The sequence below is a fragment of the Felis catus genome, chromosome A1, assembly GCF_018350175.1.
Source record: "Felis catus isolate Fca126 chromosome A1, F.catus_Fca126_mat1.0, whole genome shotgun sequence".
NCBI classification, from domain to species: Eukaryota; Metazoa; Chordata; class Mammalia; order Carnivora; family Felidae; genus Felis; species Felis catus.
The window spans coordinates 74,924,846-74,996,934 of record NC_058368.1 but is presented as its reverse complement, the minus strand read 5'-3'; the positions used below and the strand labels follow the sequence as shown (position 1 = coordinate 74,996,934).

At 38.1% G+C, this 72,089-nt stretch overlaps 1 pseudogene; it reads right to left on the bottom strand.

Moving 5' to 3' along the window:
- Positions 1–54,920: 54,920 nt before the first annotated feature.
- Positions 54,921–56,155, bottom strand: LOC101086692 (annotated as a pseudogene).
- Between the last annotated feature and the right edge of the window lie 15,934 nt (positions 56,156–72,089).

Sequence of the window (72,089 nt, the reverse complement as noted above, 5' to 3'; positions counted from 1 at the left end):
GTTATTGCTATAAGAGCTAAACAAATAAAGAGGACTGTGGCTATATCACTGGGGTTTGGGTGATGGAGTTAAATATACAGCCTCAGGAGTGTGTGTTTGTTTTGGACAAAAACAGTTTCAGAGGAGAGCGGAGTGCAGACACCATTAAATAGTGAACTATGTGTTTCGATTTAATTTTATTTTATTTTTAATTTTTTTAATGTTTATTTGTTTTTGAGAGACAGTGACAGAGTGTGAGCAGGGGGAGGGGCAGAGAGATTGGGAGACACAGAATCTGAAGCAGGCTCCAGGCTCTGAGCTGTCAGCACAGAGCCCGACAGGGGGCTCGAACCCCCCGAACCGTGAGATCGTGACCTGAGCCAAAGCCCAACATTTAACTGACTGAGCCACCCATGTGCCACTTGATTTCATTGCAGATATCAGTATTACCTAGTCTTCTGCTTTTCCCTAGATGGATTGGGTGTTGAGAAATTTATCTAAAAGTATATCTGGAAGCCCAGTGTATGAAGCAAATAAAACCAAAGCGACTTTCTGAAAACAGTAGTGAAGTGATGATTCCCAAGACTTTCCAGTTCCCTTCTTCTCTCAGAACTCAGGAGGGACAGTTTAAACATCACCTATAAAGACTGAAAAGGCCATTGACGGGCTAGGATGTGTTGATGTGGGTCTGATGGGATTTGGACTGACATTCAAAGTGCTAGAAATAATACTGTGGATGCGGGATTAAGGATGTATTGGAACAAAGAGAGATGGACATAAGGATCCCAGTTAGATGTTCACAAAAATCATCGAAAGTACCTTGAGACTGTTGGCAATGGGAGACTGAGAAGAAAGTTATAAGCTCTTGAAAGTTACTTAGCTTTGAGAGTGGTGCTTAGTGAAATATAAATCAGGATACACGAACATAATTTTGAGAATAGAGAGAATAGTGGGTAGCTTCTGATAACCTAATAGTTAGGGCTAAAGAACATTTCATCCAGTCGGTCCCTAAATCTTAAAGAATGGAGACAAGGGAGCTCCATTGAAGGTAAATGTATATACTGGAAAGACTAAGATAGTTCGGAAGCTTGCATCAAGGTATAAAATATCTACAAATATTGATCATTCTTCTTGCCTTGGGGTAAACCAAATAAATAGAAGAAAACGACAGGAAAAGCATCACAGCCGACAATATCTAGACTACGAAATTAAAATTGCATTTCGAGAGGAAAATAATTATGTGAGTGCTTTGACATTTTTTCATAGCTGCACCAAATGGCTTTTATCTTGAATATTTACTAAATATGAAATTGCTTGACAGAATACAAAATAGATGTAGAAGGAGAGTAGACACATTAAAAATAATTTATATGATTATTTTATGTACAATTCAATGCAGATATAGCATATAATTTATAGGATATTGAATTAACGTAATATTTTAATAATTGTAACATATTATTCATTTCGAATTCCTACTTAAGACATTAAGTAGCTAAGCACAGAGTTGCCACTCAGTGAATGTTGAAATACAAGATTTAAAACTATGTCTGCTTGTATTTAAGGCAAAAAAGTCCACCCTTCCAGGAAGTAGTTATTATTGATAATAAAGCAATATCGAACTTAAAATAATTTTTAAAAAGGAAATTTCCATAAAGGCAAAGTATTAGTAATGAATGCTATAAAATACAAAACAATGATGGACCAAAATGCAGAATCCACTAAGGAATTATCAGTAAAACAGTCGCAGCACTTAAACTGTTTGCTCAGCCTGAGAAAGGATATACAAATGGGTCACAGTATGGAAAATGGAGAATATTTAAAATTTGTGTTAACTTTTATTTATTTTTGAGACAGAGTGCGAGTAGGGGAGGGGCAGAGAGAGAGAGACAGAATCTGAAGCAGGCTCCAGGCTCTGATCTGTCTGCACAGAGCCTAACGTGGGGTTCCAACTCACAAAATGTGAGATCATGACTTGAGCCGAAGTCCAATACTTAACTGACTGAGCCACCCAGGCGCCCCGAGAATATTTTAAAGAGACACAATGTTTATGAGATTCTTTGCTGTGAGTCCCAACCCCTATTGAGAGGAAAGCATTTAATATGGCAACTTGGGGAGATTAAATGTGATGAAAGTAGCTCGCTGGAAAAGGATTGAATGTCCCCCCAAAGCAGAAAAGGTGAAAGACAGCTGAATAATGGCTTGGGTGGCAGAACCCAGACTTACTGTTATGCTGAAATTGGGCTGAGCTCTTAGAACTTGTCAGAAGGATACATTGTGTCTCCCCACCCCACCAAAAACAACGACAACAAAAAAACCCAGAACTGGCATGGGGTCATCTTGAGATCTGTTAATAGAGCCACCTGGAGTGGGGAGGAGTCCCAATGGGAAGAAGGCACAGGTTGATGATGAATGTAGAGGGACAAAGGAAGGTGGCAAGTCTCCAGTGGCAGTGAACTCTAATTCAAGGTAGCTGTGTGAGAAACCCATGACAATGAGAATCTCCGGAGAATCCACAAAGAGAGAACTATGAGAGAAGGAGCCAGCTTACCACCTACTAGGTCCAGAGCCCATGAAGTCCACACACAAAACCACCAAGAAAGAATTTACTATTCCCCTGTTGTTTTCTATCATCCTTGAGTTCTAATACCCATAAAAGCCTGGAGCCAAGGTTAGGGAATTAAAGAATGGGAAGAAGAGTTGAACCAGCTACCCCCCTGCCCCAAAGCAAAGGGGTTTCTGAAATACATCCTCGTGGAGAAAGAACAGAGTCTACTCCATGTATGGAGTCACCGCTGTTCATTATTATCATCACTGTTCATTACAGTCACCCAACTGTCGTGAAGTCACTGAGAACTTATTCAGCTTGACTCGCATCATGTACATGGCCGTCACTTGTATAGATTTGATATGACTTGCAAAATCTCATATAAGCAGTCGGTCTAACTACTATGCCATAAGTATGAGTAAAAATAAATTGCAATTGCAATTAGAAATTAAAATTGCCATGAAGGGAAATTGGTAGCTCTTACGGTTCAGTGTTTGTGACTTACAAACTAAATAAGCAACAACAACAACAACAACAACAACAACGCTGAGACTGGTAAAAAAGTTATTTTGCCGTAAAAGTATTACCAACTAAAAGATAAAAATTTCAACACCATAAATCTTTCTCGTGAGGCTACCTTTCTAATCAGAATTATCAGAGTTAAACGTAATCTTACTCATTTTATCTACTTACTGGGATCCAGGTCACTTGATTTCTTAAATTCCACTTATTATGGGATTCATTTTATTCTAAAAATCATATCGTATCATTACCTGATTCCACCATCTGATACATCTAATATTGTCATGCGATAGATTCAGAATTGCTATATATTTTTCACTCAATTGATCATTTGATGAACAGTAATAAGTGTAAGACCTATTCTAGGCACTGGCGGTAAAGCAAGGAATAAAATAGAAAACGTACCACTTCATGAGCCTTAGAGTGTAATAGGGGCAATTGTCAGGAAGAGAAACAAGAGAAGAAAAAGAAATCAGAGTCAGGACAATCGTGCCTCACAGGACCTACCATTTCAGATCTGGTGGTCTGGGAAACCCATTTGATAAAGAACCACTTGAGCGGAAACCAAAAACAGATGGGAAAGACCAGGGGTCTAAATAGGAAACGACATCTCAGAAAGGGGGGTAAGCAAGTGCCAGTCCCAAGGCAGGAGAAAGCACGAACTGGGAGCCACGTTTGGCTGCTGGAGTTGTTCCTGTCTCCCAGAAGTGTGTCTGCTCTAGTGTCTTTCCAGTACTTCCTCTTTGGTTGGGGTGGTCACCAGAGTTGTGGCCTCAGGGGGCATTCACGGGAGCAGTTCAGAGTCCAGCAGCTGGGGCCCTTGGCCAAAGTCTGCAGTTGCAGAGGAAAGTATTATATAACAAGACGCTTGTCCTGTGCAAGAGATACTCTCTCTAGGTCAATAGAATAGTCCATGAGAAGGATGCTTCCTCTATCGCATTAGAGTTAGTTGTTAAGAACTAATACTAGCAGGGGTACTTGGGTGGCTCAGTCGGTTAAGCATCCGACTTAGGCTCAGGTCACGATCTCGCGGTCTGTGAGTTCAAGCCCCGCGTTGGGCTCTGTGCTGACAACTCGGAGCCTGGAGCCTGCTTTGGATTCTGTGTCTCCCTCTCTCTCTGTCTCATTCTCTCTCTCCCCCGCTCATTCTCTCTCTCTCTCTCTCTCTCTCTCTCTCTCTCTCTCTTTCTCTCTGTCAAAAATAAATAAACATTAAAAAATTAAAAAAAAAAAGAACTAATTCTAGCAAAGTGAGAATTTCAAATAATCCTGTTCTCATAACCTACCCAGGCTGTCATAACCAGATCCACAAACCAAGTGACTTACCATTAGCAAACACTTATGTCTTACAGTTCTAGAGCCTGGAAAGTCCAAGGTCAAGGCACTAACAGATTTCGTATCTGGTGAGACCCTGCTTCGTCACTGAAGGCTGACTTTTCTCTGTGACTTCACCTGGTGAAAGAGGACAGGGAGCCCTCTCAAGACAGTTTCACAAGGACACTAATCCCATTCATGAGGGTTCCACCCTCATGAGGTTATTGACTCCCAAGCTCCCCACCTCCTAATACCATCATCAGCTTGGGGGTTAGGATTTGCACGTATAAATTGTAGGGGGACACAAACATTCAATCGAGAGCGCTTACATGGGTTGTTGTGAATGTATCTGTGGTTCGAGAAGTAACAGCAACGACAGCAGTAATAATATTATAGAGGCAATAGTACATTTTTGCATCACCAGATATACTTAGGAATTAACATATTTAATTTTTTTTTTCAATGTTTATTTATTTTTGGGACAGAGAGAGACAGAGCATGAACGGGCGAGGGGCAGAGAGAGAGGGAGACACAGAATCGGAAACAGGCTCCAGGCTCCGAGCCATCAGCCCAGAGCCTGACGCGGGGCTCGAACTCACGGACCGCAAGATCGTGACCTGGCTGAAGTCGGACGCTTAACCGACTGCGCCACCCAGGCGCCCCAGGAATTAACATATTTAACTTGCTTATGGGATGAGTTCTTTTAGTACCATAAACAGTTACAAAGGATAAATAAACAGCTGGGGCACAGAACGGTTATGCCACTTCTCTAAGGACCCCAATCTCGTAAATTCGAAGAGTCCGTTTTCCTCATCGGGTGTCCTGACATCACAAACCAGATTCGTGGTTATCATTAGGGTTTTAGACCATTCGGAAATGGTTCATGGAAACCATTTACTTAAAACGTGTCCTTAAAATGACTACACATATCCTTTTGACTATAGAAAATAAAAGGAATGATTGTTCAAATTTCACAATCTAGAGTCTCATAGCAAACCATCCTCCAAATATTCAACCTCATAACTCTAGAAGGAGAAAAAAAATCACATACTCCAGTAAACATAGTAGAGCCTAGGCATAAAGAAGCTTTCTGGGGAATGGCCTGATACAAAGTTGGTCTGGGCACATCTTTGGAGCCTAGCTTTGAAGATGGTTTATCAATAACCATGGAATTCACGGACGGTGGAGAGTGTTAATTTCAAAGGTTTAGAAAAATCTGAATCATACTTTGTCAATCTGTTAACAAAATGACAATAAAAGCACTATATCCAAAGAGCTTCTCACATCCTGGATAATTATAATGCTTTTTTATGCTAGGCATGTCAATTAGCACTGATCTTCACTCAGAAAGCATTGTTAAGTCTTAGGAAGCCTGTGAAGGGTGCAAGTATGGGTCCTGTGAAGTACAATGTGTAACAATTCGTTAAGTAGCTTTTATTTTCACAGGAAAAAAAAATAGCTAGAAATATGGCCAATTCAAATCTTCTTGGGAGAGCTAATCATCCAGCCACTGCTAATATCAGAAAGGAAGTTGGAAATTCATAAAATCAGGTTTTGCCTGAATCTATTTATTGAGCAAAAAATTCTTCCAGACACAGTGTTCCTTTCGGGTTATCAGTTGATATCTATCTATACAACAACTTGAATCCAAACAATCGCCATCAGTCACAGAGTCAGGAAAAGTCTGATGCGATAGGAAGTCCCAAGGGCAGACCCAGCTCTACACGGACTTCTCAGTCTTACGCACGTATGTAGGTTAGCTCCCACAGTCATTTTTACTATTTAATGCAATTGCCTTCAGAGGGAATAACTGAATATTACATGAATTTATTTTATGAGCGTTTTTTAAGACATTCATCTTTAAAGGTACTGAGGAAAAAAAAAACTAAAGGACATTCAAACCAAATAAGATATAGGAGAAGGAGCTAATATTTGTAATGAAAACAGAGGCAGGATCACACTGTGATAGAAATGGGCAGATATGGTGACCAGGACCACTGGCACACTTGATTAAATCAGATTTTTTTTTCCCATAAAGAAAACTCTATCACAGGTGTCTGCTCCGACAAATACATACCTACCTCTACAACCAGTATAACAAAGGCATCATTCTGCCTCTACATCACAGGCTCATCCAGAATATAAGAACCAAGAGGAAAGCAGTCATGTCTGTCTTGCTCCCTGTGAGATCCCGTACACCAGGTTATAGAATGAAAATGAGTAAGAATTCAATTAACATTTGTTGACTGACTACAGACATACTCTTCCCTGTTCCTCTAAGACGAAAAGGTCACAGCGGGGTGCCTGGGTGGCACAGTCGGTTAAGCGTCTGACTTCAGCCAGGTCATGATCTCGCGGTCTGTGAGTTTGAGCCCCGGGTCGGGCTCTGGGCTGATGGCTCAGAGCCTGGAGCCTGTTTCCGATTCTGTGTCTCCCTCTCTCTCTGCCCCTCGCCCGTTCATGCTCTGTCTCTCTCTGTCCCAAAAATAAATAAACGTTTAAAAAAAATTAAAAAAAAAAGAAAAGGTCACAGCAATAAACATTTCCTTAAAACAGCCTCCTCAGACTATGACAGTAGTCCATATCAGGACTAAATAGAACATCATTAGGCAGAACATCATTTATAGTATCTATGCAACTTTAGTGTTACTCAACAAATCTTAGAGGGGACGAAGACTATTTTCTGTCTAGCTGATGTTTAGATAACAGGAAAACACTACATTCTAATTTTCTGGTAAGAGGCACAAAAAATACCAGGGTGTGTACTTTTACTTAAAGGAGTGCATTCTTTCAAAACCATTGAGACTTGTGTTCCGTGAGGAACATTCAGGTTAGCAAACAGGTATAGTGAATCCATTAATTCAGCAGCACCATCAGAATGAACCCCCCCCCCCCCAGAGTATGCTGATTGTACTGCTTCATGACAGAGAACAAGCAGGGGAGGGGCAGAGAGAGAGGGAGACACAGAATCCGAAGCAGGCTCCAGGCTCCGAGCTGTCAGCACAGAGCCTGACGCTGGGCTCGAACTTGTGGACTGCAAAATCATGACCTGAGCTGAAGTCGGACTCCCAACTGACTGGGCCACCCAGGTGCCCCTGGAAACTCTTTTTTTTTTTTTTCAATAAAAGAAAGTTCTAAGCCTCTGCCAATATTCCACATGGAGGTTAAATAATTGCCGAAAATTAATAGAGTCTAGACACGGAGGAAAAGAAGAAAAAAGATGGTGTTCATTTGGGGACCATAATCCATAAACCCACCTCACAATGTCAAAGGCAACATATTGTTATGGGTTGAATTTTGCTGTCCCCAAAATACATTTTGAAATCCTAACCCCAGTACCTCAGAAGGGAACATTAGTAAGAATCAGGGTCTTTATACAGGTAATGAAGCCGGCCATTGGGGTAGGCTCCAATGCAACGTGACTGATGTCATTATTGATGGGGGAAATTTGGACACAAAGACAAGCACGTGCAGAGGGGAGATCTGAAAACAGAGGGGGAATAACATCTACAAGCCAAGAAGCATCTGAGGCTGTCGGAAGTCAGGGGGCGGCATGGAAGGCATTTTCCCCCACAACCCTCAGAAGAAGCCAACCGTCTGACATCTTGATTCTGCACTTCCAGGATCCAGAACCACGAGCCATACGTTTCTCTTATTTAAGCGCCCAGTTTGTGGTACTCTATTATAAGAAGCTACTACGTGTATCATCTGGGACATACTGATAATCCCTTCCTTCCCATCTTGAAATGCTCCATGATCATTATTTTACTCAAGCAAATGAGTGTCATAGAACCTCAGCCATTATATCCCGAATTGAGCAAGAGAAGCGCAAAGAAATGTTTGTATCTGTTGGTATTTTTTTGTTTCCTGGTTTGCTTACACTTTACACTAGAGCTTGCCAAAGAACCCGCCTTGTATTTACCCAACCAAAACAAGTAGTTGGACAGTTGATTCAAATGGCCACTTTGGGAGTAAGGCACAAGTTGTTTGACTCGATGGTTCTTCTAGGTGAGGGTTGAAAAAAAAAAAACTGAGAGTGTAATCCTCTGAAGACTCAACTTATTTGATAAGATTCTCCATAAAAACAAAGCCTGAAAAACAGTAGGAAGAAGGCTTCTTGAAAATAAGTCGTATGTTTCATTTCAAAATACAAGTATTCATACCCAAAGGGGAATAATTAAAGGAAAGCCAGCAAAGGGGCTATTTGAAGGATGATGATATTTTCCCGCTGATACATGTAAAACTTTGTTCATAAATCCTATTACCTAGCTGTAGCTCCCTGGAAGATCATGGCTTGAGAATGCTTTGATAAAAAACAAGCTGCCAACACGGACAGCAACGTGCTCTACAACAACAAGAAAAAGCACATTTCAAAAGCAGATGAGAATTATTCTTTTGCTCCCAGGTCCAGCAATGGTAGTGCTGAAGTGCCAGGACGTTTTAAGGGGGAACCGAATTAATCTTTATTAATCCTTGTCACTGTGATTGCATAATGTCTGGATGTGAATGCCTGAGGTGCGAGAGGCTCTTTCCTCTTCCTCTGGCAATCAGAAGTGTGAAAATAAACCTTACACTTTAAAAGAAACGCTGAATTCGAAAAAAGAGAGAGAGAGAGAGGTGTAATCATCTGAACCGAAAAGAAAAAAAAAATGCTTTACAGGAGAAAAAATATACACTATGTCAGAGTTACAGACGTGCGTTTTATGTTAATGTATTCACTGCTATATGTCAGGGCTGTGAAAGTCGGCGGCAGAAACAAGAAGGCAGGTGGCCAAGTGCATACAGAGAAATTAAAAAAAAATTCGTTCATTTGCATTTTTTGAGGATCTCTCTCTAGAGCGTAATTAATACCTTTAAAATTACTTCCTCGAACGATCTGTGTATAGTCCCAATTGAAACTGCCACGAGGTGCTAATTAGTGAGTGAGGTCAGGTTCCGTAATAAATAAATAAGTGCAAACACAAACACGCGCGACTCATGAAGCCAACCTCCCAGCAAGGACTAGTTTCTGCCATTCTCGATGTTCTCACTTGCTAACGTGGGTAGCCTGGATGGCTTCTGAGCGAAGCCTCTGCCCATAGGAGCCACACACACCAACTGAGTCCACTTTACGGTGTCACGTTAGCCCAGACACCACAGTGTTGGGTGATGATTCTCTACAACTTGATTCCAGTCTGGCCTCTGAATCTCAGACCTCACAGACTGACATCTCAGCACACACCCAGTGGCCAGTTCGTCTGCCATCTGTCATTTTTTTTATTTGTTTATTTTGAGAGAGAGAGAGAGAGAGAGAGAGAGAGAGAGAGAGAGAGAGAGAGAATGCAAGCAGGGGAGGGGCAGAGAGAGAGGAAGACAGAGAATCCCCAGCAGGCTCTGTCTGCATTGTCAGAGCAGAGCCCCTTGCGGGACTTGAACTCACAAACCGTGAGATCTTGCCCGGAGCCAAAATGAAGAGTCGAAAGCTTAAGTGACTGAGCCACCCACATGCCTCCCTCGGCCATGTCTCATTTTGAACAGGCTCCCAAGCAAAGGCTGTTAAAGGGCTCCGTGCGCATTCCTAATGTCACTTTTAAGGGTTCTTGGTCTAATTTTGTCTGATATGTTATTCCTTTCTGATTTATATAATAGGATTGACATTAAAAAAAAGGCTGTACCTTTATTTAAAATAATTTTTTTTAAGTATTTATTTATTCTGGGGACAGCACAGGGTGGGGAGGGGCAGAGAGAGAGGCGGGCAGAGGATCCGTAGTGGGCTCAGTGAGGACGGCAGGAAGCCCGTTGCGGGGCTTGAAGTCACCATCGGGGAGACCATGACCTGAGCTGAAATTAGAAGCTCAACCGAGTTACTCAGGCGCCCCAGTCTGTACCTTCCCTAAGGGTAGAATTGTATTTTTCTACTGTAAAGAGTAACTTAGTAGGTCATACTTATTTTTTTCATTCCCTGACTCAACATTAATATAAAAAAAAAAAAAAAAAAAAAAAAAAGAAAGAAAGAACGACAGGTGCCAGTAGTTCGGAGTCCTCGCAAGGTAACAGCTTAGTTCCGAGGAGAGGGCTGCACAAAGAAGCGGTCCCACTAGAAGGTAAAGCTTTAAGGAATAATAGATGTGAGCTGCAGGGGTGCCTTCACCGGGCATTCGTGGGCAGAGGACAGTCAGCAGCAAGGCTGGGGTAACAGGCCCGCAGCGTGATGATACACGCCTCCTTCCAGATGTGGCACTTTAATTAGAGATTTCGGAGGTGAAGCAAGAGAGAGCACATTGAATTACTACGGGCCGGGGGTGACTGAGAGTCCGGCGGAGGTGGAGCTCTACCTACCTTTCGGGGACACCCGCGGGGACCAGCCAAGCCTGGATGTGGTAGATGCTCTGTATTGCTTTTCTAAAAGCAAACATCCCTGGGGCGACTGGGTGGCTCAGTCAGTTGAGCATCTGACTTCGGCTCAGGTCATGATCTCACGGTTGGTGGGTTTGAGCCCCGCATCAGGCTCCGTGCTGACAGCTCAGAGCCCGGAGCCTGCCTCGGATTCTGGGTCTCCCTCTCTCTCTCCCCTTTCCCGGCTTGCACTCTGTCCCTCTGTCTCTCAAAAATAAATAAACCTTAAAAAAATAAGTAAATAAAAGCGAACATCCCTGAATTCAGAAACAACCTGTAGCTCCCAGGATTTGGGCCACTCACGTGAGGACCTCTGTTCTGTGACCCGCATTTTCCTTCTGTCCTCATTCCGTCTTTCCTTCCCTTCACAGATAAATTTCCCCAAAAAGTAAATGATGGGGTATCTCTTTTTTTTTCTTCCCCAGCTTCTGTTCACCCCACTCGTACTGTGTTTTGTCTTAATAAACCGGCTAGATTGCTATCAAGCCAGTTAACAATGTCACCGAGGTCGCTGCTTATGGCCTTGTACTCTACCTTGCCTGGTCCTCATGCATTTCCCCTTCCTCCTTGGGTCTCTCCCTAGGTGATCGACCCTACCCCCGATTGCATGCCCTGCCTGATAGCCCCCTGATTTACAGCTTAACGCCAGAAGGAACCCCTGCCATGCCTGGATGTGTCACTGTAACCTCGGTCTGCACACGGATGTCATAGAGGTGCCATCAGCTCAGCCAATTCAAAAATCAAGATCGTGACCTTGACCTTGCCCCAACTGATTCTCATCCTGTGCATCGTTTTTCAAGGAATGTCCCCATAATCTTTTTAGCTGTACTAGCTGTAAATATTCTTTTTTTTTTAATTCTTTTTTTTTTGACATTTATTTATTTTTGAGACAGAGAGAGACAGAGTATGAACAGGGGAGGGGCAGAGAGTGAGGGAGACACAGAATCTGAAACAGGCTCCAGGCTCTGAGCTGTCAGCACAGAACCCGACGCGGGGCTTGAACTCACGGAGTGTGAGATCATGACCTGAGCCAAAGTCGGATGCTTAACCAACCGAGCCACCCAGGCACCCCTGTAAATACTTCTAACCATTTTGTTCTTCTCACCGCCCATAGTTTACCTATTGCCAGTTTGACTTTGTCTCCTAAAAATTGTTTATGTGTACACACTTCTCTATGTTTCCACCGCCACCACCTATTTAGCAAACAGAAGGCTCACTGGAGTTCATTCCTTTAAAATTATTCTCCATCATTCCTCTGTTTAGAGCTTCTCCATGTCTCCTCTGTTTCCTAGGTGAAAGACAAAGTTCTTATCAGAAACCTACCAGTTGCCCGTTGACCTGCTTTCCCCATTCCCAACTCCACAGAACCCTGACCCCCGGTTCCCTCTTTTCCCCTTGTTCTCTGCTCACACTTGAGCACCATCCACACAGCTCTCTCCATTCCTGACATTAATGGAAGTTTCGGGAATGCCATTCACTCCCTTGCTAGCGTGAGTATCGGATTAACCTTTGAATTCTACACAACTTTATAAACCAGAGAACGGCAAGAACCCATACCGAGTTTTTCTTCACCTTGCCTAGCACACAGTACTTAATAAATATTTGTGAGAGAAATATACCTTCTTTTAACAACAATATAATTTAACTTACATGATGCCACTATAAAGTAATGCGGCAGTCAGAGAAAGACAGATAGCATATGTTTTCACTCATATGTGGATCTTGAGAAACTTAACAGAAGACCATGGGGGAGGGGAAGAGGAAAAAACAAACAAACAAACAAACAAACAACTTACAAACAGAGGGAGGGAGACAGACCATAAGAGACTCTTAAATACAGAGAATAAACTGAGGGTGGATGGGGGGTACGGGAAAGGGGAAGTGGGTGATGGGCATCGAGAAGGGCACCTGTTGGGATGAGCACTGGGTGTTGTCTGGAAGCCAATTTGACAATAAATTATATTAAAAAAAATAAGTCACAAGGAAAAAAAAATAAGTAATGCATACCGTTACAGAAAATATGGGCAATTGGAGTAGATTGAAAAGCTGAAAAAAAAAAAAAATGAAGTAAAACTACCCATTGATCTTTATCCAGAAATGATCATATTTTGTTTATATTTTCCCCACTGTTTTGCCATTGACAGTTATATATCATAGGATTTATACATTTTTCTGACTATAATTCATTTAACATTTTATTTACAATGTTCCCGCATCACTAACAACTTTAATCCTCATTATCTTAATGGCCATATACTAATTCATTGGGTTTCTATGCTGGAATTTACCAAACACTTCATAACATAATTAGCTATACAGATTGTTTCCACATGTTGGCAATATAAACAATGATCTGACAGACATATCTGCACATAAAGCTTCTCTTCTTATTGTATTTTCTTAGAATAGTTACCTGGTAGAATAATGAGTGAACAGAAGGGTACATGACCGTTTAAACATTGTGTATGACTGTTGCCAAGCTGTTTCCGAAACTGTTTACCAGGGACCAGGAAAGCCACTTTCATTTACTTGCTGCCGTTCCATTTTCGCTAAGTTGGGAGACTCTCAACTACTGAATGGTTGATTAATTTGTGTTTCTTTACATTTACTAATGAATGTTTTCTTAAAATCGCATACACTCTTACCTATGTGACTTCATTTCTATTTTTGTGCTTATCGATACACGGTAAAACCTTGGACTGTGAGTAACTTGTTCCGCGAGTGTTCCTCAAGATGAGCGAACACTTCTGGTAAATTTTAACTTGATAAACGAGCGGCGTCTTGCAAATACGAGTAGTACGTGATACCGAATGTCACATGATCACAACTGAGCCAATGGTTCTTGAATTTCTCTTTGATATACAAGTGTGTTGGATTACAAGCATGTTTCTGGAATGAATTGTGCTCTCAAACCAAGGTTTTACTGTATCTGTGTGTGTATATTTAGATATATATCTGTATGTTTACATAGTCTATGTATTTGTCTACTACTCCATGTATATTATTATGTAGGTATAGCTGTATTATATTCAAATTTATTCATATTTAACATTATATTAATGTTTGGTATATAATACATTTATATCTCACATTTATGTTTAGATATAGACATGCATGTAACTATGGATACCTCTATGTGCAGAAAGTGCACTGGGCTCTGAAAATACAGTAGGGGATAAAATAGCCTTCTAGACAGTAATGAACGTAGCCAGGAGTATATAATGTGGCTGCATATAACATTGCTGCGTTTTGTCAGAATATCCAAATTTAAAGCATATGCATTAAAACACTATAATAAAATCTAGGAGTGACTTTTCAAGTCCTTTTCTTTCTTCCTTAGTGTTTTTAATAATTTTACTGCAGGTGGTGTCATCTCTCCCGGTGGGTCAAGATAAAAGACCACGTGTGGTCTTTAGATGCACACTGGCCTTTAATATCTTGGCTCAGCTGGAATAAACTAAAGGGATGCTGCCCCATTTGCAGGCCCCAACGTGGGTATTTTCAGTCCAGTTTAGCGTTTCTGGAATGCACTTTACCTGAAGTTCTTTATTCACTTTGCCAGAGGAATCACAATTTATGAAATGTCTGTCTAGATTATCCTAGTCTGCAGGGAAAACTCGTTTGCCAACCATGCTTTCCCTAATCTCTTGGAAGACCCTTAAGATCTAAATGTAGATGAAGATTTCCCCTTTATTTTAAGGTTCTTGCTACGAATTAAATCGAGTAAATTTAGAGTAACCATCACATGTGGTTTTTCTATTTTGTTAAATATTTAACAGATTTTTTTTAGTGTGAGATTTCGGTTTTCTTTTGTACTTATTGCATGAAAATATGGGGGCTTTGTTTAGATTTTAATCAGTCTGAGGATGTTAAAATGATTGGACTTTTTCACCCTTTTGCCGTCAGATAATCTTACATTGACCTAAGAACAGGCATAAACCATTTACTACGCATTTTTTCACAGTGATTGCTCTATTACCCTTGAACTTTGAACTTTGAGTTTCATGATCAGCCTGCTGAGTACACTGGGTCTCGAAATCACATCCTATGGACACGTCATCGATCCAACTGAAATGAGAAACCCCACTGCAGCCAAGGTCTAATCACTGCCAAACATGTTAGGATTTTCCGCAAGTTTTTCACGAGTAAATAAAAAGCTACCAAGAATACCAAAAAGCTTTTTGAGGAGTATGTCATACCTAATCACTCAGCTATTTGTTCTTTGGTTGAAATGAGAAAATGCTAACGTTTATGGAAATTGTATCTTTCTAAGTAGCATGAGAATCAGAAGTCACCAAAACACCAGTAACAGAAGACTTAAGGCAAATAATTCAAATAGTCTTTCTATTTCTTAGCTGCTTACTCCTATCAAAAACATCCTGGTATGTATTAACTTGTTATTGGGACTTTAAAGTTGCACATGAATTTTAGACACGTTTTCAATATATAGTATTTTTTTTTTATTTAGTTCATTCACCACTTCACCCTGACTCAGTTTGGGGCCAGTAGGACTCCCATATTAAAAGTATCCCAAAGCTCACATCCATGTATAATTAAAATGTAAAAATCCGAACTGCAACAGATAACTTTGTATATTATAGGTGGTATTGTTTCCTTAGATATTTGACTGCTTTCTGCTTTCTGCAAGTTAAGATAGACACACGCTATTTAAATGCAAAAACCTCCATGAAAAACCGCCAGGATTCAAGCTCTTGCTAAGTCAAACTTCTTTTTTTTTTCTTTCTAATTATCTTAGTTCAATTACACTTCTTGGGTAAAATGATGCTTCTGTTTCTGTTTTTGTTTTTCGTTTGTGGTTTTACGTGCAGCTCTTGATTCACAGGAAGAGCGGGGGCTCTGGAGTCAGACTGAAAGGTCTGAATGCAACTCTGAGGCTTTCTGGGGGTGAATCATAATCCTAACGTCTCTAATTAAGTGACAACCTCTGACCCATGTGCCTGCTCATTAAAATGGGGATAATAATAGTGACGGCTCCTGGTTTTTATGAATTTCTATGCACAATTCTTGGCCTATGTTAAGCCATCAATTACTATTATTAGCTTTATTACCATCATTATCATCATCACCATCACCACCGCTGCTCTCACTATTTTCATGATAATCCATAAAGAAAGAAGCTATTATGCTAATATTATTGCACTGAGCAAGAAAAATTTAATTCTGAAATGCAGTGAAGTCAACTTGATCTCTTATTTCCTAAAGAAATCAGTCCTGAAAGAGGAAAGGAGTCTGTTGCTTTACGTGTTAATTATTTTCAAATACATTTTATTTTCACGTGGCCATTTCATTTAAAGCTTGTGTGTTTCCTTGTTTTCTTTTCTTTCTGGCTCTTCTTCAAATGGTGAAAAATGGCCATTTGTCTTTTATTTTGTAAGTAAAAAACCCATTTTGGAGTTTGCTATATTAATCCTATGCAATAACTACCTTGGACAAAGATTATCAACGTTTTTTGTAAGTTGTGTTTGAAGCCGCATCATCTGCTGGATTAAAATCAGGGAAGAATATAGAATAAAATAATATTTCATTTGCCTTACGTTGCAGAAACCCCTATCCCTTCTTTTAACAGCCCTGATACTGAATCTTAAATGCAGGCACACAGACTAAGGTCTTTCCTTAAGGATTTGGAAGGTAGTTTTGATTTAGGAGAAAACACATTGAACCTGAGGCCCGAAGACATATTTAAACCCCAAATCTGTCTCTTACACATTGTGGGATCTTTAACCAATCATTGAATTTCTTTGGACCTCCTTTTCCTGGATTGACATTCAGATGATAAAACCAACCATTTGTTTTTGCTGCAAGAAGGAACCGAGATGAAATGTTTTGCTGAGTGCTCTCCCATCTACAAATCCAACTTAATATTAAGAATTCACATAAACGTTGTTATAATTTAAACTAATGAAAAATGCCTCCTGGTCAATTTAATGAGAGAATATATCTTCTAGCAATTGGAAATTTTCTTTTCCTCCACTCCAGAAACAATAATTGGTTCAGAATGATTATGTGAAATGTCTATGCCCCAAGCTACTGCTTCCTAAAATCTAAACTAGTATACGGTGTGTGTGTGTGTGTGTGTGTGTGTGTGCGCGCGCGCATGTGTGTGTGCGTGCATGTGTATGAAGAGAAAGACACGGAGTTTTCAAGAATTTCTGGCTCCTTCAAGGCTTCCATTTTCTAAAATGTGTGTGTGTATTTGCTATTAATTTTATTTAAAAATCAAACCAAACCCCACTGTTCTTTCTTCCTTTCTTCAACACAGGGCGGGCATTCTAGTTAGGACTTGGCATTCTCTGTTGTTCTCAGAATTCTCTGGCAATGAGGGTTGCTTTCATCTTCTCCCTCATCTGTAGTGTCTCACCTTCCACCTTTTCAGGCACCATGTAATTATTATGTCCACAGACTACTTTTCTTTTCTCCATCAGCTTTGACAAGAAGATGGGTCCTCTCGCTACAGAGTACATGTCATTGTTCATGAAGCACTTGCCCAACGGGAACTTAAATATTAATTGTGAAAAACCGGCATGGGGTAAGGATCTTTGATGAACTAAAATTACTGTTGTGCCATGATGGGAAGGACCTTTAATTTTACCATCTGGGTCTAATTGACAGAGAATGACTAAGAATTGTAGCTGGGAGAATTGGTGAACTTTGCATATGGACAATTAACTAGAAAAAGAACAAGCTAGTTTGGAAAATTGTGATGAAAACGAGGTGTCTGAATACCTTCAGATTATGCCGCCCTCTTCCCGTCAAGGAGACACGTTTCTTGCACAGAAACAGCAGCAGGGACTACAATTAAGATTAGTGTCAGTGCATTTGGACCTAAATAAAGGTTTTGGCAGCCTCGAGGAACCAGATCCCTTGTCACAATATCTCCCAGGGTTTCTCTTGGCTCCTCGTTCCCCAACATTTCCTATTACAACAAAGGTAACATTTTGCCAATTCTCTGACAAGGGATGCAAATATCTCATCTGTGTGATTTAGTAGATTCATCTCTGCAAGAAATGAAGAAAATTGATCATAAGTGTTTACATTTTTAAGTTAAAATCATTGATTCTGGGTTTATTTACAAGATCGGGTTTTATTTTTAAAGCATCACAAAGCAGAGGTGCCTGGGTGGCTCAGTAAGTTAATCATCTGATTAGTGAGTTTGGCTCGGGTCCTGATCTCATAGTCATGAGATCAAGCCCCAAATAGCTCTGCTTTGGTAGCATGTAGCCTGCTTGGGATTCTCTCTCTTCCTCTCTCTCTGCCTTTACCCTGCTCTCTCTCTCTCTCTCTCTCTCTCTCTCTCTCAAAAACAACAACCGACTTTAAAGATCACAAAGGAGAACTTAACTAAGTCATTAGATGCTTTGAAAACAACTCATTCACTAGGGCAACCAGTAAGAAGACAGTTATTGACATGCTTTTATCAAATAACAATCTGCTTACGAAATTCATCATTTCAGCTGATCTTATTTCTTTGAAATCAGCTTGTACAAATACACAGCCTATCTTGTATCTGACGTATTTTTTGGTTATTATGAAATAATGATTATTTTAAAAAAAATTTTAATTTATTTATTTTTGAGAGAAAGAGAGACAGTGTGAGCCGAGAAGGGGCAGAGACAGATAGAGGGAGACACAGAATCCAAAGCAGGATCCAGGTTCTGAACTGTCAGCACAGAACCTAACATGGGGCTCAAACCCACGAACCGTGAGATCCTGACCTGAGCCGAAGTCCGGTGCTTAACCGACTGAGCCACCCAAGCACCCTGAAATAATTATTTTTAATGTAGATTTGTTTCATTGCAAGATCAGTGAAAAAACATTTGCTTTTCTTTTTGTAATTGTTAATGCAAGATCAGTGAAAAAACATTTGCTTTTCTTTTTGTAATTGTTAATGTTTGTTTATTTTTGAGAGAGGGAGAGAGAGAGAGTGATACAGAGAGAGACAGAGAGAGAGAGACAGAGAGAGAGTGTGTGAGAGAGAGAGCAGGGGAGAGGCAGAGAGAGGGGGGAGACACAGAATCTGAAGCAGGCTCCAGGCTCTGAGCTGTCAGCCCAGAGCCCGATGCGGGGCTCCCACCCACGAACTGCGAGATCATGACCGGAGCCGAAGTCAGACTCTCAACTAACTGACTGAGCCACCCAGGTGCTCCTTACAAACATTAGCTATATAGACATGATTTTTAAAATAAACTATTGAGATTTTGACCATTACATTTAAAAAGTAATATTTCAAGTTTATATTTCTTCTCTGAACCTCAAGACATTAAACATAAAAGTGATGTGTGGGAAAACATTATACTGGATAGATTTTGTTTTACATTTCAAATTAGACGCATTGAATATTATAATTTTAGGTCTAACAAGTACCTTAGACATCACCTCGCTCCCTCCTGCCTTTGTAAGGATAAAGGAACTCAGACCCAGAGGGTAGGTAACATCATTAGGTCATAACACAGCTGCCTCTGGTCCTACTCTGCTGACCTCACCCAGTGCAAGGCATCAAGAGGGTTGCAAGTACAATCCCAATTCATTACTGATAGGTTCAAGATCAAGATCCAGGATGTTTTGTGGGCAAAAATAATTATGGAACAGCCCTATGCAAAGCTCAGTGAGGAGCTTCCATATAAGCTTTAAAGGATACCAGAAAAATCAGCAAATTTTAATGGGGTGAGGAAACAAGACAGCACATTTTTAGGAGGAAATATATCAGTGTTCCTTATTTAAGATATATTTGGAAAGGAGAAAAATAGCAGATAAGACGACCGTTTTCAGTCATTTCTTGGGAAGCCTCATGATACATGAATGAACAAAATTGGGTTTGGCAAGTATCTTGATAGCTAAATAAAATTTTTGTCTCCTTGCCCTCCTCTTTTGGCATGTTCTGGCATCACTTCTATATGTTAGCAAAATATGTGTTCCTGTGATCGATTTTATAAACTCTGTATTTTCATTCCACTCCCGAGACGGTGTTGGCATTGATTTCTAGAAGGAAAGAAGCTTTTAGGGGAACTATGTGATATGCCGCTGCCTCTGTTTCTCTCATGACAATGGTTTACGTGCACCAAAAATTGTCGGCTCAAAAACACAGAAAAAATTTTTAAATATGCACACGTTGCCTCTGAATTGCGCCAAAGTTTATTTGCTTTTTGTCGTATCAGGATAACCAAATCAACTACTTCCCCAAAGTCCCCCTACTTCAGACTGCTGAAACACCAGAGGTTGCTGAAATCTTTTCCCCATCGAACCGGTCATTCTGATCAAAACAAGCCTGCCAATGGCATTTCATCCTAATCAGAAAAAGAGGTGCTGTCCTGTCCATGGAATATGCCTCCAACCTCTTGAAAAACCATTTGAATGAAGGCCATACATGGCGTGCACAAACTAATGCACGCTTTTGCAATCTTATTCCAGTGTATCTCCCCTGAGCCAAACACTGCTCGCCGTGTGACTTCTGTATGCTACTATTAACCAGTAATGAGATATTCCATACACTGATATCAGCCTTCTATTTCTCTTCATGCCTGCCAAAACATCCTCTTTTAATAATACCCTAAAACAGATCTTTCCCGTCCTTTCTCTGATATAAATGTATTCTTGTTCCTGTGTTTTATTAACATCACCAGTGCTGTCTCCTAGGTAAAAGATTAATTACTTGGCTGTGATTCTCAGAGACAGAGCACTAACTAAATTACTGAGGGAATATATCAGAAAAAGTCAGTCATTGTTACGTTACTGGTGAAACTCTTTACAAGAGGAAATAAAGAAACACTCTTCAATAGAGTAACATGCCTATAGGTTAGGGAAAAGCACCTCCAGACTTCTTTAGAAGTGGATGGCAAGCCAAAGAACATGAACAGGCAATAAACAATGCCTACTGAATGCTGACAAGTGGGTCTGACTTTATCAGGATGCCACCCCTTTAGTGAATATCTCTCTGTTGCCCATTAATTAAAGTTGGGTTAGTTCTATTTCTGTGAACCCTCAATAACTGGTGGGTGCTAGGGGAGAATCAAACCTCACTTGTAATTAAAGTAGTAATTGTGGTTTGTAGTCTTTGAAGTTTTCAGCCTCCCAAATCCTATCCCTGAGACCCTGTTTTGTTTTCTAGCTTCTGTCAAAAAAATCCATAACTCTCAAATACCATTGTACAGTGAAGATTTATTAAAACATAATGGACCATTAGTAATGATAGTTTTAAGCCAAAGATTATGAGTAATCCAATTTGGTGCACATGAGAGCCAAATCGCAAACATACTAATGATAATAATCGTAACAACAATTCAACTGGAGAAGGCTGACATAAACAGGAATCATATCTCTGTGACCTGATGAGCCTCTCTTTCTTGCTCTCCCTTTCTCTTTTACTCTCTTTCCAACTCAACCTGAGCCCTGGCCCCTAGGTTATTGATTATGGCCCCTGAGAATCTTGCTATCGGCTTTTCTCAAAATATCTCATTCCGCAAATATATTAGCGTCTTCTACTGTATGTTTAAAACCTATGATGACATTGACGACGATGATGATGGTGATGTTGATGGAGTTTAGCTGTTGCATTCACTGAGTTTCGAGGTCACCGTAAATACTAATCAGGAAAATGCAGCATTGTGGCATCCTATGAGTGATGACTTTGGGGAGAATTTCTATATCCACTCATTGTTTTTCAAGGCAAAGAACCATTGCTCTCAAACGTGTCAAGAAATAAAGAGATTTATTCCAATACTATCCTTAATCATGCATAAAGCAATAGAGAGAATTCATTGAGATATAAGCAAATGTCAGAAACTAGCTTCATCCTGAAATTGCTAGTAACCATGATTGAACACACTCAGAATATTACATTAATAATCTTACGTTAAACCAAGATGGACATACTTGGTTTATATAATTAAGGGTTGTAGGAAACATATCGAATTCAGCCCTTTGTTTCATTTTCATTGGACGTGTTTTGAAGCCTTCGGTTTAAGTCATATTTTTAAATAAAGACTTTTTTATTTAAAATAATAAGTAGAAGAACTGTGGTGGATTTGATTTTTACTCCCAGGTAAATAGAAAGTTTCAATTTTGGTTCACCTGTAAAGAATATACTATAATTTAAAGCAAAGTCATAGAATAACAAATGCAAATGCTAAATATGATCGGATGCTTACGAAGGGACAAGATGTGCCAAAAAGAATTACAGCCCTGAGACATATTCTCATTTGAATTTCGGCTTTGTCACAGTGAACCTGATGATGTTATTCATTTTTTTCTAAATCTGGATTTCTTAAGTCAAATAATAATAATTATCTCTTGGATTTCTTGAGGGACTATACAAAAGCGCTATAGATGGAAAGTTAGTGGTACAATATCTGCCATATGGAGGTATTCAATGTGTGGTAGCTATGAAAGATTTGATCAACATGAGATTTTAAATGGAAAAAAAAATAACAAAATCCATATAAAACAACATAAACGGGGGAATATATATATATGTATATATATACTATATATATATACACTAATATATATATACTAATATACTATATACTAATATATATACTACTATATACTATATACTATATACTATATATATATACTATATATACTAATATATACTATATACTAATACTATATACTAATATAATATACTAATATATATGTATATATATACTATATATATATATATATATATACACACTAATATAGCCCATTAGATAATTCCCATGGAAAAAGCAATAATATAGATAATATAAAAAGATATTTACAAGATATGCCAAGCTTTATTTTCATTTTATATTTAACTTTTCCATCCAAATCTTTTATAATACTGAGAACTCTACACAGAAATGTGGCCTATAGCATATATTTCATTTTTTATAACATATATTTCAACGAAGCATAAGTAAAAATGATTTATTGCCCCATGGCATCAACGCTTGCCTCTAAGATAATGTTTTCCTTGCATTACTTAGCTGTGGTTGCTGGATTAAGCTCAGTGTTTGCTGCATCTCGGAGTCTTACATAAAACTCATAGAAAATGTTGTGTAAAGAGAGAGAAGTAGGAATTATAAATGTAGGATACACATATTTGTAATAAAACTAATTTAATATAACTGCAATTCATCATTAGTGAACTGGGTTTTTATGATCTTAACTATTGCCTCAATCACCATTAATCATGTATTCTATTTGTAAAACTGTGTTTTGAATTATTTTAAAAATTGGCTATGTAAAATGATAAAACAGATATTATTTTTAAGCGTTTAGATATAGGTCCACAAAGCAAAGCAACTTTAGTGGAGAGCAATACCAAATAAAAATGTCTAAATCGGTCATAACACATTTGGTAGTGATTTAATTATTCCAAAAGAAGAATTTTGAGCAAAATTTTCTTTCATTTAAGATTTTGAGCTTTAAGTCTGCAGTTTTATTTTTAAATTAAGATGTAGTGATTTATTAGACTATTTTAGGGGTGTGCGTGTATGTGTGTGTGTGCACGTGTATGTGTGTGTGTGTGTATGTTTCTCCTAAAGTTATTCCTGCTCTCCAACCAGGATAAATGCTACGTTCTCCATGTTGTATTGGAAATACTGACATAGTGATGGGGAAAATTAATCCTTAGTAATACACAGTAGGAATGACAGAAGATCTTAGAGCAAGGTTCACCAAATTACTTCTCGTAAGCGAAATCTGGCCCGCCACCTACTTTTGTAAATAAAGAGTTATTGGAACAGCTATGACTATTCATGTAGGCATTCGCTGGCTGTTTTCATGTTATAACAGCACAGTTGAGTAATTGTGAATGAGATCCTATGGTCCCAAAGTAGAAAATATTTATCTGACCTTGTATAAAATGTGTTTCCAACTTCCGTACAGTATAATGTGCCAATATCTTGGAAAAAGCAGAGTGTTTATAATAGTAGAACAAATTTCCAGACCTTATGTGGTCCATTTATCTATTCTTTTAAGCAGTTTTGGACTTCACGGGCATTTGTGGAACATACATTTTTTTTTACATATTTTATACATAAAATTACATAAAATTCCTATTTTTTCATTGCACAATGACATAACTACAATCTGTGCAGAGCCTTTTTTTAAATTTTGAAAACTTAGAAAGTGCCTTTTAGCATTCCTCACTTGGGTCTTTTGAACAATAGGCTCAAATAAAGACCATCATTTCTGGAAAAATCATTATTAACCAACACTAATCCCCTTTCTTTGGGCCACCATAACCAGTGTTTTGTTTTGTTTTGTTTTTATTCTGTCATCTAAATTGCAATGGTGTTCCTGAGTCTACATCTAGACTCCATATTTTCATCTTTCTTTGTGTTTTTCTACCAACACATATTTTAATGTGCAGGAATATATTAAACTTGATGGTAAGTGCCAAAACTTATTCTTTCTATGACTAATTTTTTTTCACATTTCATTCCATCAAATGTTTACTTTTTGCTTTTATGTAATAAGTGTTATTTTTTCCTATAGTTGTTTCTCCATTTCTCAGTTTTCAAATTCGCTAATTAGAATGTGGCTCTATTCTTATGGTTCTTTCTCTACTAATATACGGTGAAATTCTTGCAACATGATTTAGGCTCAGGTCATGATCTCTTGGTCCTGGGATTGAACCCTGCATCGAGGTCAGCACTGAATGTGGAGCCTGCTTAAGATTCTCTCTCTCTCTCTCTCTCTCTCTCTCTCTCTCTCTCTCAAACTATGTATATGCATATATATATATATATATATATACACATATATATGTGTATATATATAATGTATATTGATCTTTTTTTTTGTTTTTCATGTTACTTAAATCGACATTTATTATTACAGGAACAACTACATCAGCATGACAGTAAATATAAAGTAAATATATTTAGAAAATATAAAGAGGCAAAACATGAGAACTCTTTTTCTCCATCCATTGTGGTCATCTCAGGTAACACTTGTGAATCATTTTATATCCTTACAAACACTTATGTATTTTTGTTACGGAAAAGTAATTCATGTAGTACCTCTTGTTTTGTGAGTGACTACTTTCTACCAAAGATCTATGCAGTTGCAAATGTTTTCTCTCCTTTAAACCAAGATTGAAATGTAAAACTTAGTGTTTCAAAGGGCATGCTCAAGAAAGTGAAAAATGACCCACAGAATGGGAAAATATATTTGAACATCATATATCTAATGAAGGACTAATGTAAAAATATATAAAGAACTCTTACTACTCAAAAATTTTAAAAAGTAAGCAGCTCATTTACAAATGGACAAATGGGGGTGCCTGGGTGGCTCAGTCGGTTAAACATCTGACTCTTGATCTCGGCTCGGGTCGTGATGTCATGGTTTGTGAATCCGAGCCCCACATGAGGCTGTGATGACAGGAAGGAGCCTGCTTGGGATTCTCTCTCTCCCTCTCTCTCTCTGTCCCTCCCCCACTGTCTCTCTCACACATGGTCTCTCTCTCTCTCCCTCAAAATAAATAATAAATAAAAATGGGGAAATGATTCACATAGGTATTTCGCCTCAGAAGATATACAAATAGCTAATAATCATCTAAAAAGATGCTTAATAAGATTAGCCAGTAGGGAAGTGCAAATCAAAACTCCCATGATATGTCACTTTCTCCCACCAGGATGGCACTGGCAAAAAAAGACAAAAATTATAAATAATAGTGAGGATACGGAAACATTATCATCCACTGTGTCCCTTGTAAGAATGTAAAATGGTGCTGAACCTCCCTCGTCGAACAGTTTGGCAGGTTTTTTTTTTAATTTTTTTAACATTTATTTATTTTTGAGACAGAAAGAGACAGAGCATGAACAGGGGAGGAGCAGAGAGAGAGGGAGACACAGAATCTGAAACAGGCTTCAGGCTCTGAGCTGTCAGCACAGAGCCCGACACGGGGCTCAAACTCACGGACCGTGAGATCATGACCTGAGCTGAAGTCGGCTGCTTAACCGACTGAGCCACCCAGGCGCCCCAGGTTTTTTTTTTTTTAAACAAATAAAAGAGTTACCATATGACCTAGCCATTCTACCCATAAGTATATACCCAAGAAAGTTCAAAGGAGGTGTCTACACAGAAACTTGTACATGAATGTTTACAGCAGCAACACTCATAATAGGCGAAAACAGAAACAATTGATTGAAGAATTCAAGGGATATATACATATAATGGAATGGTATTCAGCCATGGAAAGGAATGACTTACTTTTCAACATTGCAATGTGGATCATCTTGCAGATTTTATGCTAAGTGAAAGAAGGGAGACATAAAAAGCCACACTTTATATGATTCCATTTAAGTAAAGTGTTCAAAATAGACAACTGTATGAAGACAGGAAGCAAATTAATGATTTCCAGGGTATAGGGGAGGATTAATGGAGAGTGTCTGCTAACAGATGAAAATACTGCAGTTAGTGATGGTTGTAAAACCCGTTGATTATGCTGAAAACCACTGAATGGTACGCTTTGAAATTACAGCTTTTTTTTTTAAGATATAAAGTACAGAAAATAAAATACATCTTTTCAAAGACAATTATGAAAGTAGCTGGAAGTTTATCTAAATAAATTTGCATTAGTTACAAAACAGGATAAATCATGTGCTGAAGACACAATTGTTTTTCCTTTACTGCTCGGTGTTTCTTTCTGAGCCACAGCAAGACTGTTCACTTAAGATTTTCAGGGGACACCCAGCAGCTGAAACCAGGGGACACCCAGCAGCTGCTCACCCGTGCACTTTTCTTCTTTTAGCGTCACTGGGAGCATCTTCAGATGATTCCGCCATTTCTCTCATGTCTTCAACCATCTCATGGTCCCAGACTGAGGCTCAACGGGGGGCTGTCCTCGTCTTTCCACTGCTGCTGAATGACTGCTATTTACATAGTTGTGTACCAAGTGAGAGGCCATAGTGAGGGTGATTTCTTCAGTTTAGAATTTTCGACGTTATTACGAAAGGGAAAGATTTTTTGGAATCGCGAATGAGCACTGAGGTGTTTTGTGTGACCTGCTTAACTTTCTTTTTCTTTCTTTTTTTCTTTTTTTTTTTTTTTTTTTTTTTTTTTTTTGGCAGTCATGGCAAGACGAAGGATCTCAGGAGAGAAAGCAAGAGCCCTGGGGATCTGGAAGGAGGGACTTCACCTACTCCAGCCACTGTTCACCAGAGGAGAACACCGGCGGGTGATGCAACTAACATGGAGCCCAGTCTTTCATTAGTGGATGACGGAAGGCACCCCATACTCTTAGCAGTGACCTGGGGATTTTGAAATTTACTTACAACTACTTGAGAACATTTATATCTGGATTATAAATCAGTAAGTGTTCATTTAAAAGAGATTTGCTTATAAGCCACATAAATGTAAAGGGAATTAAAACCAAGCTGAATCAGTTCGTTTTTTATCTTAATCTTTTGCTTTACTTGCTTTATCCTTACCTACTCATTCCTTAATCCCTTGGATTTATTTTTTAGTGCTGATGTGAGCCTGCAAATTTTACAGATTCAAAAATATCATATTTTATCAAATGTGAGGTGCATACATTTTCACACTGAAGACACCTTGACTCCGAACGTGACTTACAATTGTCATCCACCAAGCCACAGAGAAGTTAGTTTTCACATGGATATAGGTGGGTGACAATTTGTCAGAGTTGCCTCACTTTTAATTTAGTGGTGTTATTTTTTGGTTCCATATGTGGGGATTTAATTGTCAATTAAAACGTATTTGAAAAGATCATATCATGAATCAGCAATAAAACCAAAAGATATTCCCATCACAGAACAGAGTAGACCTCAAAACAGCAGAAAGTAAATTCAGTATCAGTGGACAGCACATTTGTCATTGGTGGGACGTTTACAATTTCATATTTTCTTGCAGAGTAACAAGAATGTGCTTTATGAGACCTCGGGAAGTAAGATATCCAGAAGTTGGAAGCTCTACTGCATTTTGCTTGAGTTAGGATTGAATGTAGTACAAGATGCAGTGGATTTGATGTCAGGATAAATTGCCAAATAACTAGGAATAGATGAAACAAAAACTCAAAGTAACATGGATCTGGTGTGACAGATTTATGTGTCAAACGGGACTATTGTTAAGGTGTCAAACAACAATTTGTCAGGAATTTCCTGCTGATGTTGAACAAAAGACAGTAATGGATCACTCTTAAGAAATGCTGCATCACTAATGCTCTTGAAGGCACATGGAACAGCGCCGTGTCAAAAAATATGATATTAATAATTCAGAGTTGGAAATTGACCCTGAAGACTTGGACTCCAAAGGTGAAGTTAACATCAAACAAAGTTATTTCACATTAATGTCTTTTTATTTTGTATGCACAGGAGTGATATGATGAAACCTTTATCTAAATGCTAATAGAGTCCTGGGGCACCTGGGTGGCTCAGTCAGTTAAGTGGCCAACTTTGGCTCAGGTCATGATCTTGAGGTCTGTGAGTTTGAGCCCCACATCGGGCTCTGAGCTGACAGCGCAGAGCCTGGAGCCTGCTTCAGATTCTGTGTCTCCCTCTCCCCCTGACCTTCCTCCACTCATGCTCTGTCTCTCTTGCTCTCAAAAAAAAAAAAAAAAAAAAGAAAAAAATTAAAAATAAATAAATAAATTCTAATAGAGTCCTTCATTAAGTATAAAATAACTATCCTTTGTGGTAAGGAAAAATACATATTTAGAAACCTGTCAGTATGTGATTTGTAATATAATCTCAAACAGTTACAGATATAAATACACACTGAGTACATGTATAAAGGTGAGTACAAATTATAGATGTAAGTGGACCCAGATCTAGTCTTGGGGGAGGAATCAGGGAAACCTTAGTTGAGGAAATGACCGTTGAGATGAGGAAGGGTGGATAGATCTAAATGGATTAAAGGTGGAAGAGTATTCTGAGAAAAAGGAACAGAATATGAGATGTCTTGAGGGCCAAGAAGGATTATAAGTCTGAACTATTAAAATTAAACTAAGCAGACTTGACAGCCGAGGCTGAGGAAGCGTGTTTGTGAGGCAATGATGGAGGGCTTGCCAGAGACTAGATCACTGTCCTTGAAAGCCATGCCAAAGATGTGTACTTTTCCTCTGAGCAATGATCTTTTATGTGAAGTATGATACAGGTAAACTCGGGTTTTTAATCGCTTGTGAAGAAGAGAGGAGGGCTGGCAAGGAGGGATACTGTAGGAACTCTTCTGAGACCACCAGAGGTCTTATATGGTGGGATTAGTCAATTGATGGCAGAAGGTTAAATCAGGGGCTTGGTTGCAGATGTGGAAAGAAATGAACACATTGGAGGGATGTAGAGAGGGGCCATCAACAGAGCACTGATAAAGGCATTGAGATGGAAGGCAGAGTTGGTCTTCCTTCTAAGACCAGTGGCCCTGATCACCAAGAGAGGAAACAATGAAGGTTTACATTTGAGCAAAAAAGGGAATGAGTCAGTGTGGGATTTATCAGGGTTGAAGTGTTTTGAACTCTAGAGTATCTGCAAATAAGCCTCCATAGTTCAAATTTGAGATCTTACATGGTGATAGAAATTTTGGACAATGGTTTAGACTTATCCAGTAAATTAGAAGCTGTGGGTAAATTACTACCCACAATGTAGTAATTGCATATCCAGGTATCTACATTGGAAAAGTGTGTGCATGTGTATACTGGAGTGTTGTATAGAAACACTGTTAGAGGGGCGCCTGGGTGGCTCAGTTGGTTAAGCATCCGACTTCGGCTCAGGTCATGATCTCACAGTTCGTGAGTTCGAGCCCCGCATCGGGCTCTGTGCTGACAGCTCAGAGCCTGGAGCCTGCTTCACATTCTGTGTCTCCTTCTCTTTCTGCCCCTTCCCTGCTCATGCTGTGTCTCTCTCTGTCTCAGAAATAAATAAACATTAAAAAAATTTAGAAACACTGTTAGAAACCCCGTTCATAATAGCCAAATATTGGAAACTCTTTGAACGGTCATCTTAAAATTGTGGTCCATTCATCAAATGCATTGTATGAAGATCATCTAGGCATTCACTATTTAACAATGCATTTAACTGTCCATTAATATTTCATATAATCTTGGGGGGCCTGGGAGGCTCAGCCAGTTAAGCATCTGACTCTTGATTTCAGCTCAGGTCATGATCTCATGGCTTGTGGGTTCCAACCCTGCATCGGACTCCACGCTGACAGCACAGAGCCTGCTTGGGATTCTCTCTCTCCCTCTCTCTCTCTGCCCCTCCACTGGTCATTCTCTCTTTCCCAAAATACATAAACTTAAAAACATATTTTGTATAATCTTAAATGTTATATTGTATCTTACGCCGAAATATCTAAGTGTATATATTGTAGTTATGTATACATATACACACAAAAATGCATGTATATGCACACAAAATACATAAACGTACATTGATATAAAATAAGAATGCAATTAAGAAATGTTCAAGAGGGAGATGAAATACAATTTTATTTTATTTTATTTTTTTAATTAATGTGAAAGACACACTCAACAAGAGAACTGGTTCATTGTGATGCTGGATAGGAAGGCTCTCAACGTCATGAAATCATTTCTCCCTTAATTAACTTATGAATTTGGTAACATCTTGGTGCAACTATTAACGGGAACTCTCTTTAGCCAGACTGATTTTATTTTTTTATTTTTATTTTTTTAAATTTTTTTTCAACGTTTTTTATTTATTTTTGGGACAGAGAGAGACAGAGCATGAACGGAGGAGGGGCAGAGAGAGAGGGAGACACAGAATCGGAAACAGGCTCCAGGCTCCGAGCCGTCAGCCCAGAGCCTGACGCGGGGCTCGAACTCCCGGACCGCGAGATCGTGACCTGGCTGAAGTCGGACGCTTAACCGACTGCGCCACCCAGGCGCCCCTAGCCAGACTGATTTTAAAGCGTACATGGAAGACACTGAACGAGTGAAAACCCCACATGAAACTCCAGAAAAACAAATAATAGCACAGAGTCACTACAACCAGCAGAAATGGAAATGTATTGTATCGACGTAAAAACATACAATCTCATGATTCTGGTATAGATACAGGAAACGAGAACAATGGGACATACCAGTCATCCAGAGATCAATGAATACAGGTGTTTGCCGTTAGTTGTCATGTTAGATGAGTGTGTTGCAACAGGGGAGCAGGACAGTTCCATATGTAGTACACGTGTAGAGCCTTGTATGTATAGCCTTCCAGTGGAAACAGAAAGTAAACTTTGATCTGTACTTCCTGCTTTACACAAATGGTTTAGATACTTGTTAATTGGTCAAAATGGAAACGCTAAAAAAATTGTTGGGACCCCTGGGTGGCTCAGCTGGTTAAGTGTCCAACTTTGGTTCAGCTCATGATCTCCTGGTTCGTGGGTTTGAGGCCCACATTGGGCTCTGTGCTGACAGCTCAGAGCCTGGAGCCTGCTTCGGATTTTGTGTTTCCCTCTCTCTCTGCCCCTCCCTTGCTCAGGCTCGCTCTCTCGCTCTCTCTCTCTCTCTCTCTCAAAAAATAAATAAACATTAAAAATCCTTAAAAAAATTCATCAAAGTGCGAAAGATGTGGGAGAAAAGAATTTTCTCCTGTGATTCAACTGAGAAGTCATGGAATGAAAAGAATGAAAAATACAACCTCCTTCCAAGTTTAGAATTTTGTTTTTAATCTTTATTTATTTTTGAGATGGTGAGAAAGAGACAGAGCATGAGCAGGGGAGGGGCAGAGAGAGATGCAGACACAGAATCCAAAGGAGGCTCCAGGCTGTGAGATATCAGAACAGAGCCTGATGTGGGGCGCAAACTCGTGAGTCATGAGATCATAACCTGAGTTCAGGTCAGACGCTTGACTCAGCCACCAAGGCACCCCACACATTTTAAAATTCTTTACACGGAGGGACAAAAAACTCACCCAAAGGCAAGTCAAAAAGACTAGTGACAAATGGGGAAAATCTATTTTCATCTGATATCCACATCAGAAGGCCAAGCTCCCTAAAACATGTACAGCTACCATTAATGCATAAAATAGATCAGCTACCCTATAGAATCAGTAGTAAATGCCACAAGTTCGCAAACATGAAAATCATACAAATCACTCTGAAGTATCAAAAAGATGATCCGACTTACTCCTAAGAATAACACAGATTAAAACTGCACTGACGTGCAATGTTCCCCATTAGATTAACCCAAATCTAAGAGTTTAATAACACAATCTTGTGAAGCAAACTTGTGCCCACATTACGGCCCCATGGAATGCAGTTTGGCAATGACCATGCAAACCAAAACTCTAGACCCTCTGATAGGATCTTGATTTTCACCAGCCCCCACAGGGAGTTTCTTGACCAGGAAGATTGAATCTTGTCACTAGAGTCTAGGAGACTAGCAGTCAACCTCACCCAAAGGTAAACCTTGTCACAAACTATCACAGATCCCATCTGTTCTCCTAAGGGTCCGTTCTTCCTTCCAAAAGCAAACAAACAAATTGAAAAATGAAATAAAAAACAGACAAACAAAAATGTCCTCTTCCTAAAGTGGCTGGTGCCTCCTGACTCCTTTCCAAAGGAGGAGAAGAAAAACAATTTCCATTTCTGTCCCTCTCTATATCCCTTCCTAGGTCTCTCCCTCCCTCCCTGCCTTCTGTCCTACTTTTGCTTTTTATTTTATTTCATGAAAAAGCATCTAATTGTAAAGCAAAGCATGTGTAGTCCTGCTAATCTTAGATCCCACTGCGTTGTAGTTTGGGAAATTTGCACTTAGATTCTGGCATCACATTATCTGTCATGTGTAGACATTATTCTTCTCTGGTGTGTTCTAATTTCTTCTCTATGTCCATGGATGTTTTCCAGAAAGCTTAGGAGGAGGAAACCTTAGTATATTCTCGAAGACATAATTTTTAAAAAGTTTAATTACAAACATGTGGTGTAGTTTTGTTTCTTTTTAATTTTAAGTTGGCCTTTAAGTATAGCCGATTTCTTTCTTTTTTTTTTTTTTTTGAGTTGAGAATAACAGGTATTTGAGTTTATACTTTTCACTAATATATTAATGACAATCTTGTTTTGGCCTATTCTCATACCTTTTATTCCTACAAAAACTAGATTATAAAAGAAATGCTATTTGATTTAAATAAAATTAAACAAACAAACAAAAGAATAGTGTTTTCAAATACAGAAAACTGAACTCAGTTTATTTTAAAAATCAAGTTAGGTCCAAATCATACCCTAGAACAATTTATAAATTTGATTTCTCTCAGCTATCATTCTGCTTGCACACACACACACACACACACACACACACACACACACACAAATGGACAAAGCCAGAGATTTGGACAAAGCCAGAGAGATTTCTATATCATGAACAAAAACACTGAGATTGTTCCAACACTGTGATGCCACTGATAATACTTTAAGAACACATTATATACACCCTGTTATTTTTATTGAACTTTTTAAAGATGCTAACCATTAAAATTATTGATTCGTGATTCTTCTGGAATTAAATAATCAAGTATCTCTGTGCACTTGATATCTTATTGATTTCCTTCAGAAAGATCTAAAGAAATGTGATGGAACCAAAAGATCAATAAAGACTAAATTTTGTTTAGCACACTGTCCCTTAACCAAGGAGCTTTCTTAATTATTTCTGCAATTCTCTTAATTGTATTTCCTTCTATTAAAACTATTCTGTTCAGGGCGCCTGGGTGGTTCACCCAGTGAAACATCCAACTCTTGATTTTAGCTCAGGTCATGATCTCATGGTTGTGAGATTGCACCCCCTTTGGGCTCCGCACTGAGCATGGAACCTGCTTAACATTCTCTCCCTCTTGGGGTGCCTGGATGGCTCAGTCAGTTGAGTGTCCGACTTCCGCTCAGGTCATGATCTCACGGTTCGTGGGTTCAAGCCCCGTGTTAGGCTCTGGGCTGACAGCTCAGAGCCTGGAGCCTGCTTTGGATTCTGTGTCTCCCTCTCTCTCTCTCTGCCCCTCCCAACTCATGCTCTGTCTCTCTCTGCCTCTCAAAAATAAAGAAACATAATAAGGAAAAAAAAATAAATTCTCTCTCTGCCCCTCCCCCATGCTCGCTCTCTCCCACTCTCAAAATAATTTTAAAAATATTCTGATCGTTAAGTGATTCTAAGAAATACATATTTTAACACTATAACATTGTTGAATGTTGTTCAAAAAAATATTTTAAAAATCCACATATTTAAGAAGACATACCACTAAAAGGCTTTGTTCCCGAAAAAGTTCATCATCATTTCTTACTTTAGGGTTTACAGTGCTATCTGGTTGCTCTTTTCCTTGACTAGATTCACTTTTTGTCATATATTTGTTTTTGTTTTGTTTTTTTAATGTTTATTTATTTTTGAGAGAGAGAGAGAGAGAGAGAGAGAGAGAGAGCAAGCTGGTGGCGGGGGGCAGAGAGAGAGGGAGACACAGAATCCGAAACAGGCTCCAGGCTCTGAGCTGTCAGCACAGAGCCCGACGTGGGGCTCGAACTCACAGACCATGAGATCATGACCTGAGCTGAAGCCAGACATTTAACTGACTGAGCCACCCAGGTGCCCCAAGTTTTTATCATATATTTGAAGCCTGTATGAAAACAATTTTTCTCTACAGCTACTTCAGGATTCACTCCTTCATTCACCCATTCATCCAAATACTCGTTCCTCTCTGAAATCTGTGTTGTATGCCTCCCATAATTTATTATATGAGAGACAGAAAGAAAAACCCAGCCCTACATTTCAAGTGTTCAGGGTTCAGTAGGAAGAGTGGGACTTTGGGGAAGGGGGCGCCTGGAGCCGGTGAGTTTAGCATGGGGTCAGCTCATTAAATGCTTACCCACTTTCCCACCCTGTATGTCCTCTGTGTTTCAATACATTTAAACTGAAGATCATGGGGTCCCTGGGTGGCTCAGTCGGTTGAGCGTCCGGCTTTGGCTCAGGTCATATCTTGCGGTTTGTGAGTTTGAGCCCCGCGTCGGGTTCTGTGCTGACAGCTCAGAGCCTGGAGCCTGCTTCAGATTCTGTGTCTCCTCCTCTCTCTGCCCCTCCCATGCTCATGTTCATGCTCTGTCTCTCTCTGTCTCTCAATAATAAATAAACGTTAAGAAAAAAAAAATTAAAAAAAAGACTCTGAGGAGTGAAAGTTTAGTGTTTTTGATGATTTGAATGAAAGCCAAGGAGCATGGCGAGAACAGTCAGGGTCTGGTCGCGTGTGAAGTTTGGGGTCATAGGAGGAGTTCCGTCCTGACTCTGGAGGCATAGAAAAGCACTGAAATATCTGAAGGGGTGGGGGCGGAGGGAAGATTTGGGGAGCCATCCTTTTATCTGGTTAATCACAGCCAAATTTGCAAATACTGCAAATGTGTCCAGCCTTCAGAGAGTAGCAATGTTGATCCGCCGTCGTAATGAAATATGGCAGAGACATATTGACTTCCGAAAATTCTTATATACTAAAGGGCGGGGTAGAAAATGAAATACCTATGTATTGTATTTCCACCACGAAACCTTTTGGGGAAAAAAAAAACTTGAAAAAAATACTAACCTTTGGTGGAAAATATAACACTGTTCTTCAACCCAAATGGCTATGTTACAAATATTGGCTAAATGAATGAATTAGTTAGGTGATGGGAATGACCCCATCGATTGATTATGCTACCTGAATGATTCAATGTATCCATCTGCCCCACTGTGTGTGTGTGTGTGTGTGTGTGTGTGTGTGTGTGCCTGTCTGTGAGTGTGTGTGTGTGTTAGAAAACAGGGAACATTCCGAAGACTGTTTAAAATGTATTTATATTTAAAACTTATTTAGTTCTAAACATTTCTACTGTAAATGTTTGTTATTTTTACACGCACCAAATATATGTATTATAATCTCCTCCAGGTAGCGTTCTAAGGAATACCCTTGGAGGTCTGTGTTCTTTTGGCTCTGAGAGGTAAGTAAGTGAATGTGGTATAGCTTACCCTCTGGGTTGCACATTAGAAGAATCCAGTTACAGTTCTGGTACTTAAGAATGCTCAGCCTTGTGAACAAACACATTTAAACTGTCTAGTCATTGGTTTACCAAACCACAGCAATGGAGTAAACAGCAAAGAGTCCATCTGTCTTGCACAGGTCAGCTTTGTAAACTAACGGTAATGAAATTCTATATAAATTGCATCTGGTTGCTAATTTGAAAGCCCTGTAATTTTCCTGTTGTAATAATGGTACTTTAACATAAGGATCAAAATCACATTGAAAACTCTGTAGAGACTCTATATTTCTAATATAATTTTTTCTTTAAAAAGGAAAAAAAATAGATGTTGAAAGAATTAGTCCCCAGTAAAGCAAAAGTTCTGGTTTCTAAGATTCTCTTTCTTGAGTGAGGAGAGGTAGCTGAGAAGTTAATGTGAACCTTTGCAACTTTTTGTCCAAATCTCTTTTACCAGATAAATAAAAGAATAAACTTCATAGTTGTAGCAGTGATGTTATCCCTACTTTAAAGCTGAAGAAGTCAACAATTTATCACAGAGGAAAGTAATTACTTTTACTTTAAAAGTAAAATGACTTTAAAAAGTTATGCCATTAGGATTTTTAAGTGGTTAATTGCAAATTGCAAATTGCAATTGTAATTGACATTACAGTCACTGATTCTGTTTTTTTCAGAAGTTATTATAACATGTCCCTGCTCCATGTGCAAATATGAACTGTGCTATCTTCATAGTGCTTAGCTTAAAAAAATATAGAAATCTCTCTCTCTGTTGGTAAAGCAATGCCAAAAATAAACATCCACTACTCATTTTCTTCAAAGGGAAGTAGAGTGTGAAATATTATATTTTTAATATGTGTTGGCATATTATAAAATGGTCCTGGTGCTTATTCCAATCTGTTAGCATAAATAAAAAGGATTTCATGACTTATTCTGTTCTCTAAATATAACAGGAGGTCACTAACATTTCAGTCTCTATTTCCTCATTAACTATGTATTTACTGAGACTAATTAAAAACAAAGATGGCACCCACCATCTATCAATTACTGGTAGCATTTTGATACATTGGCTTCCAGTCACATTTTACGTGTGCACTTCTGTTCTCCAATATTGATATTAGAACACTACATATAGAGTTCCTACCTCCTTTGACCATTATCCCTGTTCCAAATACTTTTCCTCTTCAACGGCCATGTATTTGTTCTTTTCCCCACAAGTACAATGTCCGTTACCGGGTAATTCTGAGCACTTTATCTTCTGTGTGTTGAAATTTCTTCTCATGTTTCCAGCTCTTGGCCTTCCTTATGTGTTTCCTTCAGGGAATTTTATTCAGGCAATTTGGGGATTAAACAACAGTATGAAAGACTGGTCTTGAGGAACCCTCTTCACTATCTTTGTACAAACTTGTCTCTTTAATCATTTTTTCCCCAGGTACTTGGTTTCCTATTCCCCACCTCAAGGAGACCGTGACTTGATTGAGGCCCTGCAGGTACACTGGGAATTAAGTTCTAGACCGACCACGCATGGTGGGGAAAAGGACACTAGATATGGCACTATACGCTTTGTCCACAGAAGTTATTTTCATTTTATTTAAATTTTATGTGATTCTTTTTTATTATGAAATTTTATCATTACAGCTAATATGAATGTCATTTTTTTTTCATTTAAATTAATACAGCTCATCATCGTGCATCAGAAATCTTCCATTTGAATGTCAATTTAAATTTAAATGTCAAACATTTAAATTTTTAAATATTTCATAAAAATAATATATCTTGTTCTCTTTTAATCTGTACTTCTATTATTACCCTTAGAATTTCATTTATGACTATTCTTTAAATAAATGTAAATGCACGCAAACTCTGAATTATTCTTGCTCTCATGGAGGGTTAGAAGACAATACGCTTCTTACTTTAAAATTGTCATCATTAAACTCAAGCACAGAATTAGCAGAGGTTTTGAATATTTCTTTTCTATGTGAACACATTTGAGTTTTCAAGAGACTTTCATGAAGGAACATCAGTAGAGATTTTAACCAATGGGGTTAATGTGATCAAATTATAAAACCAATTGATTTAATTATCCAATGTTTACTAGGTGATCGGAATAAGGGGAGGTTTACTTTGAAACTTCATCAAAACCTACTCAACAGTGTTACAAACACACATGTTAAAAAGTGTTCACACATGGGCAGAAGAAATTCAAACAAGGGGGCATAACTTCAGAGGCCACCTAAAGATAGTCGAACACTGAACTGGGCAAGAAGTGTGCTGGTCAGGGGTCAAAGAACCTTCGTAGGGAAAGGGAAGGGCTAGGGATCAATTAGGAGATCACAGGTCATTAAATCTAGGCTTTGACTTTTTCATCTTTACTGAAAAACATATTTGGTTATTACTTCTGACCTTGAGGTTACCGGGTGCCAATTATTTCCATCCGTTCATTTTATAAAATTCTTTGTGACTGACGATATCACAAGAAAATGTTAAGATTTTCAGCTACGGAGTGTAATAAATGCCCTTTATTCATTCATTCAAGTAGTTCTAAACAATTATAAAAGTTTCCACTTGAGATTAAATAAATGCAACTCCCATATTTAGAATAAATCTAGTATGATGTAGGACCCCCATGCAAGAAGAGATACGTTGCGTATTGTGTCGATTACCCAAGTGATCATTGCACTACGTTTTACACTGCTTCCACTGACACGTTCAAAAATAGGAAACACTTATTAAATAGGAATTGGGGATCCCTTTTAGTCACTAATAACTGATTAATGCATTTTATTAACTGAAGCCATCTGGGGCTTTTCAGATGTCTGTTATGATTCTGGAATTCTTTATGCTAAAACAAACAAAGTGCATAGAGCAAATGGGCCAGCAGCAAGTTAAATGTCCTCGAAGTACAAAGGTGCTAGACAATTTATGCCTTAGGAAACCCTCTGATTGCAACTGATATAAGTTTTAAAAATAACCAGACTTTAATAGACTAATTGTGAAAGATTAGTCCATTTATCTGAGCTTGTTAAACACTGCAGTAGACTGGAACCAATTAAATAAATAACTCTAATTCTGTATTATTAACTTCAAAAGTCCCCAGTTCCCATCACTGCAGTGGTATGATAGGTAATTTTTTTCAAAGCACAATTCTTTTCCCCCACAAAGGGAAGTGTAATTTGGCACATTTTTTTTTTTACTGCGTCTACATATATATATCAGACTACATATGGTCAATTGAATGTGCCACATTAGCCTTATATATAAATAGAGAAAAAATATCAAATTAAAGTTTTGTTTTTTAGGTACAAGTAAAACTGCATCCAGATAAGCAGATACATCAGTGTATTTAATTCACTGTGTTCCTATAAATGGAATCTATTTCTGGTTCTTAAAGACGATTCTCTTCAAGTTGCATTTAATAATTTAATTTAAAATATGTTCCTGACCTCACCAACCACAAAATGGAATACAAACAACTCCGAAGTTCTAAAATAGTGGAGGAAAAAAATGGAAAAGGGAATTATTCAGAGACTCTACAGAAGCACTCAGCATATGTGTCTGATATAAATGTGATGCTTCTTTCTTTATATTCACTGTTGCCTAAACAAGAAAATAAGCGTTAACATCTTTATCTCCAAATTAAATAGTCAGAGTCTAAAGTCCTTAATAAAAACTTCTCTGCTCTGTCTTACTTAAGCCAAAAAAACAGGAAAATTAAATGTAATATGTTAAAATGGGATTTTAAGTAAAATGATCTCCAAGGGAAAAATATTTGTTGATTATTTGAACGGTGTGATTAGAACTAAGTATTAACAAATGTTCCCAGTACTGAATTGGAAAGGGATATGGACATTTGTTCCCGACCTTTAATTTTCAAAACTTGAGGTCTCTTTCTCCTCTCTTTCTCTTTCTCTCTCCCTCTCTCTCTCTTCCACAAACTCACAAATGTGACTTGCATAGGTACATTTCTAAAAACTATCGGATTTGATAATAAATATATTTTATGTGAAATTCACCTTTCTCTGGAACAGTTTGCAAATCAGACACTAAAAGAAAAGTTGGGGGACATTATAACTAAAAGTGGGGACACTTTCTGATACTTTCTCCATCTCGGTTTGTTAACAGGAATCAGACTCCAAGTCCCAAACTGTAATCGCATTGAATCATGTTCATCTACGTGTCAGATGCTAACGTGGTTTCATCAACAATTGCTTCAAGGGTCCTGTGCCATTTGAAATAGGGAACTTTGTTTTGGAAAAAAGAAAAGGACAAAGGTTGCCTGCTAATTTCTTCTTGTGACTAAAGCTAATGAAATTCTAAAGCACCCGGGGACACCAAGGGACACCATCCAGGTTCTAAAGTCTCTGGGTCTGTGCTTGAAGGTTCAACGGCCATGAGAGTTTCCCCAGCTTCCTGGAAGCATGCAAAATGATGCCTCCATAGAACCCTATAAGAATCTACACCTGGTTTGCTACATTTTCATTCTCCCAAGTGCTGAGCACCAGTAAGAGCTCATTTCAAAGAAACGAGTAAGTGAATTTTAATATGCTAGTCAAAGATCCCATATTGCACCATTTTCCCCTGCATTGGTAATTTTAAGGGGAAAAAAGGAAACATGTTCATCATCAAATGGAAGATCATTGTCTTCTTTAGAAGATAAGATGAGCAGATAAAATGGGACTCTAAAAAAAAAGGTAAAGACACCCTTTCAATCTCAGGGAAAGCATTTTTTTTTAGAAAGTGATACTTCTTAAAGGAACAAGGTCGTGTTTTAAGATGAGAACAAATAGAGAGGATGTTAGATTTCTTAAGGCAAAGCCCATGACTCCTTTGGTCAATGTCATGATGTTTGCTTCAAGAAAGAGACCAGAAACATTAATTCACAGCCACTGTGACAACCCAGTTATCCCAAGTCATGGACCCAGAGTGTCATCTAATTAGTACCGCTCCGGGTCTAGAGGAGCCCTCCAGAGTTGGGAGGCACGGCGTGGACTGGCTGGTTGATGGTAATTGGTGGTGGAGACTCTGGGAAATATATCAGCTTCCGGTTAAGCATGTAAACTGCTTTAAAGATTTGTTCGTTAATAAAATGATTTTTTTTTTACTATCACAACTATTGTTTTTAGGCAATTGCTCTTGCATTATTGGACGAGAAATTATGAAATAAACCAGGATGGGAATGTTGTAGAAACTCAATAATTGACACTATAAAACTTGCCTTAAGTTAATTTAATAGCTTCTTGGTTTCCCCCTGAGAACATGAGCCTGTATTTAGAATCCAGCGCTAAATATGTTAGTGAGTACTTCAATCTGTGTTCTATATTTAGTTTCTAATCAACTTTCTTGTAAATAGGACCATTTTCTCCACTTCTGTTTCCTTTATTTAATTTGAAACTGCTTAGACAAATTCCTAACAAGCTTTGTTTGAACTTTGCTGTTGTATTTCTTGTCACTGAGTTTCAAGGCCAGTAGTGTTAGCCTTTGGTGCTTGATTCCAACTTTGTAATAATATTTATTCTGATCTGTAGACTATGAACTGTCAATTCTGAATTCTTCATGATGCAGAGAGGCTGGGCTTCCTGTGGGGCATCTGCAGTGATCCAAAGATTCTGATTCCTCTCATTTCAAGTGATCTTGTGGAGGCCACCCTGTGTTTTGTAAGAGAAATTAACTTTCTATCTGGGTGCTTAGTGACAATGAGCTCCTAATGCGATGGTATTCCTGAGGGGAAAAAGAAGGGAGCTTTTAAAAAATACTAAAGATAATTTTCTTTTACTGAGAAGCAAAGTAATATTTCAACTGAGAGACAAAATTATTCTGTTTATATAAGATGTTTATCAATATAAATATATATGAATAATATAAAAATATAAATGTATAAAATCTTGTTAATGAATGTTTATACATTAACGTATACTCATTTATCTTCATTATCAATTATATGTGAAGATCATATTAGAGAGAGGCTTCTGGGTGGTTCAGTCAGTTAAGCCTGACTCTTCTTTTTTTTTTTTAATTTTTTTTTCAACGTTTATTTATTTTTGGGACAGAGAGAGATAGAGCATGAATGGGGGAGGGACAGAGAGAGAGGGAGACACAGAATCAGAAACAGGCTCCAGGCTCCGAGCCATCAGCCCAGAGCCTGACGCGGGGCTCGAACTCACGGACCGTGAGATCGTGACCTGGCTGAAGTTGGACGCTTAACCGACTGCGCCACCCAGGCGCCCCTGACTCTTCTTTTTTTTTAATTTATTTATTTTTGAGGGAGAGAGAGAGAGAGAGAGAATGAATAGGGGAGGGGCAGAGAGAGAGGGAGACACAGAATCCGAAGCAGGCTCCAGGCTCTGAGTTGTCAGCACAGAGCCCAACACAGGGCTCAAACCCATGAACTGTGAGATCATGACCTGAAGTCGGACGCTGAATCGACTAAGCCACCCAGATGCCCCAGCCAGACTCTTGATTTTGGCTCAGGTTATGATCTCAGGTTCATAAGATTGAACCCCCTGTCAGGCTCTGTCTGCACTGACAGAGCAGAGCCTAGTTGGGATTCTCTCCCTCTCTCTCTCTGCCCCTTCCTCCCAAAAAATAAATAAATGCACTTTATTTATTTATTTATTTATTTATTTATTTTCAATATGAAATTTATTGTCAAATTGGTTTCCATGAACACCCAGTGCTCATCCCAACAGGTGTCCTCCTTAATACCCATCACCCACCCTCCTTCCCTCCCTCCCACCCCCCATCAACCCTCAGTTTGTTCTCAGTTTTTAAGAGTCTTTTATGGTTTGTCTCCCTCCCTCTCTAACCTTTTTTTTTTCCTTCCCCTCCCCTATGGTCTTCTGGTAAGTTTCTCAGGATCCACATAAGACTGAAAACATGGTATCTCTCTGTTCTCTGTATGACTTATTTCACTTAGCATCACACTCTCCAGTTCCATCCACTTTGCTACAAAAGGTCATATTTCATTCTTTCTCATTGCCATGTAGTACTCCAGTGTGTATATAAACCACAATTTCTTTACCCATTCGTCAGTTGATGGACAGTTAGGCTCTTTCCACAATTTGGCTATTGTTGAAAGTGCTGCTATAAACATTGCGGTACAAGTGCCCCTATGCATCAGTACTCCCGTATCCCTTGGGTAAATTCCTAGCAGTGCTATCGCCGGGTCATAGGGTAGATCTATTTTTCATTTTTTGAGGAACCTCCACACAGTTTTCCAGAGTGGCTGCACCAGTTTGCTTTCCCACCAACAGTGCATGAAACAGGTTCCCGTTTCTCCACATCCTCGCCAGCATCTATAGTCTCCTGATTTGTTCATTTTAGCCACTCTGGCTGACATGAGTAAATGCACATTTTTTAAAAAAAGAAGATTAGGGGCGCCTGGGTGGCGCAGTCGGTTAAGCGTCCAACTTCAGCCAGGTCACGATCTCGCGGTCCGTGAGTTCGAGCCCCGCGTCAGGCTCTGGGCTGATGGCTTGGAGCCTGGAGCCTGTTTCCGATTCTGTGTCTCCCTCTCTCTCTGCCCCTCCCCCGTTCATACTCTGTCTCTCTCTGTCCCAAAAATAAATAAATGTTGAAAAAAAAAATAAAAAAAAAGAAGATCGTATAAATGTGATGTCATCTGTTCTGAATCATATAGAAAAAAGATTTAAATGACATTATAATAACTTTTTGCATTTACTAGTAAACTCTGGAGCAAATAAAATGCTTTTCCTCTTGGTGCTTCTGGAGTTCAGATTATGATTAAAGTTCTTATACATTATGATCATTTTTCAAGGTGGTTTTAAATATGGTTTAAACTAAAACTATTGGGGCGCCTGGGTGGCTCAGTCGGTTGAGCGTCTGACTTTGCCTCAGGTCATGATCTCACAGCTCGTGAGTTCAAGCCCCGTGTCAGGCTCTGTGCTGACAGCTCAGAGCCTGGAGCCTGCTTCGGATTCTGTTATCTCCCTCTCTCTCTGCCCCTAACCCACTCGCATTCTGTCTCTGTCTTTCTCAAAAATAAATGTTAAAAAGTTTAAAAAAAATTAAAAAAAAAACTAAAACAATTTTCCTCCAATTAATTAATTAATTAATTAATACCCACCTAATTTTCATCATTTAATTATTCAGAGGCAAATAAAAATCTCCATATTCTGTTCAGTTGTAACTTCCTTTCAGGACACTGAGCAAACTTTTAACCCTGAAATTTCACCAAATTCAGTTTTCCATTCAGTGCGTAATAATGGTCACTAATTTTTTTTAATAAGTCTTAGATATAATAACAGGCATAAAAAGGAATGTACATCACAACGCTGAAACACATTGTTCTGCTTTGGATGCATTCTTACAGTTAGATGGATTATGGAATTACCTGAACAGAAATGTCTCCCTTTGCTACTGGCTGATAATTGCAGCTAGTGCAGTGTTAACTTTCTTATATATATCCCTTCATGTCAGTGCTCTTTCTAAAACGCCTTGCCTCTTTTTTTTTTTTATATTTTTTTTATTTTTTTAACGTTTCTTTATTATTGAGAGACAGACACAGAGCATGAGCACAGGAGGGGCACAGAGAGGAGGAGAGGCAGAATCTGAAGCAGGCTCCAGGCTCTGAGCTGTCAGCACAGAGCCCGAGGCGTGGCTCGAACTCACAAACCTGGAGATCATGACCTGAGCCGACGTCGGACGCTTAACCGACTGAGCCACCCAGGCGCCCCTCTTGCCTCTTTTTAAAGCCAGAATTCTCCATTAAGCGCATTCGGTCATTTGACGAAATTGCTTGTAAGACCGTTTGTTGCTCAAAGTCACGAGTGGACTGAAATTCAAATAAATCGTCATTTTTGAAGAAAGCGAAAGAAGATAAACCGTTTTTATTTCTTTGGTGGAAAGCTGTAAGGTGGACATCCCGTTCTTACCCGTGTTCACTTCCAGTAGGGGTTTAATTCAGATAATGGATCAGCGTATTAGCAGAAGAGGAAATATTGGAAATGATAGCTGGGGAGATACAATATAAACATTACAGTGGGTACTAGTTTACCGATTTAATAGGTAGTATCCGTCTTCCCATCCATGGATCCATCCATCCAAACTGAGAGTGTGTGAATGTTACAAAAGCAGAGTCCATTAGTCACTTGTTACTACCAGCACCACTTACAAAACTCAGTATGTCGAAATTTACAAACCTTTCTCTCGAGATAACGATGACATGACAGCGTAATAGTTCCCTGGTAATATTCAATAGGGATTTTAGTAAAAGTAACTAAAAATATCTAGAGATTATTTTCTCCTCAGGCACTGCGGCGAGGATTTACATTTTGCCCCCCCCCCCCAAAGGCCTACAACGAAATGATAGCAATTCACATCCTGTAGACGAGGAAACTAAGGCGTAAGAAGCTTCAATACATAAATCTCTCAAGGTCAAAAAGTTGACTTATCACGGATGCACAGGAAAATTGAGACCATCCATTTGCCATTATTTCTACATTAACTGAGTGTTCCTTAAGCTTTTCTGTAAGAGACCGTTACAGCAGTAACCAGACCAAATTGTTTTAACTTGCTTCAGATTTCGCAAAGTAAAAGACACCCCCCAATCCCCCCCCACCCCCAAAGGAGCCCACGTCAGATTATAAGGACAAAATTGTGTTCAAAAACATGAGTTCTTTAGAGAAAGCCAGTGCTTGGGTGAAATGTATTTTATATTTCAGCACACCAATGAAAAACTATAGTTTTAAAATACCAGATAATTTAGTTTATCACATCCCTCCTCTTCCAGAATTGGTCAGTACCTCTGAAGAGGGGAAATTCTCCAAGAAAAACATTATCCTTCTGAAGGCTTCCTTTCTATTGCTCTATTTGACATCTTAGAAGATAACATTTATAATGAAGGAATTAGAGTATTATACAGTTTTTGAGCAGATAATTTTCTGAAGCTGAAAGATAACAAGGAAATTATTATAATCTGGATTGTCATCATTATCGAAAACATCAGTGAAATAGTTCCGGGTAATTTCAAAGAAAATGAAAGAGGAGGATGATTGTCCTGCAGAAATCTTCATCCTAAAAACTGATATTCTCATTAGTGTATCCATATGTTAGGAAGTGTATGAAAGGCATCCCCCCCCACCCCCCCGCCCCGCGCGATCATGCTTAAGCAGGTAGGAAACAGGAAGCTACCGCATGTTCCAGAATTCGATCTTGAGCAGTGAGCACACCAATGCATTTCTCCCGAATGTTTCCGAACACCGTCTCTGCTCTCTGGATAGGTACCGATGCCATCCTGGGCTTTTCACCTTTCCGTCTCAATGACAGCTGCTAATTGCATCCAAGTTTCCCTTTCCTGAGCCGACTCTTACTTCTTATCTATTCTTCAGACCATTCTGAATATTCGTCGACTTTCCCCCACACGGAATCCCTTTTATATTTTTGTTTTCCCACAGGAATGTGAGCCTATCATAGCCTCTCCTCCCTCTTGCTTTTTTTCACTCTCAAGGTGCCGTGGATGACATCATTCACATCAGTACACATAAAGCTGGCCACTCCTTCTAAAGGCTGAGTAGGGTTGTATAGATGTAACATCATTTATGTCACTAGTCCAACACTGCCAGCCGTTAGATGTTTTCAGGCTTCTAATGTTTAAAGTGTTGCCATGAATGACCTCGGGCACCATTACTTACCTATAGGACAAATATATATAAAGAAATGGAATTGTTGGACCAAAGATTTTATTTTATTTATTTTTCATGTTTATTTATTTTTAAGACAGAAAGACACAGAGCGCAAATGGGGGAGGGGCAGACAGAGAGGGAGACACAGAATGGGAAGCAGGCTCCAGGCTCTCAGCTGTCAGCACAGAGCTCAATGCAGGGCTCGAACTCACCAGCCGCAAGATCATGACCTGAGCTGAAATCGGATGTTCAACCGGCCGAGCCACCCAGGTGCCCCAAAGATGGTGTGCATTTTAAGCATATATGTGTAAAATATATAGCTAAAATATAGGCATTCAAATATATACGTAAATAGCAACCCCCACCCTGTAGATGTGCCCTTTCACGACCATAAGTAATGTATAAGAATGCCTCACTAACACAACGTGATTTTGTTTTAACTTTTGCCAATCTTGGCCAAATTTAATTTATATTTATTTTATAATGAATGAGGTAGACTATCTTTCCCCAAACCAAAGCGTATCTCTTTATTTTCTGAAAATTGTCTATTCCCATCCGTTGTTAATTTTTCTTTTGCATTTCAACTTAATTCTAATGGATCTGTAGAAGCTCTTTATGTACAAGAAAATTTCCCTTTGTATGTAATATGAATTGCAAATATCAACCTCACTGTCAAAAATTGAATTATTAGTCCTAACTTTTCACTTCTCTTTGATAGTATTATACATTAAAATCCTGGCTCTTGATGCATTATGAGACAGTGTACTTCTCCACCCCTTGACTTTGTTCTTGTCAGTGTGACTTGTTTTGGCCAAGGATGAGTTCATAGCTGTGGCAGGAGTGGAGAATTTAAATTTGCTTACAAGATTGGTCTTAAATCCTGGCATTTTGTGATCCACACTTAGAGAAGGTTCTTCCCATTTACTGTTGTCCTTTTTAGCCTGGTCACCACAGTGGACACATGCAAAGACCTGAGCTCAACCATGTCCAACATTCAAGCACAGCTGGTGACACAGGACAAAGCAGAGCACCCCGGGATCCCAGTCAAAATTTGTTTATCCAGATGGACCCTGGGGCTCATGTGCATAAACAGAAACTCTTACTGTGGTGAGCCTCTGAGATTTGGGGATAGTTTGTTATACAGCAATAACTGACATAAGCATTAAATGATCAGTTGTCTCTCACTGTCATGATTTTTTTTAATTCAAATTTTTATTTTTATAGCTTGAATTTATTAATCATTTTCATGTATACTTGTAGGATTTATATGCTGTTGAGAAAGGCCTACGTGCTGAAAACACGAATTAAAATAAGATATTCTACGTTTATTTCATTGCTTTTTAATGTTAGTTTTCTTTCCCTTTAATTATATAGTAGCTTTAGGACTTATTTAATGTGTATTTTAGATTAGACATTAAAATACATTTTTCAACTCAAATAATGTCAAAAACTACAATTTATTTAGTAATCTATGTTTTATTGACCAACTTGAGATGTCGCCATTAAATGTATTGAATTTCACAATGAATTATGGTTTATTTCTGAAGTTTCTTGACATTCTCTCTCTATATCCATTTAAATGGACATATAACACCCTTAAAGGCCATATATGAAAACCAACAGCTAGCGTACTCAATGGGAGAAAAGTAGAGAGCTTTTCCTCAAAGTTCAGAAACAAGACGAATATGACCACTCTCACCACTTTTATTCAACAAAATACTGGAAGTCCTCCCCACAGCAATCATACAAGGAAAATAAATCAAAGGCATTCAAATCGGCAAGGAAGAAGTAAAACTTGCTCTATTTGCAGATGACATGATACTATCTATAGAAAACCCTAAGGATTCCACCAAAAACCTACTAGAATGGATAAATGAATTCAGTGAAGTCACAGCACACAAAATCAGTGTCCGTAAAGTTTTTGCATTTCTATGAACTAATAATGAAGTAGCAGAAAAAGGAATTAAGAAAACAATTCCCTTTATGATTGTGCCAAAAATAATAAAATGTATTAGGAATAAACAACCAAGAAGGTGAAAGAGTATAAAATATTAATGAAAGAAATGGAAGATGATACAAACAGATGGAACGATAGTCCATGTTCATGGATTGGAAGAGCTAATATTAAAATTCCCATATTACATACATAACGCAAAGCAACCCACAGATTTAATACAATCCCTATCAAAATATCAACAGCAGTTTTTCACAGAACTAGAGCAAATAATCTTAAACTTTGTATGGAACCACAAAGACCTTGGATAGTCAAAGAGAGCTTGAAAAAGAAGAACAAAACTGGGGCTACCACAATCCCAGATTTCAAGATGGGACACAAATCTGTAGAAGTCAAAACAGTATGGTACTGGCACAAAAACAGACACAAAGATCAATGGAACAGAATAGGGAGCTCAGAAAGAAACACGTGGTCAATCAATCCTCCACAAAAGAGGCAAGACGATACAATGAGAGAAAGACAGTTTCTCCAACAAATGGTGTTTGGAAAACTGGACAGCTACATGCAAAAGAATGAAACTAGACCATGTTCTTAAACGATACACAAAAATAAATTCAAAATGAATTAAAGACCTAAAGATAAGACCTAAAAACATAGGCAATGATCTCTTTGACATCAGCCATAGAAACATTTTCCTAGATATTATCTCCTTTGGCAAGGGAAACAAAAGCAAAATTAAACTATTAGGACTACACCAGAATATAAAGCTTTTGCACAGCAAGGAAGACTGTCAACAAAACCAAAAGAACCCACTGATTAAGAGAATACATTTGCAAATGATATACCCATGAAGGGGTTAATATCCAAAGTATATAAAGAACTTACACAACTCAACAACAACAAAAAACAAAAATAAAAGCAAAACAAACAAATAATTCCATTAAAAAATGGCAGAAGATATGAACAGACATTTCTTCAAGAAGACATACTGAACGCCAACAGACACATGAAAAGATGCTCGTCAGTCATCATCAGAGAAATGCAAATGAAAATCAAAGCGAGACAACACCTCACACCTGTCAGAATGGCTGAAATCAAAACCCCAAGAAACAACAAGTGTTAGCAAGGATATGGAGAAAAAGGAGCCCTCGTGCCCTGTTGATGGGAATGCAAACTGGTACAGCCACTGTGGAAAACACTATGGCAGTTCCTCAAGAAATTAAAAATAGAATTACCATAGGATCCAGTAATTACAGTACTAGGTATTTCCCTCCTCCCCCCCGCAAAGATGAAAACACTAATTCAAAAGGATATATGCACCCTTATGTTTATTGCAGCATTATTTACAGTAGGTAAGATATGGAAGGAACCTAAGTGTGCACCCACAGGTAAATGGCAAAAGAATGAAATCTTGCTATTTACAACAACATGGATGGATCTAGAGGCTATAATGCTAAGTGAAATAAGTCAGTCAGGGAAAGACAAATACCTTATGACTTCACTCATATGTGGAATTTAAGAAACAAAACAAGGGTAGCTGGGTGGCTTAGTTGGTCAAGCGTCCAACTTCTGTTCGGGTCATGATCTCGGGCTGACAGCTTGAAGCTGAAGCCTGCTTTGGATTCTGTGTCTCCCTTTCTCTCTGCCCCTCCCCTGCTCACACTCTGTTTATCTCTGTCTCTCAAAAATAAACTAAACATTTAAAAAAGTTTTAAAAAGAAATAAGAAGAGAGAAAAACAACAAAATAAACAGACTCAATTATATATAACAAACTTGTTGTTGACAGAGGGGAGCTGGGCAGGGAAATGGGCAAAATAGGTGAAGGCGATTAAGAATACACTTATTGTGATGAGCACTGAGTAATGTAAATCACTATGATGTACACGTGCAACCAATATAACACTGTATGCTAACTATACTGGGATTACAAAAAATAAACACAAATGTAAAAAATAAACAAATGTCATTAGCAACTCTTTATTCATCACTTTAGTATGTGTTATATCTATTTTCTTCGTTTTCTTCATTTTGAGAAGTATCCTTATGTATTGTCTCCAAGGATGACAAAATCATATTAGTATTTTCAAAAATATTTCAAATGTCAGTTTCATTGGAATTACATAAAACATAGAGGTTTATTTAAGCAATAGTTTTTTAAGATCTACTGACACCTCAGGGCGCCTGGGTGGCGTAGTCGGCTAAGCGTCCGACTTCAGCCAGGTCACGATCTCGCGGTCCGTGGGTTCGAGCCCCGCGTCGGGCTCTGGGCTGATGGCTCAGAGCCTGGAGCCTGTTTCGGATTCTGTGTCTCCCTCTCTCTCTGCCCCTCCCGCGTTCATGCTCTGTCTCTCTCTGTCCCAAAAATAAATAAACGTTGAAAAAAGATCTACTGACACCTCATTTTCAAGTATATACTTTTTACTTAGTACTCTTTTGTGTCCCTCAGGAGTGTTTTTAAAAGTTTCTTGATGTGATGTCTATTATTTAATTATATGAATTTCATCTTCTATTTTCCTGTTGTTTTTCTACATGCATAGATAAACTTTTATCCATAGGAATTGTATTTTGAGCTGAGATTCATTTTTATCTTTTCTTGTTTATCATAGTTTTCCAGGCAAAGTACAATATCTTAAAATAATCACAAGCTGTTTTTTAACAGACTTTTGAAAACTTTCTTGGGGGAAATAATGGTAGATTCCCATGCAGCTGGAAAAAATAATACAGAGAGACAGAGAGATCCTGTGTATCCTATAGTTTCTCCAAATGGTGACATCATGAAAAACCCAACACAAATATAACACAGTATCACAACCAGGACATTGACACAGTCAAACTACACAAGATTTCCATCACACCAGAATCCCCCAGGGTACCCTTTTATAGACACGCCCACTTTTCTCTTACCTCTACTTTCTCCTTAACTCCACTGAGACACTAATCTTTTGTCCATTTCTGTACTTTTGTCATTTTAGGAATATTATACAAATAGAATCAGTGTAAAAAGCCTTTTGCCACTGGCTTTTTCACTCAGCATAATTCTCTGGAGATCCATCCCAATTGTTGGGTGTACCAACAGTCTATTCCTTTAGAATGTGGAGTAGGATTCCATAGTGTGGATATACCAGTTTGTATCCTCTATCGCGAGACATCTGGGTTGATTCTGGTTTATGATTATTATGGGTAGAGCTTCTGTGAACATTTGTGTACAGCTCTTTGTCTTCATTGCCTTGGAATAACAGCCTGAGTGTAATTGCAAGGTTGTATATTGAGCATTTTAAGTAGCAGATATACTATTTTCCAGACTGGCTGGATCATTTTCCATTTTTGCTGGTAATGTAGGAGTGATTCAGTTCTTCTCCATCCTCCTCAGCTTTTGGTGATATCACAATTTTATTTTTACATTAGCCATTCGAATAGGTGTGCAGTGATATCTCATTGTGTTTCTAATTCACCTTTCCCTAACAGTAAATGACATTGAACTCTTCTCATGTGCTCATTTCCAGCCCAAGAATCTTCTTCAGTGAAATGTCTCTTCATGACTTTTGACTTGTTCTAATTGGATTGTTTGCCTTTTTACAGTGGAGTTTTGAGAGTTCTTTTTTATATTCTACATGCCTTGTTCTTTGTTAGGGAAGCAATTTACAAATATTTCCCCTACTCTATAGGTTGTATTTTCTTTCATCCTGCCACCAAGTCTAAGGAGTCTTTCTTTGCCTAGCCCCATGTCGCAGAGACTTCCTCCTATTTTTGCATACAAGTTTTAGTTTTGTATTTAATTCCATGATCCAGTTTGAGTTAATTTTTGTATAAGGTATTAATTTTGTGTAGGGTTAAGTTTCATTTTTTGGGGGGGGACTACAAATGTCCAATTCCTTCAAGCACTATATGTTGGTAAGTTTACCCCCATTGAATTGGTTTTACAACTTTGTAAAAAAATCAGATGCAACAAGAATGTGTCTATTAATGGTTTTGCTATTTTGGTTCTGGATCTATGTGTCTATCCCTTGGCCAGTACCACATGACCTGAGCCCTGCAGGGTTAAGCGCTGACCTTAACATTAAATAGAGTGATTCCTCCCATTTTGTTCTTGCACATCAAGACTGTTGTAAGTATTCGAAGTCCTTTCCTTCTTTATATAAATTTTAGAATAAATTAATAGTGATGCCCATTGGCTTGGATTTCTTTGGGTTTATTCTATTTGAGGTTTGCTCAGTTCCTTAAATCTGTAAGTTTATGGGTTGTTTTTTTTTTTACAAATTTGAGAAGTTTATACCCATTGTTTCCTCGAGTACTTTTTCAGTACTACGTTTTTTCTTTTCCTCTGGGACTCTAAAACATGTATATTAAGTCTTTCTCAGTAGTCCTACAGGTCTCTGAGACTCTGTTAAATTTCTTTTTCAGTCAACTCCCTCTCTCTTTTAGACGAGGTGGTTTTTACTGTTCTGTCTCTAGTTCACTGATTCTTCTGTATTTTCTCCATTGTGATGCTGAACTGAAGACACTAAAATTTTATTTTGGTTATTGTATTTTTCAGTCCTAAAATTCCATGTGGCTCTTCTTTATGTCTTCTACTTCTTTGTTGAGACTTTTTATTTCTTCATTCGTTTCAAGTGTGTTCATAATTGCTCACTGAAGCTTTTATATCGTAACTACTTTTAAAATACTTGTCAGGTAATTCTAATATCTTTGTCATCTCAGTGTGGAAATTGAGATTTTTTTTTTTAACATTGATCTTGAGACTGTGTTGGTCCTTGGTATGTAGTGATTTTTCTTTTCGAAGACCTAACATTTCTATGTTGTGTTATGAGCCTGTGGATCTTATTTAAGCCTTCAGTTTTAGGTGGCTTCCTCTGATACCACAATGACAGTGGAGGAGGGACACTCTCTTGTCTTTGGCAGATAGAGGTAAAGTCTAGCTCCACGTGGCACCCCAAAGCAGGAGGGAGGCTTATTACTGCTGAGCAAAAGGATGTTCTAGCTTCCCAGGTTGTCTTGACTGATACTACTGTGGAAGTGGCCTTGTCACTGTGTCACTACATCACTGAGGGGTGACGGTGGATGTCCAGACTCTCCACTAGGCCTGTCCTAACACCATCTAGCAAGGAAGGGATGGGGGTGGAAGTCTAGGCTCTCCATGTAGCCTCCAGGGACTCCATAGGGGAGAGAAGTGTGGCCTATAAGGAGATCTTCACTGGCTGGTGATGACAAAAATTCTATCTCCCTATTTGACCTGCTCTAATACCCTGTGGTCAGGTTATTGAGGCACCTTATGACATCCTTGCAAAGGTGGAACTCTGAGCTCCTCACCCACATTTTGCTGCTGTGTAATTACACATTATGTGTAATGTCCACGTTTTTTGTTATTGTTGTTTTATTTAGAAGAAGGAGTTAGGAAGAGTACATTTACTCCACCTTTCTTTATGAAACCAAAAGTCTCCATTAAGATTTTTATCTTTCATTTCTATTCTTATCTAGCTGGAGTAAACTGTATATCAGAACAATGTTGAAGAAGAAGAAGAAGAAGAAGAAGAAGAAGAAGAAGAAGAAGAGAAGAAGAAGAAGAAGAAGAAGAAGAAGAAGAAGAGAAGAACAAGGGGAAGAAGAAGAAGAAGAGAAGAAGGAGGAGAAGAAGGGGAAGGAGAAGGGGAAGGAAAAGAAGATGAAGAAGGGGAAGGAGAGGAGAAGAAAGGAAGAAAGTACTCTTGTTATTATTCTTACTTTAAAGATAATGCTTCCTCTAAAGGTTCATATGCTTTCAGAACATTAAGAGAATGTTAATATAAGAACTTTTATTTTATCCATTAAGGAAATAGGAATTCATTTTATCTGTTATGAAAGTAATTATTTATTCTTGTTTAATTAAGAATTTTTATAAAGAATATATTATGCATTTTAAACTGCCTATTGAATATACGAGAAGATCGTAAGGTTTTTTTGTTTTACTTTCATTTCTTAATAAAATGAGTAAAATATTCTAACACCAAATCATCTTGACATTATACCTTAAATACTAATGGGTCATGATGTAGCAATACCATGTTGAAGTTGGATGCAGTTTCCTAATATTTTATTTGAGATATTTTTCATTGATACTGAAAAGAATGATTCATCTGTGATTTATTTGTGCTATGTTTTTGAGCTATTTTTAATTATAAAAAAGAGAAAATTTTTCATATGAACAGCAATTATTGGTTTTTTCTAAATTAGGAAATAATCTCTTAGTATTAAGAACAATAAGATGACTGCTCTTTTTGCATAGAACATTATCCAAATCTATGAAATACATTCCTATTAAGTCTCAAGAAAGTGGTAGAAACTGTTTCATCAGATTTCATAAGCTTCTCCAGGCAGAGTCCCAGTCTTATTTACCTAGAACTGGCCCAGCACATGCCAGGATGTATGCATGTGTTTGTTCATTAAGTGTTTGTTCATTTGGAATCTCATCAATTAGTACCCACAATGACTCATTTTTCAAATTAAGAACTTATGTTTCGAATGGATAAAGAATCTCAGTCCGGGGCACACTATTTCTAGGAATTCTCATTCGTCACCACTTGATTCTCTGACTCCTTATTCCACTGACCAGAGCAGGGCAGCCCAAGACTACACATCTCTTCCTGGAGCAGGGCACAGGATACCTTCTTATATTTCAGACAGCTGTTAACACAGGCTCTCCAGAGAAACAGCAAACCAATACTCTGGCTACTTTCTTCGTTTGCCATACTGCTGGACTATGGCTGCAGTGTGCGTGACAAGGAATTTTCCCATTGGCTTTCCTACTTTAATGCACAGAAAGGTGGGTGGAGTCTTGCTTTTCTCTTCTTTTGAAAGAAGTATATCTTCAGTAGGTACCTGAATTCTTTCTGGTAGCCAAAACTGAATTTCAGACTTATTATCCATTTGTGCACCTTGGCAGTTGTGATCCAGAAGAGATTCTAAAGAGGTGCCTGGACACTATTCCCATTTGCTTCTGTAGGCAGAAGAAGGCCATTTGCTGTGGGAGGGATACTCTTTTACCCAGCTTTTATCTGGCTCTTTATTGCGTTCAGCTGATGAATCACCTACCTGGGAAACAGAATTACTAAGGGTGATGTCTGCCCCCACTAGCTCAATAATTTTGCCATCATTAATTCTGGCTTCTGCAACTTTATAACTGTGACCCTTCTCTCTTCTTATGAAGGTAATATTCAATGAATTTAACTTTATCTAGATTTCCATGTACATTCATGTCCATTCAATGTTTTCTACTTGGATTCCTGGGGACCCCAACTACTTGTCCGTGTCTGGCACTATATCTTGCTTTTCACAGGTTTCTAAAGCTAGGGCTCCCTTCAGTTCATCATTATTGTCTGTTCTGGAAAAGCTCAGGGCTGGCTCCACCTACATTTCTGTAGCAGGAGTATTGTTTATGATGTAGCCTTCCTTAGCTCTTCTGGGTCAAGAGAAAGGCACTCTGTTGAGGTGTCTCTTTTGTCCATTCCACTATCAGTTGGAGAAGAAACTTCTTCCAAGTCAACGGAGTTAAAATCTTCCCCTAAAAGGAAATTTTCTTTGGCTATAGTTCAGATGTAGCACAAATATCAGAAGGTTCCTTGCTGAACTTAGTCACATTCATAGATCCATTGGTTGCCTCCCCAGAAGATTCTAGCATCTTTAACTTCCTTGACACAATGCGAGTGGTCTGAGGGTTTTGTAGGTGTGTATTTTGTTGACTTCTCCAAAGGCCCTGTTGTTCTGGAGCTTGAAGCGATGGTTCTCTCTCCATCCTGCTGGTTTTTGTTTTTGTTTTTTTTTTTCCTTGTTGACATCTTTGAAGTCACTGACCCAATGAAGAGATTGCTTCCATTGCCTTCTACAATGACATTTCCCACATGAAGAGCAAGATGACCTGCCATCACTTGGAGATTGGGAAGGTCTGGCCTCAGAAAAGGGTATCAATCTATTCAGTAAGTTTTTGAGCTATTTGTGATGGCAATGTAATCTTAACTTCATTTTTTTAAACAACAAAGTTCCTTTTTTATTTTTATTTTTTTCTGTTTTATTTTTTTTCTGTTTCAGTTCTTCATGGCAGGAAGAGCGAGATTTTAAAGTATTTTTATTTAAATATATCACATCTCTTGGTATGTTTACTCCTAGATACTTCACTCGCCATAGTAAATGAATTACATTTTATTATATTTCTTAAATAATTGGTAGAATAAGCTGTGAAATTATCTAGGCCTGCTACTTAGCTGGCTATAGTTCTCGATGACTCTCTCTATTACTCCCAGAGGTCAGTCTGGTTAATTTATATTTTCCCAGACTGTGACCTTTTCAAGGTGGCTTGAATCAAGCAAACTTCCACTTTTCAGTCAGAGGGAACTCAATAACTTTGTTGCATTAAGTGGAAAACTGTAGATTATTCCTGATGCTGCTGTTTTAATATTATTATTATTGTTATTGTTATTGTTATTGCTATTGTTATTGTTATTAATCCTGTCACTCCTATTAACTCCAGAATGTGATCTACACAAAGAATGAAGATGCCTTGGGAACCATTCTAGTAGGAACCATTCCAGTAGGAACCATTCCAACCATCTCTGAACAGTTCTTTTGGGACTCATTCCCTTCAGGGGAAAGCAGGTGGGAGGCAGTATGGTCTTTATATCCACCCCCAACGAATCTCTAGGATGATTTATGTCCACCAGTGCAAAAGATAGCATGCATGTGTGCATTTGTGTGTGTGACCAGACTAATTTCTCTTTTTCCACTGAGTTCTGATAAGAGGTGTTTAACAACTCGGTTCAATTATTTTTAGTGTATTTATTTATTTTCAGAGAGAGTGTAGGGGAGGGAAAGAGAGAGAGGGGAGCGAGAATCTCCAGGAGGCTCCACACTGTCCGCGCAGAGTCCAATGCCGGGCTCGAACCCACAAACCTTGAGATCGTAACCTGAGCCAAAATCAAGAGTCGGACACTTATTGGACTGAGCTCCCAGGCGCCCCGACAACTCTGCTTGATTTTAAAGAGAACTTCTTCTCATCCATCTTCCTCAGTTTTTGAATCTCATGAAAGCTCTATGCCACAGAGAAGTCTTACTTAACCTTGGTATATCTGTCAAGCACCAGTGAAGAAAAAGTGAAGTATCTATTTCCTTCTATTTTCCCTGAATCAGTTTTCACCTTCTGCATGTAAATAAATAAATAAATAAATAAATAAATAAATAAATAAAGGATTCTCTTTTAGCTCATCATGTAAAGTTGTCTGTATTAATGTTTGGTTTATCCTCTTGCAATGTGGCTATTTAAGTTCCCAGACTATATATATATATATATATATATATATATATATATATATATAGGCTTCTTCGCCAGCTCATGGTGCCATAGACTTTTGACCTTAAAAGCACTGTAAGCTTGTTCTACTGCCTGTTTTCCTTAAATACATTGAAGTAAGTCACTCTATAATCTCTAGCATCTTTTTGGCGAAAATAGAGACTTACAGTATGTTTGTTTAATTTTGAACACAGTGGGGCAATTTTCAAATATAATTGCACATTGCCCAAGTTCCAGATTTTTGGTTTCCTTAAACAGATCTAAGTATAAGAAAGGAAATGTTGGAAGAGATTCAGAAACTTTAGGAAGCAAACATCAGAAAGCCAGAAGGACATTGACTGGATATTGACAATTAGGAAGAAGAAATGACTCCAAGTGACACTGAGATTTTGCAAATGCATAGATGGGTGCATGAAGCATTCTGGGCAAAATTATGAGTCTCAGGATGGGAGAGGAGACGTACTGGGGTCGTCAGAGGCGGTGCAGCCACCAGCACTGGCCCGGGGGCTCACAGGCATCTCGTAAATGCTTTTTGAATGACTGTTAGATGAATTCCATACCAGACACACTGAATTTGATGTGGACGTTTTCTGTGGTCCTGTAACCTTAAACCTGTGGGGCACTCTTACTTTACAAAGCACTTTCATATGCTGCCCCATTAATCCCCACAATAAACCATGGAGTAAAATATCATTAAAGCCCTCTTATAGCTGAGGAAATGGGGCTTAGAAAGATTAAGTTCCTTACTTAAGTTATATGTTTAGTATGAGCCAGAGATGAGGTTTAAGCCCAAGTGTTTTTGAAACCAAAACCTGGGTTCTTTCTCATACTGTGGAGTGTTCCAAGTAGCAGTAGCTTTGGCCGCCCGTAGCTGGCTATCTCAGACACATCTGAGGAAATCATCATGCTTGGAAAGACACAAATATTTACAGAGAGAGTTAAAAATGAGAGCACATCAGCAGTAGGCAAGAGACTCACAAAGGATGGAACGCTATTTTTTTTTTTTTCACCGCAGTGTGACCAACACGGAGGGAAACTCAGTGCTGTCCTTACTGAGTCAATGATTCCGCAGAATGTGCTGGAAGAAGACAGGTTTGTTTGGGAAAAAAAAATCAAAGACTACATATGCCAGAATCATGGTGAAAGAATCACCAGTAGCTGGCAACCGATTTTATGGAAGAGTTAAGGATTTTAAGAAACAAAAAGAAGGATTCCCCAGGATTCTTCTTGAGGAAAAGGTGATGTATTTCAACTACAATGCCCTGAAATATCTAAAAAAAATAAACAACTAATATTCTTTTTTAAAATTTTACATGACAACTTTTTGTAAGGGTGTCTTAGATGTGGGTAGAATATTGGTGAACTACATGACAGCTGAGTGGGGTTTTGCTGATCGATGAGATTGCTTTTGAGAACTTTTTGAGAAATCACTTTTGGTTTTTTTGCATTGGTTTTTGTTTGAGGTCACTTTTTATAGGTCTATTGGACAGTCCCTACATCCATTCTATAACCAGTCACTTTCAGTTGGATCCCTTTTAGCTCTTTCTTTATTTCATTTTGGTTTTAAAAGGCTTGTCTCCTTTTGCTTAATTTTTTTTAATCTAAAGAAATTATCTGTGTGCCCAGTTAATATTGTTATTTGTTTATTTCATATCCTTTTTCCATATGTTACCATCTCCTTTCTGAGTTTTTATTTTGGGCTTATGGTATTGTTTTCTATCTTCTATCATTTTCCTAATTTATTTTAGCTTGTTTGGAACATCTGTTCTTCCATTGGAGGGCTTCCATTTCCTAAACGGTCATTATTCTATGTCAATATATCTTTTTAAAAAAAGGAAGCGCATGGTATTTAATTGTGATCATTTGTGTTGTGCTACTTTTTCTTTCTCTACATTAAATTCGTTTCATGGTATTTGAGGAAGAAAGAGTGCAGTCGAAGAGTTTTTCTAGGCTCGTGGCTCTAACGCCTTCCCTATAATTTCCATCAGTTTTTTAATGTTATGGTCCCTTACCATTTGAAATCTTCTAGTAGTTTCCTTTGTTTATTTTAAACACACCCAACTCCTGCTTTTGCCCCTGTCATTCCTCTTCTAATAAATTTAGGTTTTCTTTCAGATAGTCTCTCCTTGATGTAGGGTTCTGTCGTAGAGGGATTTTGCAGACTTCATAGACATCAGATCGTTCACGTGACATCATCTTAAATCATGGACTCACGCTATTTAGCCACAATTTAGCATACGGAAAAAAATACGTATAGTTTCAGTAGAGTTTTTCAAATTGTCCTGCCCATGTTCCAGCACACGCCTGGTGGCAAGTTGGGGCATCTCCACTTCTCGCATCCATCAGTGTCAGCTTGTCCCTCTTTCCTCCTGAAGAGATGCTGGTACCATTCAAGTCTTGTGCTGCCAGGCATTTGTACCCTCTCCTCTCATTTCCTGGTTTCATGTCCTGAGTGTCATCGTGGGATGTTGGTTTTGCTATTATGGTTCCAGCCACTGTTTTCATAGCTCTTCACCTGCCCCCAAGGTGAGAGCACAAAGCTCAGCCTTCAGGCTTTAACTGGTATAACTGCTTGGATTTTGGACTTGAGTGCTTTAAAAATACATATTTCTTGGGACTCCTGGGTGGCTCAGTCGGTTAAGCATCTGACTTCCGCTCAGGTCATGATCTCCCAGCTTGTGAGTTTGAGCCCCGTGTCAGGCTTTGTCCTGACAGCTCAGAGCCTGGAGCCTGATTCAGATTCTGTGTCTCCCTCTCTCTCTGCCCCTCCCCCTATTCATGCTCTGTCTGTCTCTCTCAAAAACAAAGAAACATTAAAAAATTAAAAATACATATTTCTTAATTTAACAAAAGAGAATAAGCATCTATATTTTATTTATTTATTTATTTTTTCAATATAAGAAATTTATTGTCAAATTGGTTTCCACACAACACCCAGTGCTCATCCCGACAGGTGCCCTCCTCAATACCCATCACCCACCCTCCCCTCCCTCCCACCCCCATCAGCCCTCAGTTTGTTCTCAGTTTTTAAGAGTCTCTTATAAGCATCTATATTTTAGATGCCTTATTTTCTGAAACTTAAATCTTCATATCCTTCTGTAAAAGTTTGTCCACATACTCAAACACATACACTAACCCCTCATAATTGAAAACTTACCTTGATCTCCACAAAACATTCTAAATGACACAGCATATTCTTTATCACCAAATTACCTCATATATTCTCTTTTCCGCTTTATAATTGTTATCAGATTGACGTGTCTGTCCTCATCATCAGAGTGAACCACAGAGCTGTTCCACTGGTTTGATTTTACTGTAGAATGGTGCCCTTTTTATTTCTTTAAGACAGAAAATTCCCAGTCACCCCTCCTATCCCAGTGACAAATAGAAAAAAGAAAATATCTTAGCAAACTGAAAACAAACACCTGTAGTGATGAGGTAGGAATTTTTTTTTTTTGCAATTTAAAAAAATTAAACCCATGTTTTTCTTGAACACTCAAGTTTATGTATGGATTTCATTAAGAATGTTACCAGATGTCAAATATTTACAAACCATTTCTACATTTCTTAACTGGTGATAAACTAAGAAGTAAACGATCGTTTTTGAGTGGCAGTAAATACTATGATAAATACTCTGCCAAGGAAATCTTTACCTGCTGGAAACGATTTTTAACTGTCAATGTAGCTCTAATGCCTTATTTTCTACCTGGTTATATTTGACGTCTCCTGAAGCCAGACCATTAGTGAGATGCGTTATCTCACTGAGGCCTTCCTCTGAACCTTTACAAGGACACCCCACAGCCCATGGCCATACAGGCTCATAGTCTCCTGAACAAGTTAACAAGGACTGCAACATCTTCATAGTGTTCCTAACTAGCCATTTTTAACTTAATTTAGTAGTTAATGCAGTCAAATAGGATATATGATTAAAATGTAAAACACAGCTCTGTGCATCTAGCTAATTGTTTGTTTGGTTTAACTAATTAATAGGATCTATTTCAAAATGTGCCCAGTTTTATGAAAAGTAATTTTGGTTTTACTACAGTAATTTGTACACTCCATAATTTCTGGCACAGTATATGGCAATTTACAAACTCATTTACGGTTTCTCTTTACTCATATCTTATATGATATATATACTTTGTGTGTGTGTGTGTGTGTGTGTGTGTATATATGTAAAGTAGTTCATGTAGCATTCAACACAAGAGTTCTAGTAATAAATATAACATGCGTTTAGCTAAATATTTTCATAAAGTGGTTTAAAACATTTTTCCTGAGTAAAATTCCATTATAGACTCACATGCACACACATACACACACACACACACACACACACACACATCTTCTTTATCCATTCATCTTTGGACACTCAGGTTGCTTCCATATCTTGGGTATTGTGAATAATCTTGTGATACACCTAGAGGTTTGTATATATTTTTGAATTAGTGCTTCTATTTTCTTTGGGTATATACCTAGCAGTGACAGTACTGGGTCATATGGTCTTTCTATTGTTAATTTTTTGAGGATTTTTTTTTTTTTTTTGGTTTTCCATAGTGACTGCTTTGCTGGAAAAAAACAGGTGAAGGGGATTAAGAGGTATAAACTTCTAGTTATAAAATAAATAAGTCATGGGCACGAAAAGCACAGCACAGGGAATGTAGCCAGTAACACTCTAATAACTTTGTATGGTGACGGTCACTATACATGTGGCCGTGAGCAATGTGTAATGTACAGAATTATCAAGTCACTATGTTGTAAATCAGAAACGAATATAAAACTGTGTGTCATCTATACTTCAATAAAAAAGCAACTAAACAAATAAACAAATTTCCTGGAGCTCAAAACCTAACTTATATTTTCAAATATGACTCTTATTTTCTGGAAAAAAAAAAAAGTCTCACACGGGCGTTACCAAATCGATTTTCACGTGAATAATTCCACATTTTCCCCTGAGAACAGTGCTTACTGAGAGCTTGAGGGATTTGAAGTAAAGGGCAGTTTATCCTCTGCATCTTCATTGTGATTTGTATTCCTCAATCAGAGATTAAAACTATTTAGAAAGTAAATCCTCCCAAGCTCTTTGGACCTATAGATACAAACTGAGAACATAAGTTTGTTCAATTCTCCATCTTCAAAAACTTCCAGCCAAGTGGAAATCTTAACTATCTGTGACCTTTCAGGATACAGAATGATTAAAAAAAAAATGATTTTCTTCTTTTAAAAATCTTGTATAAGTTTCAAAAGAAAGGAAATAAAGGAATTAAAATTTATTGGAAGTCTAACATTTGTCAGCCACTATGCTGGGACTTGTGCTTAATCATATTGACTTCCACTTAATTTACTTACTTTTAAATTTTTTTTAACGTTTATTTATTTTGGGGACAGAGAGAGACAGAGCATGAACGGGGGAGGGGCAGAGAGAGGGGGAGACACAGAATCGGAAACAGGCTCCAGGCTCCGAGCCATCAGCCCAGAGCCTGACGCGGGGCTCGAACTCACGGACCGCGAGATCGTGACCTGGCTGAAGTCCGACGCTTAACCGACTGCGCCACCCAGGCGCCCCTACTTACTTTTAAAGTATCATGAAAACTAGATTATATTGTCTTATAAGTGAAATAGATGTCCGTGTCTTCATGATATGTTAAAGCCTCAAAAACAAAATAGGTTCTATTGTCTTATCTGACATGGGAAGAAACGATGAGATCAAAACCACAACTTAACCATCAGTAAGTAAGATGTTTGTATAGAAGCTTCACTCGCTCAAATGGTGAGTTTTCTCATTTTCCTCCTCACGTTGTGTAAGGCAGGCTCACCGGGGTTAGAGAAGCCATTCAGGGGGGTAATTGCTCCCTGCAAAACAATAATCTATTTTTTTTATCTGAAATAACATTTCAAAGGCAGAATGGAGCTAGGATTGTAACACTTACTTGCATAAGGGATACATGTTTGGTACTATTTGTCTCATTTTAAAATAGGAGCTTAAACCAAATAAACAGAGATAATGTACACGTCGACCGTGAGAGGAATTCTATACTTGCCTGGAAGTTCACGATCATAGGAAAATGTGAAACTGTCACATAATTTTACCAAAAGCTCCTTTACTCTTTCTTGGAAATGAAACAGGAATTCTTGTGAGTTTCATAGTCTGTAACCCGTTACAAGAAGCGCATCGTACAAAAGAAGGAAAAAAAAGAGTTTGTTACAGTTAGAGCAGTTTGGAGCTCAATAAGCAAGATTTCATTCTTGGCTGGTGACAAACAGGCAGTGTGGTCATGAAAAACTAATTCAGCTGTCTGCCCCTCTATTTCCTTGTCTGTGACATACCAGGAGGAAGTCAATATTCCTGTCATTGGCATTATTGCTTATCATTGTCTGAAAGTTTTAATCAATGGAATAACACAAGAAATGGAAATGTGAGCCATCCCTGTTGGATCAAAACCAAAAAACCACTGGAAGACAACCCAGGGGAAAACGTGTTGATTCGTCTTAACGTTGGTCGGGTCAATGGTTTTTTTGGCCATGACCCCAAAAATACAGGCAATAAACGCAAAAAGTAGACAAATAGGATTACATTCAACTAAGAAGCATCTGCACAGCCAAGGAAACAATTAACGAAGAGACAACCAGTGGAATGAGAGAAACTATTCTAAATCATACATCTAATAAGGGGTTAATATTCAAATCACGTAAGGAACTCCTACAACTCAAGGGGGGGAAATAACTCAGTTAAATAGGCAAAGCGCACAAGTAGACGTTTTCTCAGCGAAGATATACAAATGCCCAACAGGTATTTGAAAAATTGCTCAGCATCCCTATTCCTCAGCGAGATGCAGAGGGAATAAAGAAAAGAGAAAATATATACTGTCATTATATACTAGCAGATGTCTTAGATATAGGGGGCAGTTCATAAGGCAGGACCAGGTGGGACACACAAATTCTGGAACTTTCTAATCTAAATGAGCTGAAACCAAAAGTCTGGGTGGTCTTACCAAAGACGAGTGCAGAGAAACATGAGAACTCAGGAGCCACATCCCGTGTCTGATGGAACTAGGTTACCAGGGGATGGAGGAAGAAGGGGCCATAAAGCCAGAGGAAAACAGGTGAAAATGGTACCTCGAAAGCAAAGTGAGAAAAGAGGGGCAGGAGTGGAGCTGTTTATCTGAAACAAATGCGATTACATAAGATGACGACTAAAACCGACCTCGGACCCAAGGAGTCCGATATTCCAGGGAAATCCTTTAGGAAATACTCTCCTGTCACTGATCTGAGATGAAGGAAACAGCAACCCGACTTGCACACATGATTGCAGAAACGTGAGTAAAACAATGACAAAAATATCTACTTGGTTTACTAAAAGAAATGTGTAGTATTAACAAACGAGATTTCGCACAGAAATGAAAAGACGTTTTCTCATGCTCAGAAATGCAGTAACATCATCCATAACACTAGAAAGTCAGATGAGAAAAGCTATACCATCATTTTTCAGGAGTCTGCAAAGGTCGTCATAGAATTCCTCAGTAAATTCTATGGTGAAACAGGCTGTTTCTTTACCCAATACATAAGCTATCGAGCTGTACTTCCAGGAGGCAATTATGGTTTTTAACTTATATTTTTGTTTTTGAGTTTTCAAAGATTTAATTTTTTTTTTTAAAGAATGCATGCTGTATGAGGGAACACTTGTCATTTCTTCCGTTTTGTTTTTATCTGTTTGCACAAACCATTCTTTTGCCACGCACCGTATCTGGTGACTAGCCACCTTCCTTGATCCATGTGTATATGAGAACCAGGTGACCTTTGTCACGTCCCCACACAGTCTACAGCTGATTAGTACAGAAGTGACACAAGCTGAGATCATCTGCATGTGTACCTGAGCTTCTGAATCAGTATCCTTCTGAGCGGCTGAAACTGAGGACAGGTAAATACGGTCCCTCTTGGTAACCACGTTTATCATTTAAACAACAAACAGAAGAGATCTCAGATTGCCAGTGAACAAGGAGAAGGCAGTGGCTGGAGACACATGCAGGAGGAAAAACAAACAGAGGCAAGAGGTAAAGTGAGAGCGGCATCTGGATTCTCAGTAATATTTCAACGCTTTTATGCTAATCAAATTCGTATTGCTATATTCTTATAATTCATTTTGCCATTGAAATCCACACAGGTTGAATTCTTACGTAAGGCAAGTGCTGAAATGACCATAGGTAGTAGCTTATGTTAATTCCCGGATTTATTTTCTAGCGTCCTGAAAAAAAAATCTTGGAGAATGAAAAGAGATAGGTAGACCCATCCTCCTTCTATTAAAGAAAGAGATGCTTTTCTTAGAATCGGGAAGTTTCCTTATGACATTCTCCTTAAAAATTTGAATTCCAAGCTAGCAATCAATATCCAGTACAAATATTTTGAAATGATGGCATACATATACGAGTAAACATCCAAAAATAAAAATAAGAACATGTAGACATATTTTTTTCAAAGCACAGACTCCTCACTCCATAATTATATCTCTAATACACTGAAAATTACAATGGTATAGAAAAACATTTAAAAATGTATTTCAGCTTATTGTTTATATTATTTTACAGTAATATTTTCTGATGTAACTTTTTGAGTTCCAATTGATCTAACCAAATAATTCATAAATGAAGGCCAAATCAGTATTCCATAGAGGCTGTTTTGCACAATAAAAACAATAAAAATGCCTTTCAAGCTATAGAATTAAGGACCCAGAAGCACAGGCTACTGTGTGATCTTACAAATATCTTCAAATAGTGTTGCAGGCATGCTGAAAATCGGAACAAGTTTTCAACTGATAAAAATGATTAAAGTCCTAGGATTATTGTGATATGATACCACAGACTGGAACGAGATCAGCTAAAATAATTGCACAGTGCATCATTTTTTAACACAACCGGTATTTTTCTTATTCTTTTGCATATTTTTTTTTTATTTATTTTTGGGACAGAGAGAGACAGAGCATGAACGGGGGAGGGGCAGAGAGAGAGGGAGACACAGAATCGGAAACAGGCTCCAGGCTCCGAGCCATCAGCCCAGAGCCTGATGCGGGGCTCGAACTCACGGACCGCGAGATCGTGCGTGACCTGGCTGAAGTCGGACGCTTAACCGACTGCGCCACCCAGGCGCCCCTCTTTTGCGTATTTTTAAGGTTTGTTTTCCGAGTAACGAGCCATGAATATCTGTATTAACTTTCATGCATAACTGATCCATGTAGTACAATCTCATCTATTGTATTATTAAAATGAGGATTTTTGTTATCAAATGAAACGTAATATAGATGAGTAGTTTGGGAAAATGGAAACAAACAAAATGGAAGTATTGTGCTCCAAGATTCTGCTACTACCATAGGCGTTCTGGGTTTTTATCCTACAGGTTTGTGTTTTTGTATGACAGACATTAGCTTATATATAAAATTTTGTTGACAGGGTCTGCATGGCTTTAAATGCCAATAGGACAGCTTAGAATATCAACAATAACAAGGTCGAAAAACAATGTTGCAGAAAAAAATGTCAAAACGCAAGTAAGACCTTATGCTGATTTTCAGGGCGCCTGGGTGTCTCAGTCGTTTGGGTGTCTGACTTCGGCTCAGGTCGCGATCTCACGGCTGGAGAGTTCAAGTCCTGCTGACCGTTTGGAACCTGAAGCCCGCTTCGGATTCTGTCTCTCTCTCTCTCTCTCTCTCTCTCTGCCCTTCCCCATTCACGCTCTGTTTCTCTCTCCTTGAAATATAAATAAATATTTTAAATTTTTAAATAAAAGACTTTATGCTGATTTTGTGGTTAAGTCCATTTCTGTCATGAATTACTGTATGCTCATAAGAAAGAATCAATAAACAATTGTTCACAGACCAAAGTGACTTCCTTTTGTAGATAAAACTTTACTGGAACATGGTCACATTCACTTGTTAATGTATATGGTCTGTAGTGCTTTTGCTCTAAAATGGCAGAAACAGTTATTGCGGCAGAGATGATATGGAAATATTAATTATTGATCCCCGTACTAAAAAAACATTGGCCAACTCCTGCAGTAGAAGATCTAAGAAATGTAACATTTGGTCACAGCATCCAAATGCTTACACTGTAGCTAAGTAGAAAAACATGCACATTTGGGGCCCCTGGCTGGCTCAGTTGGTTAGGTGTCCGACTTTGGCTCAGGTCATGATCTCCTGGCTTATGAGTTCGAACCCCACATCAGGCTCTGTGCTGACAGCTCAGAGCCTGGATCCTGCTTCAGTTTCTGTGTCTCCCTCTCTCTCTGCCCCTCCCCTTCTTGTTCTCTCTCTTTGTCTCTCAAAAATAAATAAATGTTAAAAATAAATTTTAAAAAAAAGGGAAAGAAAAATATACACTAAGTACATAACCACCCACATCTGCAGTTTGTCTAATAAGTTCCTTAACCGTGATTTTCTACTTGGGAAAAACTCCATTTGAGAGAGTTATCCAGGATCTTTAGTGATATAGGCAAAAGTGATGTTTCTAGACAGACTAGGGTGAATTAAGAACCTAACATTTAAAAAATTGAATTGAGGAGTGCCTGCATGGCTCATTCAGTTAAGCATCGAACTCTTGATTTCTTTCAGCTCAGGTTATGATTTCACAGTTCATAGTTCGAACCCCTCATCTGACTCTGCACTGACAGCACAAAGTCGGCTTCGGATTCTCTCTCCCTCTCTCTCTACTCCCTCCCGGTTCTCTCTCTCTCTCTCAGTATAAATAAACCTTAAAAAATACAAATTTGAGTTGAAGACAAATAAAAATAACATTTTATTTCATCTACGTACAGTTTAAAAGTTAACATATTTAACATAATATTGATTTATATTTTGATTTTTGATTTAACAACTCAAGAGTGAACCATAGCTGGCATTCCCTTTAGAAGCTTAAAAAAAGGCACGCATCCGGTTGAAAATACAGACACAGCTGTAAAATCTAAACATTTTCAATCCCATGTATGTTTTATGCTTTAATAAATGGTGTCCATAGAGGTGAATAAAGGTATAGAAGGAAAAATATATGTGAGTGTCAGCTTCTCTTATGGTATGAGTTTTGCAGACTGAGTTTGTTTCATTGAGTGACTTGATATAAGTCCTAGAGTATAAGGAGAATTACTATTCTGGATGAAGAACTACATTGAAAAAAATAATATGATAACAGAGAAACATTAGGAATACAGAACTAGAATGTTAGAATGTTAGTTAAGCTGTTTGTGCCTCTTACTTGTGATTTTTTTTTTTTATTGTGGTAAGGATCGTTAACACAAGATCGACCCTCTGAACGCATTTCCCAGTACACAAGACAACGGCAACTGTCATGGAGCAGATCAAAAGAATGTATTCATCTCACATAATTGAAACTTTACATGCATTGAACTAACTACTCCCCACTTCCCCTCCCCTGACAACCGCCATTTTGCTCTCTTTCTATGAGGTTGACTGTTTTAGATATCCCTTGTAAGTGGGACCATGCAATACTTACCATTTTGTAACTGGCTTATTTTACTTCACATAATGTCCTCCAGATTTGTCCCTGCTGTTGCATAGGACAGGATTTCTGTCTTTTTAAAGGCCAAATAATATTCCAGTGTGTGTGTGTGCATATGTGTACAAATGTGATTATATGCATATATACGTGTGCATATAAATACATATAATATATATAATAAAATGTATATATAATAAATATATAATATATATTTATACATAATAAAATATACACATATTTATACACACATACACATATACAAGAATTGAAATCAGAATGTCAAAGAGATATCTGCATTTCCATGTTTATTACAGCATTATTTGCGTAGGAGTAATAAACATCATAGTGAAGATATCTCTTTGGAACTGATTTCAATTATTTTGGATATATACCCAAAAGTGGGATTTCTGGATCATATGCTAGATCTGTTTTTAATTTTTCAGTGACCTCTACACTATATATATATATATATATATATATATATATATTCTAAATGGTGGCTGCACCATTTTGCAGTCCCACCAACAATGCACATGTGTTCTAATTTTTCAACATCCTCCTTCTGATATATATATATATATAAAATATATATATACAAAATATATATATGTATATATATTTTATATATATAGTTATATATATAACAATGTTATATATGCATATATATTTATTATATATATAACAAATATATATATTGTATATTTGTTATATATATATTTATATATTGTATATATATACAATATATATGTATATATATATTGTATATATATTTGTTATATATATATTTATGTTATATATATATTATATATATATATTTATATATATCAGGTATAGATAAATATACATATACAGATTTATACATATATGTATATGTATAACATACATATACATATTTTGGATTTTGGAAAATTGCCACAGCTGTTGGCTGTGAAGTGATATCTCATTGAACATTTCCCTGTGGATTAGTGATGTTGAGCATCTTTTCATATACCTTCGGCTATGTGTATATCTGTGTTAGAGAAATGTCTATTCAAGTCTTCTACCCATTTTAACAGGGTTCTTTATTTGCTACTGTAGGATTCCTTATATATTGTGCAAATTAACTGCTTAGCAGATATATGGTTTACAAATATTTTTCCAATCCTATGTTGTTTTTTTCAACTTGTTGATTATTTCCTGTGCTGTGCACAAGTTTTTCTTTGTTTGTTTGATGTGATCCTTTTGGTCTACTTTTGCTTTTCCTTTGATGCCACATCCAAGAAGTCCTTGCTAAGACCAATGTCATGAAGCTTTTCCCCCTAGGTTTTTTCCTAATAGTTTTACAGTTTAAGTTCTAGTTATCTTTAGGTCTTTGACCCACTTTCAGTTTATTTTTGTGTATAGTGTAAGACAAAGGTCTAATTTCATTATTTTGCATGTGGATATCCAATTTTCTGCACATCATTTGTTGAAGAGACTATCCTTTTCCCATTGAGTATTCTTGGCACTTTAGTTGAAAATAATTGATATTATGTGAATTGATCACTATATGAAGTTTATTTCTGGGCCGTCTATTCTCTTCCATTGATCTATGTATCTGTTTTTATGTCAGTGCTATACTGTTTTAATTACTACAGCTTTTTAATATATTTGAAATCAGAAAGTGTGATATTCCCAGCTTTGTTCTTCTTTCTCAAGTTTGCTTTGAAAATTTGAGGTCTCAAATCATAGCATGGATCCTTCCCTTCTTGGTGAGACGGTCTCTGTGTCATTTCAATGTAAGGCTACATTTCATAAATGGAAAATGAAACATTGACAAAAGATTTGCCTTTTCACATGGAAGGACAGATTTTGTTTTTGCAATCTGCACTTGCAAAATTAAAATCGGTAATCTGTTTGTTTCATGCCAAGTAACAAATTCCTGATTTCTGAATTTCTAATATATAAGGTTCATTTTAGATCTAAATACGTTACATAGCAAAATATGGTATTTTTAAATTACAAACAATTTTAGAGATTATAATTTTAGCCCATCATTTTTTTTAGCTGAGCAAATTGAGATTCAGCGATATATGGAAGTAAGTTGGTTATAGAGTTAGTCATTTTCCAAGCTAAAATATGTTCTCAGTGTTCCTAAAATGAAATCCTGCCTTAATTGTGAAAACTGTTTGGTTATTACTTCAGTACAAAAAAAAAGGTAAATAATAAAAGCAGAATATCAGAAACACTCATTAGGGTAATTCGGGCGTGTATTTTGTTGCTAGACAAACTCACTTAGGCAGTCATTGGTTTCATTGATATTCTAGGGAATTATGGGAGGAATATTCACCAAAACTAATGCCAGTTATGTATGTAAATCCTCTGCACAATGATGGAAGAATAACCCCAAAGTGTTTGACTTAATTAATCTTTTTCTGAGGCCCTTCACTACAGAACTAAAAATCTAAATAATGAGTAGGGACAGAGTATTAAGTATCTTTCTGCACTTAGGGGATGATTAATTATAATGGCTAAACCCCTGAACATTAAGTTGAATACTAATCTGATGACAGAGTTTGGAAATAAGCCAGTACTGCATCTGGGTTTTTTCTATCCTTTTGACAGAATAATAAAAAGAAAAAGAGAAACATATTAACAGTTTATGCTCATTCCACTTAATACAGTCTCTTTTAAATTTGCTTGTTAGTTAAGTGAAAGAGTAAATTTCTCCCACCTTCTTGAGCGTAAATGTAAACTGCATACCGAGTGATTCGATACACAGCTCTATGTTCTGAGATGATGTGGATGTTCTTCAAATATAAGTGACTAAAAAGGGAAAAATAATGAAGAAGAAACACCCTGACTCTACAATGCACACTTACATCTTTACACTTGCCTGTTGTCTGTAGAAGCTCGCAGAAAAAGTACAGTCTTGTAGAGAGGCAAGCTGTTTCGCGGTGGCTTTGATTTACAGAGAAAATACCTACTAGATTGTTCCGTAGCACATGGATTCACAGGGCTGGTGCAAAGAAACTCAAAGGGCAAATGGATAAAAGGTCAAAAGAT